Consider the following 72,089-nt stretch of genomic DNA (forward strand, 5'->3'; position numbering starts at 1 on the left):
CACCCATGGCTGACTTTCTTACACATTTTGCCTCTTCAAGTAAAATAGTCGACAAATATTTGTATTAAGCAATTTTTAACAATAGTATTAAAAAAAAAAACCTTGTGTTCTGTGCAACTTAACCATAGTGTGAATTATGTAAAATTCAACTATATAATTGGTTTCCAGAATTGTTTAATACATAACCTTTTCATAATAATAGCCATATTTAATAATCTGTGCCAAAATACTTCAGACATTGTTTTTCTATATTCTTCTATAGTTTTCTAACCTACCCCACTTGAACATAAATATTTTTATATGCATTTCAATCATTTATGCATATGACCTGCATTCAAGAAGTTAATTTAACAAAAGATTTATTTGACACAACTATTCATACTTACAATAAATTCTCTATTTACACCAAACATACATAAGAAACACTGAAACACTGAACACTGTAAACCTATTATGAATCTCTTCATATTCAACTGTAAAACTCTTGATAAATTTAACAAAATTATAATAAAAAACAGAATATTGGGTACTTGCTTCTAGATTTTTGTGTTACAAAAGAGCATTTAGAGGGCATACAGAGTATAATACAATGGAGATGTTCCTAGGACCACAAGCTATGTTCAAAACCAAAAAAAAAAAAAAGGGGGGGGACCCAAAACAAAATCCAAAACCAAACTATCCCTCACCCCAAACAAGGAAGAGTTTAGAATCTACTGTTAGTTTAAGGATCTAACCAAAGGCTAACTTTGATTAGCAAAAAGCACTTCAGCTAGATGATATCAGATTGATAAAATAATTACAAAAACTCACTTGAGTTCACAGAAAATATGGTGTAATAATTTTACTTCCAAATACATTGAAGAGACTTTGGTCAAGTAAAATGTTAACACTTGAATTATCAATGTGATAGAAATATGTAGAAAACCAGTTTAATGTATAAATACTAAGCTGCAGTCACATTTTTGAAGACATAGCAACCAAATCACAGTGTACTGTCAAAACTGCACCCTTATAGATACTATATTCACTGAAAAACTCTAAAATACTGTGGATCTTTTTGTAATGTGTTCATAATACTTCAAGGTATATATTGGAAAAATTGTTGCTAAGCAGCACTATTCTTTTATATATTCATGCTGCCAAATTCAACTAATATTTTAAAGTTATTTCAACTTCTTTAAACACACTCACTTTTTCAGTTTTATAGTTAATGAAAAGAAAATTTCCACTGACTTCAATGGACTTTGCTTCTAAGCACAAACTCTTAAAACTACTATTTGATTCTTATTGGTTGCACTGAATTATCCTCTGTATAATGAACTACATTCATTTTCTAAATCTATTGACTGAATTTTTAAAACAGCAGTTATCCTTTCTTATCAGAAATCACAAATCCCTTTTGTTACATATATTTGTTTCTTCCATCTATTCAATTCATTAGTTTAGTAGTAAGCTTCTCTCTACCACAACATTTCTTTTGAAGCAATGTGATTTCCCAAAATGTCTCACAGGAACTACACCATTAGGAAAGGGTATTTTCTGTTTAAACAGTCTTTTATGTTTGTGTTGCAACACCCTTTTCTTCTTTTTCAAAATATCCATAAATGCAGCTTACCATACACATAAATTTACTCTTGCATTTAAAGTGGCCCCTGTTCTTTAAGTCAACTCTTTATATAGCCCATATATGCCTTGAAACACCACCAAATTCTGTGAAAAGTCAAATGTTTATTTCTTGAAATGCACCTTCATTGAATATAGAAGTTGCATCTGAGATTCAACGCATTCATAGCTTTGTGCTTAACAAACTTTCAGTAGAATGATTAGGGAAACTTAGTATCTTCTGAACAATACTTAAGAGAAACCATCTGATTGAAACAATATATAATAAATCTTATGGAAGGGATTCTTCTGGAAATTTAACTAAAAAGTTTGAATTCTAGTATTCCAGTGCTTGGAAATAAGATGCAGTGTAAAAAAATATAATGTTCCTGTTACATTGCAAGATCTGTTCATTGAAATGTCCACTGCAGCAGGTTCAGTGCAACAAGTCATCTGTAAAAGGTACCACCCACTACAGTATCTAATTATGGCAAGGCTCAAAAATGTAGAGGTATTAAATTCTGTGCAGAAAACCTAACAATAAAGCTTTGAAAAAACTGTGCCATCAGAATATTTCATACCATAAAAGTCATTTCTGTAAACAAAATGTGCCTTAGATCAGCTCTGATTCTGAATCAGCTTCATGTTGCTGTTTTGTAGAACTATAGTTCAAACAGTTCTATCAAGGTAATTTTTATCATAAATTTACAATAACAAGACAATTGTTTCATTTCAAACTTTTTATAAGAATTTCATTTTTTAAACGTAGCAGGTTGTTCTTATCTTGTGCTATATGCCAAATAGAGCACTATATTAAAATTCATTTTTATGAAAGACAGTAGTACAGCATTGAAAAAAAAATCATAAAGCAGCTTCAGTACATTTAAATGAGGTTTTTACATTTCATCTGTCAAGTTAGAATATAAAAAGCTTGAAAATCAACTTGGAAAAGCTTATTCCTCAAGAAAAAGTATAAACAATCTGAAAGTGATCAGCTAATGAAGGAACTTTATGTATAGTCAAGACATGAAAGTGGATGATGTTACTGTTACACATACCACTCCTTTCGAGATATTACAGAGCCATCTACATGTGAAACTAAGTCATCTTCATTTTCATCATAACATTCATCACCCAAGTACTTCATTCCCAGTGTTCCACTTTCATAGTAATCCATTGGTCTTTCATACCTGTCCTGGTATCTGTTAATAGTATCTACTTTGTTCCAGTCTGTTTTTTCAGTTTCTCCCAAGTAGTCTTTAGTTAAGAGACTGTTCACAGGGTGTTTTATTTCTTTTTCCACACTGTCAGGGTAAGAATCCACATCCTCAACCTGCAGGGTATCTATCTGGGACTCCTTTTGCATATCTGATGGTGGAATGTAGTTCTTAGCGAAGTAGTCACCACGGAACGTCCTCCTTCTCCTATACCAGACAGCTCCAACCAGGACACATACAAGTATCAGGAAAAGAACCCCGCCCACTGCACTACCGATGATGGTGCCCCAATTGTCTTCCTGTATTGCTGGCCATGATGATGTTGGAAAAAGCTTTAGTTTTGGTTGAGTTGCTAAACCTGTGATGCCATCAGTTGAAGGAAGCCATGGAATCGTGAATGGTGAAGTGGTAGTAGTGGGAGGATCTAATGAAAGAGCAAAGAGATACACAAGACAGAAAAGGCAGAGAATGTCAATGCAAACTATTTTGAGTTAAGAGCTGATAAGAAAGCACAGTTGATGAGTAAGTAAGTGTACTTTAACATAGTTTTTCATTCTTAATTGTATTTTAAAACTGTTTGCTATTGGTGGGAAACACAATTATGTACAGCTTCTGGATATTTTACTGATATATTAAAATAAGTTAATAAGACAATGTTTCCATGTTGTTTTGCAGCAAACATGGATCAATTCCATCAGCTGAGAAGTTAGTTAATTCCTTGTTTTCCTAGTTAGAGTTTAAAATAAATGAAAGACCTCATGGATTATATATGACTTAGGCATTGTTAAAGAATGAAAAACTAAAAAAAATGCATGCCAAAGTTAGCTAGATATAATTTAAACCTTGTCTCCGAAGTATGATTTATAGTTAGGATTTAGAAATCAATGAATTAAGGGTTCTTTGTTCATTTCAATGCTTCTGAAATTCTTGCTGTCTGGTTAAACAGTTTATTAAACAAAGAACTAAAACTAAACTTAAGAAATAATTCTAAAACTATAATCATTTTTGAAGTTTATGTGAAAAGTATCTAATAAATGTTACTACCTGACACAAAATGCAGACTTTTCTTCTATTATGGGGGATTTATTTTAAGGCTAATACATATAATCAATGCTGAGAATCAACATTGCTCAGGTTTATCAGGGACTGATTGTGCAAACTGAATGCATATTTAAATTGGGGTACTGGAATCCCTTAGCTGTATATAGATGGTACATTAAAAACTGAATCTAAAAATGTGCAAACTAGAAAGTTATGCACATGAAGCAATAGCTCTGTTCTAATGCTAAATGACAAAAGATTTTGACTTTCATTAGTCTATGACATACCAATATATCTGGAGAAATGGGTTAAAAATATACATGCCCCCAAGCTCTGGACCTCTAGTATGTCTTTGAATACTGACAATTACGACTCATGTGAATATAAACTATACACATTATAGAAAGTATTTTGAAGATAATACAAAAATAAAAAAAAGATAGAGTTTGGGGAATTTTTTAAAATAGTTTTCTGAGCAGTTGGATATTAAAATAAAATAAACTGTAGAAAGCTGTTAGTAAGTGTTAAGGATAACGCTTAAATTACATTCAAAGATGTTAGCAATATAGGCAGGACAAAATCTAAGCTCAATCTGAGAAACTAAGGCATTTTAATCACTGGGATGATTATAATTGAAATGAACATATACTGAATATTTCAATTAATCCAATTCAATTCTTGATTTCATTTAACAGCCTAAAGAGCTTATTTTTGTAATGCCTTGCTATCAAGTTAAAGAATTCACAATAAAAGTTAAAAAAACACTACAGTACTACTGTTAGGTCTATATCACATATAAACTATTCATTTTCATCATGTAATTTGTTAAACCAACTATGCCCATATTAAAGTGCATTAAATGAAAAAAGCAGGTGAACAGAGATACTACACAGATAAATGGATGGATCTAGAACATGATGTTTAATTTTAAAAGTGGATGAAATCCACCGATTCCCATCAACCATCTTACAACTGAAAAACAAACAAAACCCAAACCCTAAGCTTCTGCAGTTTCATCAAATGAAAGTAAGCCAAAGGATGTCCCCTTAAAAATACCTAGGAAAACATGATGCTAATTATGTTTTGAAAATAACACTTTTGTTCATCACTTTCTGCTTATCCAATCATTTCTTCATTGCTAAAACAGTCTTTAAACAACCAAAACAATACCTATATACATGGATATCACCATGTATATAGTACAAAGATAGACTAAATGAAATTGACTATATTACTGGAGCAAGGAGGTGGAACAGCTAAGTTTTAACAGCAGAGACATGGGCAGAGGTAGACTGTAGAACTGTTCATGTGCAAGTTTCAACCAGATACTTATCATTTTCAAGGAGAACATCAAAAATAGTTTTGAAGTCCTGACTCTCTGATGGGCAGTTAAGGATCAATATGAAAAGAGATTGCCAAAGAGCAAGAAACAGAAGAAAGCAAACTGGAAGTCAGAACAGACAGTGGAAATTTCCAAGAAGAGAAGTCAAAGTTAAGTAAGACAAAGATCTCAGGAAGCAATTTAGCAAAGGATTTCAGAGAGCTGTTAGAAGAGATAAAAGACAATTTACAATGAAATTTGTAAAGACATCGATGATGAAAAAAGACACAGAAAAACAAGGACATTTGAATCCAAAAGAATTCCAAGCAAAAGAGGAGGTTCCAGCCTAATTGATTTGTTAAAGGATGCCAATGGATAGATAGAAACTGATTCAAAGAACAAACCAAGATGAAAGGAGTATACTGAAATTCTGTACAGCAGATAAGTCAACATTCAAGATACCTTAGAAGACATTCCCTATTTACAAGATCTTCTAGTAGTAGATGAAGTCAGATCAGCAGTCTGGTCATTACCAGGTTGGAAGGATGTAAGAATTGATGGACTATCTACAAAAATATAGCAAGTAACACAAGAAGAATCTGTAAAGGTTCTAAGCAAATTATGTCAGCAAATCTGGAGAATGACAGTGTCCAACAGATTGAAAGAGTCAGTTTATATACCAATACCAAAGAGAAGAGATTTAACAGTGTGTGCAAACAATCACCCAATATCCTTTATTTTACATACAAGCAAAATAATGCTTAGGATCAACCAATGCAGATTAGAGCCCTACATGGAAATGGAGCGGCCAGAAATTTAGGCTGGTTTTAAAAAAGCCAAGGAACATGAGATACACTGATGTATACTAGATAATGAAGAAAGCCAAAGAATACTAAAAAGAAGTCAGTATGTGCTTCACTGATTACAGAAAGGCCTTTAGTTGCGTGAACCACATCAAGCGTGGAATGTCCTTAGGAAAATGGGAATCAAGAAGCAAGGCAAAAGGAGTACTGATACTTTTGAATTTTGGTTTTGGAGAAGACCAACACCAAAACCAAAAGAGAGAGTATCATGGATAGCCAAGAAAACAAATATATGGATTTTAGAACACATCAATCCAGAGTTCTCACTCAAGGCACAAATAATTAGGCTAAAATTGTATTTTGGACATATTATGCAAAAACCCAGCTCCCTTCTTGAGAACACCATAATACTGGGACAGATAGAAAAAGAGCCCCAACAACAAGGTGGGTGGACTTAATTACATTGATAATGAGTACGCTATTGGGAAACCTGAAGGCCAGATTGGGGATACATCATCCTGGATTTTTTCTGTATGTCAAAGAATTTTTCTGTATGTCAAAATCACGCTCAGTGTCACATAGTTACAGAGAAACTTCTTTCCTGATTAAAACACCTGGATGCAGGCACATCTGCCTTGTAGCTGAAAATATTTAAAAGGAGGAAGTGTTAAAACAATTGGGGACTAAGTTACTGAACATTTATTGAGTTGTATTTGTATTTGCATGTATCAAGGAAGAGGTGGAAGACAAATCTGTTATGACCTAACAGGAACAAGCAGAACTGAGGAGACATCTATAAAGATGGTGGAAAGGAATGCAGCTTGTGGAGAACATTGGAGAGGAAAACCTGACAAATGTGCAGAATCCAAAATGCCCAAGAAACAGTTGCTTTCCCTCTTCTGGTGCCCCCTCCCCAGCTAAGAGTGACCCCAGAAGTAAAAGTACTGAGAAGCTGCTTGAGTAAGGGGGGAAGGAAGTGAAACTGGTGAGAGACTCTAAACAGCTCCATTTGACATTGTGTAGAACTGTGCGGTACTGTTTAAACCAAAGCCACTTTATCTACTGAAAATACACATAAGTTATCTACTTTAAAACACCACAGAAATAACCACTGAAATTTACAGGACAATAGTGTGGGTGTGCCTGGAAAGTAGCTCTGAATAGGAATTCATATATGGGCATAAAACAGAGATAAGATTACTCAAGTAAGCTCTGCCATGCTTAAATCTAGGATTAAAGAAGAGAAGAATGCATGGGAAAGGGGATAATAAAATATGAGGAGCATGCAAATACTCCTTTTCAAGCCCTTTCTTCCTTGAAAGAGATTGTTGGCTATGTCGGATTCTTCATCCATCATTATGCAAATAGTTTTTTGCTTATATAATTAAATTTCCCATTAATTTCTTCCTCTCCATTCTGAGAACACTACAAATCTATTCTGGAGGGTCCTCTACTTTGCTAGACCAGATTGGGAATGCAAAGGATATGGTGGGAACTAAAATGCTGTTTCATAAGTGAAACAGTGAACATTTCCATTCTTTAAAAACTATATTTAATATCCTATTTTTATACACTGAACTTAGTGGATAACTATCTAAGAGTGTGCAGACCCAAGTCAGAACTTCGTAACTGCCACACAAATTGAATAAATGAACAAACAAATAAATAAATAAGGATCTAATCTGGGAGCCTTTCCCATCATAGTTTACAATAACTAGTATACTAGAAAAAAAATATGTTTGCTTTTTATATGTAACAGCTCTTTGGTACCACTATCCTCATAAATACTATTATGAATTTTTTTTCTTATTTATCACTCACATTTCAAGTTGCCAGAATTCCTAAATGACTGACAGATCAGCAACTGAAATAAAGTAAATACTTTGAAAATAATCTTGAAATAATATCACACAACTAATTTATTTGGATAGAAGTGTATCACTCAATCAAAAAAAATTGTGCTGAAAACGGTTAAATTTCATTTGAATTTAAATACTGATTTTATTATAGACCTGTAAGATTATGTAGATTTAACTAAAAACATTAATAGAAGCCTTAATTGTAATTAACGAAAGTTACAGTTATACAATTACTTTTTTTTTTTTTCTGATTTCAGGCATTTTCTATAAAGGAGATTTCTACCCCTCCTTCCAAATAAATTCCCAGGAGAGATTATGAGCATTCAGAAGTACATCAAACTATACAATATAATGCAATAAAACCAGCAACCCTGCTAAAAGCAAAAACAGCAGCAAAGACAAACAGGCCAGACAAAAAGACAAAATTAAGGAGTAGTTAAAATGTCCTAAGAATAGTTCTACTGGTTTAGGTCTAAGGCCTCTGAAAACCAGCATGCTTTGCCATCCAGTGGCCAGATGGTGTGAGAAGGCTTACAAGGATTTCTTCTTCCTCCTAGCAACTGATACTTAAAATATTGCCTTTGATTCAAGAGGCAGAACACAGCCATCATGATCACTGCTGATTTACAGCCCTGTTTAAAACTGAAATGACATCAAGATAACCCACTTTCAAAGTTAATTAATTTGGGCGGGGGAGAGAGAGGGGAAAAGAACCCTTTCCCACTCAATGTAAATAAGCTGTCATTTTCTAAAGTGAAATTAATATATTGTAGCTGTTTTTTTAAGCTTCAGAAACAGAAACCTTGCATTATTTTTATTTCCCATTTCTTTTTGAAAGAATGCTTGCTGAATTTGCAGTTAATACCACAGGATCACTTTCTCTATCAATACTTTTTCCTCTTACCAGCAATGTATTATCTCTATATTTTAAATACTAAAGACATTACCACATGTGGAACTTGATTCTATTGTCGTATCAAGCATTAAGGGATGCTCCTGGCTTTCAACGTTTTTTAGCTTAGCGTACAGATGTGAAAGCCTAATTTCCATCTTCCCAGCAGAGGAGATGCTGCTACAAGAGCAACATGCATTAGGCATCCTGAGAAAGATTTCTTTGATTCCTTATCAGTGCTATGTAAAGAGTGGAACTAGAACCTAATTATGTTTTTAATGGTATCACTTGCCACATATTTTTAGGTCTGGTTTAGCAGTAACAGGTCTCTTTTTTGACATTATGGAAAAGGATGTTCAATCACTTCACAGTCTGGTGAGATATAAAACCCTGGGAAGCTGACCTACTCCTACTATTTCATTTGCATTCTGAAATAGTCCATAATACTTTCACTGCTCTCATGTTTTGCTTGTGTTTTATAAATGCATCTCACTGGGCCCTGTGGGAAATAGAATAGACAAGATAGATGCTGATCTTAACAAACAGGATTCCTGTCAGAGCAAAAACAACTATTAGAAAAAGATACTAATACAGTTCAAGATTTTGAAGGAAACTATTGGACAATATATTACATTATATTCATGGTTTATGGATGAAAATTCAGCACATAATTTCTCTTCAACTAACTTTCAGGTCATGCACAAAGACACTAAAGATACCTTCTAGACAGGCTGAAAATGGTGGAAGGAACCATGCTGTTTTCATGAGCCATATAGCTTAACTATCTGGAACTGAAAATAAATTGTTTACCTGAACCATTTAGCACAGGTTCGAAGTATTTTACATACAGTATCTTGTCATTTTTTTTACAACTCGGTAAAATAAATCAACTGTATATCCCTTCAGGATATGTAAAATATTTCATTTTAATATGTTACAAGTGCAAAATTCTGCCCAATGTCTCATTTGGAATTTGAAACTCCTCTTTTTAGTGCAAAAGACCGTTTCAAATAGTGTTTTGAGTATGGAATAGATCAGTTTGAACTTGAAATGCTTCCATAATATTTGAAATGACCCATTTCATGCTCAAAGCATTGCTAGATGAAACATTTGGCACACCCAATTATCCCTACATTTACATAGGTAGTGGGGCTGAAACTGAAACAGATTGGCTTGTCAGCAAATGAAGTAAAGACAGAATTCCAGGTACTAATCTCTCCATTTCATATTTCAAGTAGCCCTATGCTACACCAGTTTTCTACTTAGAATATATATACCATTTGTGATCTGCTTCTTGTATGAGTACTGTAACTATCATTATATTATTTCTGTCAACGTTGTGGAAAGATGTATCACATAATTTTGCTGATGTAAAACTGAAATCATGCAACTAGAACAGACTTCCTGGATATTTTATCTCATTGGAAGCTGTTTTTTTCCCCAAGCTAATATAAATTAAAAAGTTTAAGTAATTATCTTTGATATAGTTTATTATTTATTTGTTTACTTAAAATATTTATCTGCTACTTGCTATGAAACATTTTAAGTGATTTAACAATAAAAGAAAATAATAGCGATACAGTGAGACAGTATCAAACATACAAAACGCACGAGAAAAACATCAAACATTATTTAAAATAAAATATTTTAAAATAAATTTGTTTTTGCCATTCACATGGTAAGAGCTTAGGTGAAAAAAACAGGTCTTATGCAGGTATCTAATTTATGCAATAGTAACCATACCTTGAAAATTGTTTTTAAAAAATCAAATATATTAGACAAACTCTGACATAACATTTAAGACAATGTAAAATGTAGCAGAAGGAGAGAGGGAAAAATAACCAAAATGGGGGAGGGGGAAAACTTACCTAATATGTAAATAGTCTTTTGATCACTTTTTTGACCAAGTGAATTGGCCACTTTACAAATGTAAGTTCCAGTATAATTGTAAGACAAGGGAGTGTTGAAATGCAAAGTATTGTTGGAAGGCTGTAATCCTTCAGGCCAATGTCCATCCAGCCTGAATTGTAAAATATTTAGAGCAGTATGAGCATTTTGCAAATAATATTTCATTTGACATACTGATTGTTCTCATTTGCCAGAACAGAAATATGTTCAATTGCATGAAACCAATGACTGTAACCATTGTATTTTATGCTACCAATAAAAGAATTCAACAGAATCATTAGTTTATCATGATACTAATACAGGATGTGTAAGTGCTATTTAGAAAAGTGTCTATTCGTTTCCACAAGAATTATCTAGAGTATATAATAGGTAAAAAGCATCAAGGGGATACCAAAAATTATACAAAAACATAATGCATAAAACCTTGTTAATGGAAATTAAGCTACATATTTTAAGAAGCATCTTTATAGCTAGTTATTTATAGCATTCATGTTCTGAAATCTGTTCCCTAGGACATGAAGGTATGTGTGTATATGTGTATGTATACATATATGTTACATTATCCAAATGATAAGAAAAACATATATCAGATAACTGAAGAAAACGAAGAAGAGAATAACATGCTTGCAAGTCCTTACTACAAATTCCACATAATTTGTTCTATTTCCTGGCCAGTATCTGCATATAAAACATAATAGTTACAATTTCACAGATAAGGTTAATCCAGGTTTGAGAGGGCCCATGGAACTGCTTCAGCTAACTGCAAAGAGGCTAAGAACCACTATTTGAATGTTCTAAAGTGACGCTGTTGGTAATTTAAAATGGCAACCAGAAGACACAAAGCAGGTTTTAGCACTGGTGGATGTTGCCAGAAAATTGAAGTCTTAGAAGTTGCTGGGGTTCACAGATGCAAACTACTAAATTTGGCATGGAAATTTTAGCTCTATACATGGTTCATGTATGTTACCCAGACTCTCTCAAGAATATAGTTTCATAATCCTTAATTAGTTGTATATGAATCATGAACATTTTGCTATGAAGTATGGGCTACAGCAATAAAAATATAATACATAATATTTTATTTGTATTTGTTCTTTAAATTAAATCAACACAATCAGGGTGGATATAAATCAAGCTGATTTAAATTATGATTTAAATCACTAATTAGGAAGATTCAGCTTTATGATTTAAATCACAATTCAGTTGCTACTCAGATTTTAGAATTATTTCAAGTAAAATGTATTCTTATTGGTTGATATTATCTGGAAATACATTTTTGTACTCATTTTGAGACATACGACATATACCTAAACCAATCAGATTTTCGTCAAATTAAGTCTCATGAAATAAGAGAGTGGGTACTAGTGAAGTCACAAAGAACTGAATTCATTCCTGTCAATTAAATGTTGTAGATATTTGGAAGGCATTTTTCAAAAGTGTGCTAAGAGAATGATCATATTTTAAACTATCTTATTCTTAAATTATCTATTTTGTAGATAATTTACAGAAGTCAGTTACCAGAACTCTTAACTTACCTCTTCATATTAGCAAACAGAATATCATATACTTAGAAATTATGTTCATGTTCTTATTTAAATATTTTGTTCAGTTTTTTACAGTGCTGTCTGTTCATAGTTCACAATAATAAACTGTTGAAATATTCTCACCTGGAACATCTACAAAATCCATGTTAAACCCCACATCCATATTTGTCTTAACATCTAACTGTACAATTGCAAAAGCACCCACAAAATTTTAAAAAGTTCTGCAGAACTTCAAAAGGCCCCTTTAAACTCTGTTCTGAAAGATACAATTGAATACCATTTTGAAGAGTATATGACTGAGTTTTAAGTCAGTTAATTAAATTGCTGATACATTTACTTTAAAAAAACAGCATTATTTACAGTATATTTAATTATTTTAACTTTTTAAAATAAATTATTCAAATTGTACTTGTATCTTATATTAGTCAATATGCTGGAAATACAATGATTTCAACTCCATGAAAATTAGTGCAGCATTCCAAGTATAATCTTTCAACAAGAACAGTTACGTTGTTTGTCACTTCTGATTTGCTGGCTCAGACAAAAATGCCTTTTAATCTATAGTTCTACTTCCCAATTAGGTATTTTTGGAAGGTTCAAAATACTTTGCTGTATTTGCTCCCAACTTCTGGTAAATTAGAAATACAGCACATTCAGATATGAATATACCACTATAAGCTATTATTGCATTGATCTAATTTTTTAAAATTGTATTTCAGTAGTATCTGGTGGTACCAAGTTTTTTTTTATTCTGAATTCATAGACTGATGGGTAAAGAATAAAAAAATATTCTAAAATGTTAAACAATATTTAGAATCGACTATTCAGAAGTAGATCTGAAAAAAGAAAATTAAATTTATTTATTTAGATTCTGATTAAGAAAATTAAATTTATTTAGGTAAGTTTATTTTATTTTGAGAATGACTTACCGACTCCATGTAAACTCCATTGGTAATGGATTTGCATCAGCATTACACCTGAGCAAAACATTCTCTCTTCCAATATACCAGTTTCCATCATATCCAGTTACTGTAACCTCAGGAGAATCTACAAACATACGTGATTATAAGCTTTTGCATAAGCCATTATGGAAGTATTTAAAATCAAGTCCGGAATAAAATCTGTAGATACAAGCAATTTTAATAAAGTACCCTTTCAAACCATTTTATAATTTGAAAGGCTAGTATAACTAACCTCAAATAAATAATTTTTTATCTCTTAACTACCATATCAAACTGCATGGTCAACAGAATGGGTCAAATTATATTTGTTTCCATGAAAAAGCTGATTTCTCAAAATAGAAACATGTAAGTAGACCCTTAACAATTCTTAACTTTTAAAATGTGATGGATAGAATGAAGTATATGTTTTTTTTTCCAGAGTAAATCAGATAAAGTTGAGAATGTTTTTATCAAGACTAATGATAAAAAGAGCAGGTAGTGATTTTTAAATTTTTCATTGTGTTGGGTTTTATAGATATATTAGAAAGAGACCAAACATTGGTTGATTTTGTGTCTCTAAATGAACCTGAGAAAAATTAGTTCTCTTTTGGTTGATACATTATTTAGACTTAGGTTTTACAAAGCAAGGTCCAATATCAGCAGAAATAATTAGATGTAGAACGATTATGTATCTTCAATATATGCTAAACAATTTTATGTGTTCACTTATAATGTATGTTCCATATTAATGTTATTTTTAAACACACTATATGAGTTACCAAAATAATCATTTTGCATAATTTTTCATTAAGTGAACATTTTAAAAATTTATTTCAGTATGTTCAAACTGAATATTGCATCTCAAAATTTGGAGAAGCAGGGAATCAAAAGGACAGCTATATGTGGATTTGCAAATTAATTTGTAAGGTATAAAACAGAATACATTCTCAAAAGTGTATTAAACATTTCTCAAACATCAAAACAGACAAATGATTCTAAATGAAAAAAGTGCCAAATTAGTCATAGCCCCTATTATTACCAAGTGTTACCTGTATGTTTACATGCCCATACTGATATATATATTAAAAAAACAAAGTTGGTTAATCAGGTTTTTGGTGATATAGGCAACATCTCAATGCCTAGCCAACAATTTAAAATTTACAAATTATACTACTTATTAGTTGTTTAATTTTACAAAACTGTACAAGTAACCCAAATGTTAATGTTTTAATAGAGCCAGTCTGGTGTAGTAGTTAAGGCACTGGGCTAGAAACTGGGGGACTGTCATCCTAGTCCCACCTTAGGCACAAAGCCAACTGAGTGACCTTGGGCCAGCACTCTTTCTCAGCCCTAGGAAGCAGGCAACAGCAAACCACTTCCGAAAACTTGCCAAGAAAACTGCAGGGACTTGTCCAGGCAGTCACCAGGAATTAACCATGACTTGAAGGCACCAAATAATAATGATGATGATGTTTTAATGCCTTTCAGACCCACTTGAAGATGCCTAAATTATAATATTTCATGTAAGACTATTCTAACATTCATAATTTGAAACAGTTTTACAGAAAAAAAAAAAAGATAAACAGGAGCAAGCTGAGGCCCTAAATATCAGACCTCCATTTTACAGTGCTTGAAGCCCTCTCTGAACTACATTCTACTTCTGACAATCAGAAGAATGGTCACCATCATTTTGATCCATAAAACATATGAAAGCAGCAGGTTTATGTCTGTGACCGGGACAGGGCTTATATTGCTCCAAACCAAGAAAAAAAAATAGGAAATTTTGCTCACATCCACTTGTGAAACAAATCTGTCCAAATCTGTGCAAAAAATTACAGGTATAGGCCCCACCCAACAAAAGATATGCCCACCAATGATAAAGAGTATATATCACTACTTACACTGAATATCGAGCATATAAAGCATTCTTATCTCCTTTTCTAAAGCTGGGTGTTTCACAATACAAGTTATACGTCTTCCTCTAGCAAACCGGGTAGGAACAAGCTTGTATCGACTCTGCACTGTGACTGTTTCATTTGGATATGAAGTTGAAGTGGATTCCATTTCACCAAGACCACCTTCCCAGACTACCTCTGCAGCTGGTTTTCCAGTGGCTGCAGTACAAATGGCTGCAACTGTCTGATTGGCACCATCTATTAAAGCATTTGGTCCCTTTGTTAAGCTCACAGTTGGTTCAACTGCAGAAAAAAAAAATAAAGAAATCATAAATACTTTAATAAACTTTTCTAAATAGAAAATGTGGAACAGCTTCCAGCTTTGTGAATTCACCTTTGACTGTAGTTTCTCTTCTACAGAAACGTAACATCTTACAAGAAACTGAGAAATGCAGTGGGTGGTAAAATATTAACAGCTAAGAGTCCACAGAGACTCCCCTTTGGGGGAGATGGGCGGTGATAGAAATTTGATAGATAAATAAATAAATAAAACCATTCATAATATACCCAACTCCATCTGGATTTATAAAAAAAAACAGACAAATGTCCTACAATATTCATTTGGTAATTGATATTATGGATACAGCGGGGAATAAAGTGCAATCAATTATTCAAATTTTATTAGATGTTGAAAGGGCCTCTGATATAAACCAGATTGAATTTCTGAAACACGTTGTAAGAATACATGGATTTCTATCATTTTTTGTTCACTAGATTACAATTTGGTATCTTCATCCTGTAGCTAGAGTTACCTATCAACAATGGATTTGACTCTCAACCCTTCAATTTGCATTGTGGCATCTGACAACATTTGTCCTTATCTCCTTTAATTTTTAATTTGGTTCTTGACTTCTTCTGTTAGAAGGTATTAAAGGCACAGTGATATTTGACATTAAATATAAATAGTTCTTACATGCCAATGATATTTTGGCCTCCTTGGCAATTATGTAGTATCACTACTAAAACTTGAAACTGTACAACAATATCGTTTATATTCTGGCCACACTATTTGGAGTAAATCTAATTTGTTGCCACTGGGACCAATTGTATCTATAAATTATTATACGAGATTGGGATTTACAGTTTCTACAAATTCTATAAAATAATTGGATTTAGTTCTCTCCAGAAGTTTATCACAACATACTGAATTAAGTATGTCTAAGTGTACCGATACAATTTCAGTGAATTTAACTTGATGGTCATAACTCCCATTAAGTTGGTGGAATAAGATTAATGTTAGTAAAATGAGTATTAGATTAAAATTAATATAGGTTTAAGAATTATTTCAGTGTAAATTTCCATTACATATTTAATACAGATAGACAAATTAATGAAAGCATTTTTATGGCAGGCTAATGTCCCTATAATCTCTTTGGCCAAATTATAGTTACTTTATGAGTATGGCAGCTTTAGCCTGTCAGGTTTTCAACTGTATAATTGGGTTAACAACTATAACTTTCTGGACTAAGACTTACTTTAATTATTTTCCTCTCTGGGCCCCTTTGGAAAGTAAACATACAACACCTTTGAAATCAGGCATTACTATTTAGATTATTAAAATCTGAACTCTGTTTTCTTTCTTTGAAAGCAGCTGTCAGGGCCAGCCTCGTTCCGAATAAGACACGGACTCACTTAATAGGGATTAAGGATTTCTGGTTTATTGAAACGGTACTGACAGAGAGAAAAACGGGAATGGGGGTGCGGTGGTGAAGTGTCCTGTTTTATACCCCTCTTGCGGGGTCCCGTGCTTCTCCACCCTCCATTGTCCCCATTCCCCTTGATGGGTTTCTTGATGGCTGTGTGGGTGTTTTCCCGGTTGCTGTCCTTGTCCTCTTGGTTCAGGTGTGTCCTCCAGGGCACCAGGTGCGGGTTATCGCTGCTTATCTGAAGTCCTTCTATTCATCTGCATATGAGTCCATGGGTGTGGGTGCTTTGGGTGCTTGGTTTAAGCGTTGATTTGATTATCTGCTTCCTCTCTTTCTTAATGATCATGATCCACATTGTGAGGCTCTTTGAGCCTTGCAACGGGGTCATGACATGCTGCCCCCCGAAGATGTCTTTAGGGTGCTGGTTTCCCTGGGTATGCCTCGTGGAAACGTCTAAGTCAGTTGTTTTGCTAAGACGTGTTGTGTCTGGACCCACTCTGGGTGTGGGAAATGCTTCCATTTAACGAGGTATTGTAGAGTACCTCTTTGCCTTCTTGAGTCCAGTATCTCCTGTACCTCAAAATACTGTTATCTATCATGATGGGTGGGGGCGGTGGGTCTTCCGTGTGCCATTTGGATGGGCTTGTTGGTTTCAGCAAGGCACAGTGGAATACCGGATGGATTCGTCGTAGATTGTGTGGCAGTTCCAGTTTGAATGTCACCGGATTGATTACTTCTGTGATTTTGAAGGGTCCGATGAATTTCGGTGCAGGTTTCTTTGAGGGTTGTGAGGTTTTTAGGAACTTAGTGGAGAGGTAGACCCTATCTCCCACTTTGTAGTTTGGTGCCTCCACCCTGTGATTGTCCGCAAATTTCTTGTACGTGGTTGTGCGTCTGTGAGGGCCGTTTGGATGATTGGCCAGGTTGTCGCCAGTTGTGCCGCCCAGTCGTCTGGTGAGCAGGGTGGGGCATCTGGTTGAGGTAGTTCTAGTATCGGTACAAAGTCCCTTCCGTAGACCACCTTAAATGGGGTGTGGCCCGTGCTCTGGTGTACTGCATTGTTATAGGCTACCTCTGCAAAAGGTAGTAGGTCCACCCAGTTGTCTTGTTGGTAATTTATGAATGCCGTCAGGAATTGTTCAAGGGTTGAGTTTAGGATCTCCGTAGATCCGTCTGTGTGTGGATGCCACGCCGTTGACAGTGCCTGTTTGGTGCCAATGAGTTTTAAAAATTCCCTCCAAAATTTTGACATGAACTGTGTGCCCCTATCGGTCACCAACCGACAGGGGGCGCCGTGGATCCTGTATATGAGTGTCAGGAACAGGCGTGCCAGCTGTTGCGCGGTGGGGATGGTTGCGCAAGGAATAAAGTGTGCCTGTTTTGAAAAGTAGTCTTTTACCACCCAGATGACTGTTTTCCTTTGGCTGGGTGGGAGGTCTACAATAAAATCCATGGAAATTTCTTCCCAGGGGCGAGAGGGGCTGGCTACTGGCTGCAGCAGCCCTTGGGGTTTCCCCCCCTTCCGTTTGGAGGTGGCACATGTGGGGCAGGTGGCTACGTAGTCTTTAATGTCTTTTCTCAGGGTTGGCCACCAAAATTGCCGTCTCGTTAGATGTAGGGTTTTTATGAACCCAAAATGCCCCACAGTCTTGTCATTGTGTGAGCGGTTTAAAACTTCCCCCCGCAATGACTCTGGCACGTACAAAACTTTCTCTTTCCAGGCTAGGTTGTCCTTGATAGATACATGGTGTCGGTTGTTTTGCAACCATGTATCTGTTTGTAGTGCTTGTGCGAGTCTTTGTTGCCAGTTGGGTGAAATTGAACAGCGGCTCCGTTCGTTTTCTGGCGTTCGTGTTGGCGTGCGTTGATTTCTCGTCTGGCTGCGCGTGACAGCTGGGCAGTCCAGTTGTTTGTTGGTCCATACCGTCCCCACAATGTCTGAGGCTTGCGTGTCGTCCTGTGGCTGTCGGGAGAGGGCATCCGCCAGGAAGTTCTTCCTACCCGGTATAAATTTCAGCGTGAAATTGAACCGGCTGAAGAACTGTGCCCAGCGCACCTGCTTCGGGCTGAGGCGTTTAGGCGTGTTGAGAGCCTCCAGGTTCTTGTGGTCTGTCCAGACCTCGAAGGGGCAGGCTGCCCCTTCCAGCAGGTGCCTCCACGTTTCCAGAGCTGCTTTCACTGCGAACGCCTCCTTTTCCCATACGTGCCATCTCCGCTCCGTTTCGGAGAATTTGCGGGAAAGGTACGCGCAGGGTTTCAGCTGGTTGTCAGAGTCCCTTTGTAGCAGGAGAGCTCCGATGGAGAAGTCGGAGGCATCTACCTGCACCACGAAAGGCTTGGTGGGGTCAGGATGTTGTAATACTGGCTCAGCTGTAAACAGGTTTTTTAGTTTCTCGAACGCCGTTTGACAGTCAGCTGTCCGGTTTAGCACCGCCCCCGGGTTTCTCGATTTGCGAGTGTCCCCCAAACCCTTGGTCTTTAGGAGGTTGGTCAGGGGCAGTACAATCTCTGCCAGCCCCGGGATGAACCCCCGGTAAAAATTCGTGAATCCGAGGAAACTTTGAAGTTGTCTCCTCATGCGTGGGCGCTCCCACGCCAGTATTGCTTGGACCTTGCTCGGGTCCATTTCAATTCCTTTTTCAGAAATCCTGTACTCTAAATAGTCAATTTGTTTGTGAAACTTGCACTTGGAGAGCTTGGCAAACAGCTCTGCCTTGCGAAGTTTCTTGAGCACTTCCCTTAACAGCTGTTTGTGCTCACGCTCTGTTTCAGTGTATATTAGCACATCATCGAGGTAAACCAGCACCCCCTTAAAAAGGTGGTCGCGCAGGATCTCGTTAATTGCATAAATACACCCGGTGCCCCTGCCAGTCCAAAAGGTAGCACCTTGTATTGAAACGACCCCAATGGGCAGTTGAAGGCCGTTTTCCACTCATCCCCCTCCCGTATCCTTATGCGGTAATAGGCTTCCCTTAGGTCTAGTTTAGAGAATACCTTGCCCTTTGCCAGGTGGGACAATATGTCCTTTATTAGGGGCAGTGGGCTTTTATTGGATACAGATGCTGCGTTCAGGCCCCGGTAATCTGTGCAGAGCTGCAGTGACCCGTCCTTTTTTTCGCGAAAGAGGACCGGCGCTCCTACGGGGGAGTTTGCAGGCTCGATAAAACCCCTCACCAAGTTCTTATCTATAAAGTCCCTTAACGCTGCCAGCTCCCTCGGGGTCATGGTGTATATTTTGGGTTTGGGTAGGGCACCCCTGGGACCAGTTTGATGGAGCAGTCTGTTTTTCTGTGAGGGGGGAGTCTGTCCGCTTCCTTCTCGCAGAAGACGTCTGCAAAGTCCGTGTAGTTTGGTGGCAGGCCGTCTGGCAACGCCCTCCCTCTGTGCTCTGAGGTAGTCGTTGCCCTTCCCATTGCTGCCCGGGGGACCCTGTCCCTTGTGGGTGCTTGGCAGCGCCCGTCAGCAAACTTGATCTCTCTGGTTTTCCAGTCGATGACTGGGTTATGCTGCACGAGCCACGGGATCCCTAGTGTCAGTAGGGGTTGCCCCACCGGTGCCACGATGAAAGCCAATTTTTCCTCGTGGCTGCTGAGCCGTAGCGCGGTTTCGCCGGTGTATTGGGTGACCGGGCCCCCTCCCGCTGCTGACCCATCAAGCTGAGTAAACACCAAATGGTGCTGAAGTGGATAGCAGCGGAGGTTCAGCGCGGCTACCAGGTCCGGGTGCATTAAGCTTTTTGAGCAGCCTGAATCAATCAGTGCCCAGACCTTTTCAGTCTTTTCCCCATGGGTGAGGGTGACACGGACATAGAGGGTGGGGCATTCTTCACTCACCCGTCAGTGCGCCTGTTGCTCTTTTCCACCTGTCCTTTGGCGCCCATTAGGCCAGGTAGCTGACGTTTCCCGTCGGCTCGTCGGGATTGCTTCCCCCCTCCTCTGAGCTGTAGGGGAACTGTCTGGCTCGATACTCCCCCCTCGCTGCTGGTCGCTTTCTTGGCGCTGGGGTTGGTGCGGCTGGTGCCCTCTGCGTGTTCTCTCTGGGTGTCTGTTTGGGGCAGGCTGCCGCCTTATGGTCGTCCTTGCCACACGTGAAGCATTGCCCCTTTGCGAATCGCCGGTCCCGTTCCTCCCTCCACGGTTGGGATCTCGCCTTGCAGCTGTCCGTGGTGGTCTTGCTGCCTCCGCCTGCTGTGCTTCCCTCTGGGCTTGGAGGAAAGTGTCGTGGGCATCCTCTGCTTCCCCCGCCAGCCGGATCCACTCGGTCAGGGAGTTGGGGTTGTTGCGACAGAGTGCCCACCTGAGCACGTTCAGGTTGAGTCCTTCTTTAAATTTCTCAATCAGGGTTGATTGAGACCAGACTTCTACTTTTCCGGCCAGGGCTTGGAACTCCATGGCATACTCTGCCACGGGGCGCTGTCCTTGCCAAAGCGTTTTCAAAGTCCGTTTTGCTCTTTCTTGCTCCAGGGGGTCCCTGAAGTGTAGTTCCATCACCCGAAGGAACTCTGTGCTGTCCTGCAGCGCCCGGGTGCCTGATTGGCACAGTTGGACGCACCAATCAGCTGCCCGCCCTTTTAGTTTTATGGCCAGGGCATTAACTTTGCCCCTTTCAGTCCGGAAGCAGGGGCCCCACTCTTCCAGGTAGTACCTAGCGTTCGTTAAGAAGAAGGAGAGTTTCGAGGGGTCCCCGTCGAACTTTATTCCAAAGTCCTTGGCTGCCGTTCTGGTCTGGCTCCAGGTCACATCTGGGCTGTGCAGAGCGCTCTGCGGGGGCTGGTGCGGGTCGATTCGTCTCCAGGTGTCTGGCGGTGTTGTTGCCCTCTCTCGCCGGGTCTCCTTGTCTGCAGGTTGTCTCAACAGGGTGGGGGGGTGGGATGTCGTCCATCTGGTGGGCTCCTGGAACTGGGCTCCACCGTGGTCGCCGCCGCCTGCGGGGTCGTCACTCCGTCTCTCGTCCGGGTGCGCCTCCAGTCGTCGGGTGGGCTCCTGGAGCCGGGCCCCGCCGTGGTTGCCGCCGTCCGCTGGGCCGTTCCTCCACCTCTCTGCTGGGTGCGCCTCCGGAGCTCCGGTGCCCTCCACACCGTTGCCGCCGCGGGGTTCCTGCGCCGCCGTCAGCTGCTGGAGCAGTAGCCGTATCGCCTGCACCCCCTCCCCCAGCGCGTCTAGCCTTGCCGCCGTCCGCGAACTCCCGCCGGTGCGCTCGGCTCTCCGCTCGCTCTCGCCTCCGGTCGTCGTGGATGACGGTCCGTCCCTCGGTCCCTCCGGGGTCTTGGGCGAACCTAGAGAGGGTCCCCCCATCTCGTCCGTGGTGGCCCGCGGGCCACGGGACGCCTGGGTGCTTCCCTCCCACTCCTCTTCCCTCGAGCTGGATCCCGGGCTTACCTGGGCGTTGCGCCGCCGGGACCTCAGGCACATCCCGCCCGAGGGGAGAGGGGCTTCGCTTCCGGGTGCCAAGTGGTTGCATTGCCGCACTCCGTGGGTTTTCATGCCTAGCTGGGTCCCTCACAAGCTGTTTGGATGGGTGCTAGGTAAAAATTTTTTGTCGATTCCCATTTTTATGTCAGGGCCAGCCTCGTTCCGAATAAGACACGGACTCACTTAATAGGGATTAAGGATTTCTGGTTTATTGAAACGGTACTGACAGAGAGAAAAACGGGAATGGGGGTGCGGTGGTGAGGTGTCCTGTTTTATACCCCTCTTGCGGGGTCCCGTGCTTCTCCACCCTCCATTGTCCCCATTCCCCTTGATGGGTTTCTTGATGGCTGTGTGGGTGTTTTCCCGGTTGCTGTCCTTGTCCTCTTGGTTCAGGTGTGTCCTCCAGGGCACCAGGTGCGGGTTATCGCTGCTTATCTGAAGTCCTTCTATTCATCTGCATATGAGTCCATGGGTGTGGGTGCTTTGGGTGCTTGGTTTAAGCATTGATTTATCTGCTTCCTCTCTTTCTTAATGATCATGATCCACGTTGTGAGGCTCTTTGTGCCTTGCAACGGGGTCATGACAGCAGCCAGACAAATTTGGTTATTAAGCTGTTACAATTTTATTCTGAATCACATGAGAAGTTGATGTTGTGGTATAACTTAAATCTGGAAACAGTAGAAATGTTCTTCTTGAATGCTTGAATTAGACAAAGAAATACTTTAAATTCACTGATTTTTAATGGTTATTTTGAAGATTTTGAGAGATTGTCTTTTGAGTTTAATTTGCCTTCAACATAAACTTGGCAATATATATAACTAAAACATCCACTAACTGAAACAGTGTGGCCTGGATGCTTTAGCAGCCTCCAAGGGACTTTCAATTATAGCTTTTTTCATAGATGCTATGCTGAACAAAAGCCAACAATTCAGTTTTGTAAATAGTAAAAAGTGAAATGAAAGTTAATTTCACTTATACCTTCGTTCTGTGGAAGAAATAATTGGAATATCCAATTCTGGAAAATAACGGATGCAGGTATTAAAAAATGTGAAATATACTAATGATTGAAAAATGACATCAATTCAATGGAAAATATTATTTCAGACATATTGGACCCCCTCAAAGAGTGTTGGTGATATAAGAAAGTTGAATTGACTTTGACCAGTCACTTCCGGAGAAGTAATGACAAACTGAAGATGGCTCCGGTAAAGGCGGAGAAGACGACCACGGTAGAATGAAGAGCTGGCAAGTAGACCGGCTGTTTGTAATTCCCCTCCAGACAAAGAGAGGACTTGAGATTGCCCACAAGTGCTCCAGACAGTTTGTCCTTGAGAGGAGACCGCAAGACAGCAGTCTCTGGCAGGTTTATAGTTCTGGGAGATGAGGGTATAACAATTTGCTGAAACCACAGTTGGCACCTTCTAAAGGACACAGGGTTTGCATACTTTCTTTTCTAATCAGTTTCATAAATTGCTTGCTAACTGCTTTTCAGCTAGTAGGAACCTTTGGATCAACAAGTTTTACAGGATTGGGTGAGTTTCCTTCAATCCTCAGGGAATTTTTTTTAAAATACAAGTCATAAGGAGCTCAGCAGGGAAGCTGCTGCTCTGTTGTCATCTTAGGTCCACCGTCCCCTGCTGTCTTAATTATCCAGCATGCATCAGAAATAACACATTCTCTTCTATTGGATGATGTCTTCAGTTCCTCAGAGTTTTCTAAAGCCAGCTTGAACATCTGGCATCTTTTTCTCCATGTAAGGCCCTAATCTGCATTGGATGATCCTAAGCTTTATTTTGCTAGTGTGTGAAAGTAAGGATATTGTACAATAGTTAGCGAAGTTGGTTGAACCTGCACACTCTTCCCATCTGTTGGCCACTGTATCATTCTCCATATTTGCTGGCATAGCTTGGTTGGAACTTTGACTGATTCTTCTTCTGTTGCTTGCCATATTTCTATGGGTATTCTATCAGTTCCTACAGTTTTCCAATATACTCCTTCCATTTTGGTTTGATCTCCTTTGAATTGGTTACTATCTGTCCAGTGGCATTCTTTAGCATAACAATTCAAGGTTGGAACCTCCTTTTGAGTTCAGAGATCGTCTTTCCTCTTTTTCCATGAATGTTTCCATCTTCAAAGGGACGCGGTGGCGCTGCGGGTTAAACCGCTGAGCTGTCGATCAGAAGGTCGGCGGTTTGAAACCGCGCGGCGGGGTGAGCTCCCGTTGCTCGTCCCAGCTTCTGCACACCAAGCAGTTCGAAAACATGCAAATGTGAGTAGATTAATTGGTACCGCTTCGGCGGGAAGGTAACGGCGTTCCGTGAGTCATGCTGGCCACATGACCCGGAAGTGTCCTATGGACAACGCCGGCTCCAAGGCTTTGAAACGGAGATGAGCACCGCCCCCTAGAGTCAGACACGACTGGACTTTACGTCAAGGGAAACCTTTACCTTTACCTTCCATCTTCTATAGCTTTTCAGATGTTGTGATACTGCTTCTTGTCACTTCTCTCTGAAATTTCTTTGTTAAAGTTCTTTCTTGAGATTTTTTTCTTTATTGGCAATTTCCATGGTTTGTTCTGATATCCAGTTTGCTTTCTTCTGTTTCTTCATCTTCGGCAATTTGTTTTCACGTTCATCCTTAATGACTTAAGTTCATTCAACATTTCCCCTGCTACCTCCTATCAAGACAATGATCAGATAAGTGAAACTGAGCCCAGGTCAAGAAAGTAATTTGTGAAAACACCTGAGACAGTCCCCCCTCCCATGCCAATTCTCATGAAGATAAAAGAGGGAGGAAAGATAGCACATTCAGAATTGCAAAATCTGTTACTATATCTGTTCTAATAAAAGTACTTTAGATCTGTTTGGTGTCTATGCTACCTAATAAGGTTGACAGGTTTTCTACCAGGGTGGTCCAGGACTTCAAAGCAATTCCTGATGTTCTCCTTGAAAATGGTGGGTATATGATCAAGATTGTATTGTGGAAACTGACTTTCTTCTTCTTTAGGTTAAATTGGAATTTGCACATGAGCAGTTTGTGATCTGTTCCACAGTCAGCACTAGACCATGACCTTGATGCTATAATTAAGCAATTCACCTCCTTTTAGCAATAATATAGTCAATTTGATATCTATGTACTCCATCTGGTGATGTCCATGTACAGACATACCATTTTGGTTGTTTGAAGACAGTGTTAGCTATGAAAAAATCATTGGAGTGGCACAAATTGGTAAGTCAGTCTCCTGCAGTCTTCCTAAACTACACAATCCAACTACATTTTCCTCTTTAATGTTTCCAACTTTAGCATTCCAGTCTCCAATCACATTTTGCATTCATGTTCTGTCAATTTCAAACTGAACATGATCATAAAACTTATCAATCTCACCTTCTCTGCATCACTGGTTGGAGCATAAACCTGAATGATCATATTAAAGGGTTGTCCACAAAGTCTAATTTATATTACTCGGTCACTGTTTGAGTCGTAGCCAAGTAACGTTCTTGCTGTATTCTTTCTAACTATAAATGCAACACTGTTCCTTGTTTTTCATGTCCTGAGTAATAAACAGTGAGATATTCTGACTGAAAGTGTCCAGTCCTGGTCCATCTCAAGTTGCTGATGCCTAAGATGTCAATTTGTCATTGTTTCATTTCACCTTTCACTGTTTTGAATGTTCCACATTCCTACTATAATTCTGTCTTTGCAGCTTTAGATTTTCTTTTCCTATACGGCAACATTAGCAACCAGATGTCCCAAAAGCTTTAATCTAGCCACATCATAAACACCATCAGTATTCTGAAATATCCTCAGCTCTTCCTCAGTAGTATATTGAGTGCCATCCAACCTGAGGGACCCCTCATCTGGCAGTACAGATATCTGGCAGTGTATCATCAATCATTTTATATTTTCTATCCATGTGGTTTTCTTGGTAAAAATACAGAAGTGGATTAATGCTGGTTCTCCTGTGCCATATGAATTGATACCTTTGCCACTACCACTAAAGCAATATCTGCCTCCATCATCTTCCTACATCTGTACTGCCCAATATAGGTGCCTGCTTGCTTTCACTGGGCATCCGGTGTGACATTCATGCCTTGAGTGGCAAGGCAAGTCAAGTATCTTTTGAGCTGAGCTTGCCTGTAGTTGACTTCATGGATATATGTTGTGTGGCAACAATTCATAAGTTGTTTGCTACTGCCTTCTTCTTACCTACTCTAGCTTATAGCTCTGGTATTTCCTGGTACTGGTAGTCTTCAGTTTATGACCACTCATTCAGCGACCATTTAAAGTTATGACAATGCTAAACAAGGAGGACTTACGGCTGGTTTTCAAAGTTGCAGCAGTCGCAGCGTCCCCATGGTCATGTGATTGTAATTCTGGTGCTTGGCAACTGGCTTGTACTTACAACAGTTGCAGCATCCTGTGATCACATGATCACCATCTGCAATCTTCCCTGCTGGCTTCCCACAAGCAGTCAATGGGGAAACCGGCAGGAGGTCGCAAGTTGCTTGTAAGTCTCTCCTGCTACTTTTTCTCTTGAGGAGCCCCTGGTGGCCCGCCCACACTTGTGCCACACTGTAGCACCACTCCACCTATCTGCACGTGTTCTATGCCACAGCACCCATCCTAACCCGGCAAGCCACCTAAGGAAAGGTTTGTCGTGACGGGGACTTGCAACTTCCTGCCAGCTTCCCCACTGACTTTGCTTGTTGGAAGCTGGCAGGAAGCCTAAAGTTGTGGTCATGTGAGGTCCTTAACAATGGCAATGGGAACTGCTGGGATTGCTGTCGCTAAAGGATGAGGTCACATGACATTGCATCACTTAGTGACAGAAACTGTGGTCCCAATTACTATAATTGAGGACTACTATCATGTCCCAACCAAAACCTGACCTTTTTGCACCTTGTTTAGCTGTTTAAGATCAGCCAAGATTGACTAGCTGTAGCTGCCGCACATAGCTGAGCATTACGAAGGACAAAAGTTCTTAAAACTACACTATTGCTGTTACTGAAGATATTGTTGAATAAAAAAAAATATAAAACTTAATTCATAGGGAACTTTATTAGATAATAACAACAATAATAAAAATGTTAAGTACAGTATTTGCAAATACTTCTCATGTGTCCATATTATTAAAATCAGGTGATGACAGAAAGGATGGCTGCAATCCTGATGTACAGTTCTACTTCTTTCTGGATTCATTTCATTTCTTGGAATACTGATTATACATTTGCAGGGACGAAGTCCAATGTCTTTGCTGACTTAAGAAATATCACTGGAAATAAATGAGGATTAAACAATCTCTGATGCAAGGGTGTTAATTGTGCAAAGGCATTGGACTTCTGGTGGGAATATGGTGGACTGAGCAGCTTTGCCTGCCACTCCGCAGGCAGAACTGGCATCGTGGAAGTTTTTCCAGGCACAGGCTTGTTTCTCCTGTAGCCCAGAGTGTTTTTCCAATCACGGAAAACGCTTGGAATTGACACGTTCATCAGAGTAGATTTATGCTTCCAATGCTGTAATTTCAATGAAAAATCATTCAATAATTTCCAACTGATATACAGGCATTAATGAAAACATTACTCCAATGCCATAAAATTATTAATACTAATTAAATTATTTAATACAAATAAAGCTGACATTACAGAAACAGTAACATCTAAGATAAATATTGGTTATGAATTCCACAGGCACACGATGATAGAGAACCAAGGTGTATCTTAGAATTTCAACAAAAAGTGGCAGAAACTAAAACAAAAACAAAATCCTTATATGATGATTATGTATCCAGAAATTTTATTCAACAGCCACTTAGAAGTACATGATGAGGCATTATTTTAAATGTATTATATGCATTTCAATCACACACTGTTAATACTTTTGTCATTATAATTATTTCTGGAAGTGAAGTAGACTATGCTCCATGGGAGCTTATCAGTAATAAATGTTTAAGTCTTGAAGCTGCCACAAGACAACCTTGTGAGCACCACTAGGTAGACTAGAAAATCAACTCAACCTGAAGGCTAAAGCTACTTTGAGATTGGCTATAACAGAATCTTGCAAGTATGATTGTGCTATCCCCTCCCTCCCTTCTTATATCACAGTAAATTAAGGGAGGTGCTTGCATGAGCTGCTTCTAATTTTATTTCATTGATCTGGATTTTAAAAAAAAAAGTTTCCAACCCTTTTGCCTAAGTAATAGTTCCTGTGTATCTCCATCAAGGTCATCTTTCCTACTGTCAAGGATATATTGGAATGGTATTACTGTCAAAAGCATATATGATATTATTAGATTGTTATTTGTATTTGACTTAACAGAAATGCTAAAGATAGGCAAAATATAATGAAATATTTGATGTTACTTCACAGGAGGAAAACAAAAGATACCCCGCCACTCCAACAATATTTAAATCTAGAGTGAAAACACAGCACTTATTGCATTATGATTATCAAACTTGATAAACAGAATTGTTTAGCATTTTTTTTCAAAATGTATACTTCTACCCAACCTTAACTAAAACTTTGATTACCACATAAGTAATTTCTAGCCACTTTCAAATATTTGATTTTTCACCTAGATACTTAAGTATTATGTCTCAGCTTTAGGGAAACTTCAATGAACATTATCTAGATCTATTTCAAACTCGCTTTCAAAGTATTTGAGGCAGACAATTTTGGTAGACAGTATCGTGATGTGATTATTAAAAAATACTGGAAACCTGAAGTCTTTTTCCTATTTGTATTTTTTTGGGGGGTGTTTGATATCATAATTTACAATTCTCAGATAAAATGATGAGGATACAGGTGGTCCTCATTCAGTGACCACAATTGGGGTCAGCAACTCAGTCGTTAAGCAAAGTGGTCACTAAGTGAAACCATGACTGTGCTTACGATCTTACTTCAGCTTTGCTTTGCTTTACAGACCTGTGAAGGACATAAATGCAAGGATTGGTCACAAAGTTACTTTTTCATCACTATCATAATTGCAAATGGTCACTATATGAGGCAGTTACTTAATGAGGACTACCTGTACATTTCTTCATCCAAAAGGCAGTGGTATTTCACAAGAGAATAATTTAGGATTTTTTTTCCACCTAGAGCCTTATTTTCTCTTATTGACTTGATCTAAGAGTTGGTGATCTGGTCCTGTCCTCACTAAGCTCCACAGCATTAGCACAAAGGCAGACATAGCAAAAACACTCATTTATTACAGAAAAGCGTACCTTCATGAGCAAATCAATTCACATATGGTATATTTTGTAAAGGAAAAAGTATTGTGATATTTGAAAGGTGGGTTGAAAAATTACTACGTATATTTCATTTCTTCCCCTTCAAAAAACCCCAAAGAGGGCTGAAAAATTATAGCCACATTCTCCCAAACAGGGACACCTTGCTCCATTTTTTTCACTGCTTTCACATTTCCAAAAAAAATTGTATCTGTAGGCAATTCTCTTAAATGAAAAAATAAATCAGAAGCTTCCTTCTTCAGATATGGTATGTGTTAATCATTCTCAGGACTCCTCATTCACTAAAAGATCCAAACTGTGTGATGAACTGAATATTCCTGCTGGTAAAAGCCAAAGTAATTGTTTCCAAATCTCCTTGCCCCTTTTTATAGTTATTTATGCCCCTGAATATCCACTCTGGATGGTCATGGATAATCTGCAAATGAATAGGGGATTTGATTAAGGGCAACAAGGGAAAGAGAAATGATTTGAAGTAATTGTTCCACACCTTTCTTTCAGCAGGATATCTCCACTGGATCTCTGTTTCCTTCATTATTAAAAGGAAATTAAATCTACATATATAGTAAGTTTTGGATATTGTTCATGGTAAGGTTATCAGTTTTAATTGTGACTTTCCAATATTTCGAATGAAACATTTACAAAATAAATATAAAATAGACTTACCCAATACAGCTACAGTTGTTGATGATTGGGAATTTCCTAGCGGGAATGTAACTGCTTTGCATACATATTCTCCAGAATCAGAAAAGGTAACATTAATTAAGATGATAGATGCATCAGTTAGCGAGGTGTTATTCAATAATACTCTTCCTTGATATTCTCCTTGAACAGAAAATCCATACTCAGGATGATGAACAGCAATAGTCTGAGCACTTTTCCCATGTATCTTTTCCCATGTAATCTGTGTTAATGTTTCATTGATATCAATTATGCACTTCAGTGTAACATTCTTTCCCCAAACTGCTCTCACATGCGGATCAACTGTTGGTCCAGCTAAGGCACCTAAAAAAGAGAGGAAAAATAGGATAAAATATTCGTTGAGCTATATGCTTCACAAGTAATTTTGTAGGATAATTTGTTTTAGGTTATCCTGTTTTACTCTTGTGTGCTATTTTGCTTAGATACTAGATTTATTAAATCTTTTCATTCCTTCCCTTTATGAGATTTAGAGGCCACTCAATGCCATAAGTCTCTGAGCAATTTAAGATGTTAAAAGGCAATTAAAACAGTTTTTTTTAAAAAAAAAAACCTATGCACATCCAGAAAAAAAAAGAGAAAATTTTAAGGGAATCAGCACCGATCCTAGCCCAGATCCTAGGAGAACAGCCAGGGTTATGTGTGTGTGTGTGTCTATTAAAATTCCAAAAAAAATTAATCAACTTAGTCAGAAGTTACACAGAATATACTATTTGCACAGAGAAATAGGAAGAAGAGAATATCAAGTTTCTACTACACAAAAAAGAAATTAAAAAGGATCCTTGATGTGGAAGCCCAAACAGAGTATCAAGCTACCTCCCAGATCACTATTAGGAAACCACATTAACTTGGCCAAACCAGCAAGATAGCTAGACCAGCTCTTGATTGCTAAATACTGAATGCCTTTTTATTTGCTCCGATTTAACATTTTTCCATCAATACTTTTTGAAGGCAGATACTGGAGATTCACTATGCAGGCAGACTTCGCTCATGTGGATCAGAGGCCACTGAATCTTTGACCCACACCCTGTTCTATTAAAGTTACTACTGAGACTTTAGGAGCTCTTTCTTAGAACCCCTACTCAAGGTAACTTTGCATGTCATACTTCTATTAAATAAAGACTCCAAAACAATACGCTCACTGGCTGAATTTGCATTGCTGGCACTTAAAACGCTTTACCTTTTTAAAACACAGGGCTATTTAATTAAGACACAGGTAAGCTAAGGAAAGATAAATAATACAAAATTACAATTTGTCCTGTTATACTTTCCCTCTCACTCTAAGTAACTGAAGACCTGAGCTATTAAGTAAATTAGACAAAGGCTAATATTCACTCACCTGTGTTACTGTTTAATATAACTTTTCTCTATATTATATCAGACTACATGAAACTTTAATGAAGCCCTACTACTTTAGAAGTGGACTAACATGATTTTATTCTACATGTGGAATTAATTCATGCAAGTATAAATAAATAAATTTTAATCTTATAGTTTTTAATTTGGATTGTAGTATTACTGTTTCTTATCTCTTTGCTGAAATCTTCTCAAGATCCTCAAAGACACAATAAAGACTTAGTTCACATCCAATTAGAGTAGCTACTTATTCCATGGTATATTTAGCATCTATCAAAGCTGTCAGGGAGATGGTATGCCCTAGTTCTGGCACAGAAACTTCTTGCTCCATGTTCCTGGAGTTCTGCTTTCAGTATTCCGAACAATGAAACCTCTTCCTAACTAAGTAGGAAAGATTTGAGATGAATGTGATTCTTGCTTATATGCAGAAGTCCATGACTGAGCGAACACGTTTACTGGGTATGCCTGAGCTTATTGGCATGAGAGGCTCTGAATGTTAGGTTTGAAGCCTGCCTTTCACAACAACCATAAATAACACTAATTGTGCTTTTAAGTTGTTCCTCTTCTATGTGTATACACAGACTTATCTTTAAACCATGTATTTGAGGTGAGCAAAACTTTTTCTAAGCAAATTCTTGACAATCACCATTCTCATTTATTCTTGGGTCACCAAATGGTCCAATACATTTTTCTGTACACTCTCACCTTGGTTCCATCAACCCATTCATGTCACCTAACAGAATCATTATTTGCCCTGGATCACATTCAATCAGGGGATATGAATGTTCCAAATATTTTCAAAACTCATTCCTCCTTTCTTCCATTATCACTATACATTGGAGCTACCCAGCTATCACCTTATAAATAATACATTGTAAATTGTTACTCAAGGCTGTAATGGAGATGGTTTTGATGTCTTTTCCAATGCCTAGCTCAGCTTTTCTCAACTTTTTGACCTTTTGACCCTAACCCTTGAAATATTTTTCAGGCCTTGGGGAACCACTGCACATTCAGGCTCAAATATAGGCCAGAAGTTACAAAATTATTATACAGGTAGTCCTTGCTTAACAACCATTTGTTTAGTGACAATTCAGACTTACTACAGTGCTAAAAAAACCACTTGTGACTTGTCCTCACACTTACGGCCATTACAGCATCCCCCCCATCATGCGATCACAGTTTTGGTGCTTGGTGACCGATTCATATTTATGACCGTTGCAGCATCCTGTAGTCATGTGATCACCAATTTTGACCTCCCTGGCCTGCTTCTGGCAAGCAAAATCAACAGGGAACTGCGTGATTCATTTAATGACTACGTGGTTCACTTAATGACCATGGTAATTTGTTTAACGGCTGCCACAAAAAGGTTGTAAAATTGGGTCAGATTCACTTAATGACTGCTTCACTTAGCAACCAAAATTCAATTCCCAGTTGTGACTGTTAAGTGAGGAATACCTGTATTTGTTTCATGTGTAGGCCTGTATATATGCATTAACAGTGTTCTTCAACTAAAAATAAAGAATGAAACTTAGCTGTTTAATTGTCAGGCCTACCACATTAATGTCAAGTTGCCTGAATTTGAAATAATTTTTTAAATAAATCGTGATCTCCCAGGGAACCCCTAGTGGCCTCTTGTGGAACCCTAGAGTTCCACGGAACCCTGGTTGAGAAACCCTGGCCTAGATCTTGTCAGGGTTTGGATAGGAGAGAACAGGATGAAATTCAACTTAGTAAGATGGAGTTATTTTTGCATTGGGGTTCTCTGCAACTGCCAGAGCTGCTCCTTGACAGACAGGCATTCCCCATGAAGGAGCAGGTCTGCAATTTGGGGAACCTTCTGGATTCATGCAAGATCAGCAGGTTGAAGTATAGCTAGAGGGACCTATGCCCACCTACAGCTGGTGTGCAGCTGTACCTGGGGCAAGAGGACTTGACTACAATACAGGTAGTCCTCAACTAGTACAGCATAGTTCAGACTATGAGGCAGCCAGACAGAATTATTTTCAAACTCTTTATTTACAACAACTATTTACAAAAGTAAAAGTCCTGGTGAATAAATAAATAAAGCAATGCAATTCAATAAAGTCCACCCAGGCAATAACAGATGAACAGGCAAGGCTGCAGGATCAGACTGTGGCAGAACAGCAAGGCGGAATTCAGGTAATCCTCTGATCAAGGCTGTCAGACTCAGTGAGCTAGACTGCGTGGCAAGGAAGAAGCTGGAGGCAAGGTTCTGTGGACTGGCATGCAGGCAGGACCAGGCTGGAATGTGGAGGCTAGGCTATGCTGGACTGGAACCTCTAGGCAAGGCTTGGATCTGGAGGCAAGGCTGGGCTGGACTGGAGAGTCTAAGCAAGGCTGAGATCTGGAAACAAGGCTGGACCGGACTGGGAAGTCTAGGCATGACTGAGAACTGGAAGCAAGACTGGACTGGAGAGTCTAGGTAGGGCTGAGAACTGGAAGCACACCTGGATCATGCTGGAGTGATGCGACGAGGCTTAGAGCTAGATGCGAGATGATGCTTAGCAGGGAAGGCAAGGAGAGGATCAACTGGAATGGCTTGTGCAGGAAGCGGTTCCACGAAGGCAGAAAATGTTGGCTCTGGTTCCACGCTGGCTACAGGCAAGGCTTCTGACGCTGGTAAGGACTCTTCCGCAAGTGCTGTGAACTTGAAGGATCGGTTGTCTCCCGTAGCTTGCTCTTGGTGCACCTGTCCTTTTAATTGCTCCTTTTCTCGCTATTTTCCTTTAGCAGCCAATCCGGCTTCTTTCTCTTTCGTGCGCTTCCCTGCTCTCCTCTCTCAAGCACTGATTGGAGGCTTCACATCTCCCTCCGGAGTTTGTTCAATCAATGTCTGCAATTTCTCCCACTCTGGTGAGTCACTTCCGGGTTTTGATTCTCTAAGTCCCCCCCTGGTAAGTTTCGTTTTCCCCTTCTGACTCCATATAAGTTTCGTTTTCAGAGTCAGAAGTGGGCTCAAACCTCACACTATCATAACTGGGACTGAATCTCCTTAAGTCATTACAGTTGTAAGCCACTGGACCTGAATTTACAACCATTTTTACGGCGGTCATTAAGCAAATTACCACAGCCATTAAGCAAATCCAGCTTCCTCAATTCTTTACAGTTTTCCAGTTTTTTGCTGGAAAACTGCAAAAAATGTTGCAAGACATGATTATGTAATGCTGCAAGTACCCAAAATGCAATCATGTGTCTGTGGGGGGGATAGTGCAACATTTCGCGATGCTTGGAAGTGATTTACAGGCCATAAAGCACCACTTCTGAGGCTATTGTAACTTTCCACCATTGTTAAATGAACAGTCGTAAGTCGAGGACTATCTGTATAACTCACACCCTCATCACCATCCATCTTGATTACTGCAATGTGCTTTACATGGAGCTGCCCTTAAAGACTACTCAGAAATTCTAACTGATTCAGAATGCATCGGCTCAAATGCTTACTGGTGCTCACTGCTGGGAGCATATAATATTGATTTTGCAGGCCCCGCACTGATTACAGTTAGTTTCCAGGTACAAGTGAAAGTACTGTACTGACCTATAATGCCCTTTACGGCTTGGCACCTAGATAACTAGGACTGTCTTCCAACCTGATCAGTTAGAACATGTAGAGAGAAACTTCTTGTAATCCCACATTTCCAAGAGGTTTGAGAGGCTGAAACTAGACAGAGCTGCTTTTCTGTGACAGTGCCAGAACTGTGGAAGAGCCTCTCACTGGAGATCAGGCTGGCCCCCTCCTTGCTGGTTTTCAGGAAGCTTTTAAAAACCGAGTTCTTTCAGAGGGCCTTTCACTGAGTCTATTCCTGATACCATCTTGCTTTCTGTTTTTAAGATTCTTTGTTTTTATTAATAGTTCCAAACCTGTTCCTTATACAGATCTCTGCATCACCATCAAAAGTTATCATATGAGGAAGCTGTTATAAATAAATACAATAAAATTTAAAAATATTTACAAGATACACTGTCCATCTGTTTATATAGCCGGCTAGGTGACCTTGGGCCAGTCACTCTCTCTCAGCCCAACTCACCTAACAGGGTTGTTGTTGTGGGGAAAACAGGAGGAGGAAGGAGTATTAGGTATGTTCCCCACTAAGTTATTTATAAAAATAATAAAGGCGGGATAAAAATAAAATTAAATAAAGTACTTAAAGTGGCTCACAACAACATGTATCATAAAATATAGAACTGTGAAATAAATCTATTATAAAAATAATATAAATATATTTTTAATTTTTTTAAAAAATCAGTACCATCAAAAAGATAATTAAAAACTTGCCATCTTCTTCAAAACTGGGAGCGTGGGGGCCAAGCACAGGCCTTTGGGGTTGCATTCCACAGCCTGGGAATCCCAAAGAAGAAACAGTCTTCCATTTTATCTGGTAGCTGATATTCTAGCAGTAGGCATATCTTAGAAGAACTCTCTAACTAACCAGGATATTTCTTAACAGTAGGGCTGGTGTAGGTAAACAGGGAGATTCATAGTGTGAGAGGCTATCAGATCCTAAACCATTTAGAACTTTAAAACAATAGTTCCTTAAATTGTGCCTAGTAGGCAACTGGCACCTAGAGCTGATCTTTTAGAACAAGTATTGTGTGACCAACCAGGTTGCTGCATTTTCCAACATTTGCCAATTTCTGGGTACTTTTCAAAGGTTTTGAAAACTAGTTATATTCAAATTATGGATAATTTTCATCAAGCCTGACTAGCTCAGGAAGGTCACATGCTTGAGATGGGCAGCCACAAAAATTGAATAAACAAATCAAATAAGGTTCAGAGTTTTCTTTCTGTGAGAGTAGCACCAGGCAAACCAGGTAGAGCTGTATATTATCAAGGGACGCAGTGGCGCTGCGGGTTAAACCGCTGAGCCGCTGAGCTTGCTGATCAGAAGGTCGGCGGTTCGAATCCATGTGATGGGGTGAGCTCCCGTTGCTAGTCCCAGCTCCTGCCAACCTGGCATTCGAAAACATGCAAATGTGAGTAGATTAATAGGAACTGCTTCAGCGGGCAGGTAACAGCGTTCTATTTAGTCATGCCGGCCACATGACCACAGAAGTGTCTACAGACAAACGCTGGCTCTTTGGCTTTGAAATGGAGATGAGCACCGCTCCCTAGAGTCAGACACGACTGGACTTAATGTCAAGGGAAACCTTTACCTTTACTATTGATAACACTAAAATTCAAAATGCCTTCTACTAGTACTTTCATGTAGATGTTGAACAGAAAAAGGTACAGTCATCTATAAAACAGCCCCAGCATCATCATGACAGCTTTCCTAAAATCCAACCTACCCGATAGTCCAGAAGGATACCATGATTTATGGTGCTGAAAGCTACTGCAATGTCCAAAAGAACCAACAGGGCTGCACTGTGTCAGTCTAGTTTCTGCCATAGGTCATCCATCCAGGTGAGCAAAGCAGTCGTAGTACATCCTTAGATGAAACTTTAAATTAAATGAGTTCATATAATTGGTTTAACCCAAATACAAATAGTCCTCACTTACCGACTGTAACAAGGACCGGCAACTCCATTGCTAAGCGGCACAATTGTTAGGCACAATGTCACATGACCATGCTGACTTATGACATCAGTTCTGTCAGTTCTGGCTGTGGTTAACTGCAGGTTGTTAAGCCTGATGTCACGCGACCGTGACTTGTGACTTCCTGTGGCTTCCCCACTGACTTTGCTTATTGGAAGCTGGCTGTGAAGGTCACAAATGGTAATCACAAGACCACAGGATGCTGCAACCATCATAAATGCAAGCTGGATGCCAAGTGTCCGAATTGCGATCATGTGACTGTGTGGATGCTGTGACGGCTGCAACTTGGAGGATTCAGCCATAAGCCTCATTTTTCAGTGCTGTCACAACTTTGAATGGTCGCTGAACGAGTGGTCAGCGAGGACTATCTGTATTGCTTATCTCCAATTGTTTCTGCCTGTTGGGTACAGTCTAGCAGAATGGGTACATTCCAGGTCCCCTCTATTAATATTATCACCTTCCTTCTGGGAAGGATAATATTCCCACCCACCTTCTGGGATTGAGGAAGTGTGCCTTCTCTGCTGCAGCCCCCATGCTCTGGAACAGCATCTCCCCAGAGATACAGACAGCACCCTCTCCCCTGGCGTCTCAGAAAGCCCTTGAGAGCTAGCTGTGGTCACAAGCCTAGGGCTAATATGTTTTGTGGGGCCCCTGTCATGGCTTCTTGTAACTGTTATGGTTGATTTAGTCCAGTCTGTCTTATTTTATGTTTTTAACTCAAACTACCAACTTCTTGATTATCTTACACAGGAATTGAATATCTGAAATTGCCCTTGACTAGAAATATAAGATTTCTAAAGGGCTTTTTCAATAAAGACCTTTAACTACCACATTTACACAGATTGGAAAACACCCCACCAAAAATGCATTGCTTATTTTAACACTGGGATCAATCCAACTCTGGCTGATTTACTCAGCCAGGAGGAGCATGGGTTGAACAAGCAAGCGATGGTATGTGTGCGTGATATCCATTCATTCGTTCATTCATTCTCCTACAGTTTCCTGGTTTCCTTTGTAATGAAGGGCTTTTCTATTATCTGCAGCAAAAATATTGATCAGAATTATGATCTTGAATTGCTGGCTATGAGCCTTCTCACTCAAGTATCCGTTTAGAGGAAACCCAATAGTTGAGATCTCCAAATTGAAAATAATCCATACGAACAGGACAACTCCCCCGCCCCTTGATGGAGGAAGTGCCACACAGAACAGAAAAAAATTGCCACCCTTTTCCATACGGTAGAGGTAGAGACATCATCTTCCCTGCTTGTTAGAAAACTTTAGAATTTGCATCAGTTTGTTGTGCTATCTACTTTAACATTAGCACTTAAAAGCATTTTTGTAGCTAAAACTATAACTTTTTAAAACTGCAAAGCTAAAGGATACAATAGGGTGTGATTTGTTCCTCTCTGCTAACTAATGAAAAATGGGGCAATCACAGGTGGATGAAGGTCTACAAAGCTGCAAAAGAAAGTCAGGAAACAGGTGATGAAGACCACAGGTCAGGAGGATAAAATTTGCTATGTTCCTGGAAAATGCCTTGGTTGCCTGAGGTGGACATATAAGCTGACCATAAGTGAGCGCTGCCGTATGACCATTCTGGAACAAAAGAAGGGAAAATGCAGGAAAAGTAAAAAATTAGTTGTAAAAGCCAAAAAGTGAAAAGTGAAATTGGAATAGTGTTTCCAGCAAAAGTCCAGAGGACATTCCATCATTATCATACTCCAGATACACCTGCCGACTCACTCATTGCACCATAGCTTGCTTGCCTCTTGCTCCTGCATCTACAACTCATTTTGTCAGGATTCTAGTTAGGACTGTCCCCCTTAACTGGAACTTTTATCTTGGTAATCTGCTTGTAATCTTGAAAGATAAAACTCTTTCTTTACAAAGTTTTGTTTGTTCCTTGACAGTAACATAATTTATTATCAGTGTAATTTACCTGCTTAATGCCTAGTAAAGCAGACTGAATTCAATTTGTCTCTTAACTTAGGTAGATATTCTGCCATAAAAAGGGCAATTATGTTGTTAGATTTTCCAATGTCTGTAAGTATATCTAATTATGATGCTGCATAAACAGGTTGCAAGTCATTGATCAAAAACTGATTTAAAGTTGCTCTAATCAAGCACAAAAATAGCTGACTATAATAAATTGAGATCAGATATATACCTAAAAAACAGATCCAGTTAGGGGTTGAGATGTGGCTTGAGAAGATATCTCTAATGGCTTATTAGATCAGGAGTGATTGAGTTTATGTACATTGGAAGTTCACCCATGCCTTCACATATTCCCTGCCATGAAGCAGAATTAATAAAGTACAGGCAGTCCTCGCTTAGCAACCCTAGGACCATACTTTAAGAAATACTGAGTTGGGTTAGATAATTTTAACCGGTCCTCCAAGCTTGCAGATTTATAGCAGCCACCAGTTTACGCTAACCAGAGAGTGATTTGTCCACTAGTTCCCTCATTTCAGGTCCAGAAGTACAGAATACTAAATCTACTGCAGGTGTAGAACCAGATAACATTTGTTACTGGTACACAGTCATCATGTTGGCAAGAAATCCTGAACCACTTCAACTAGGCAACCTTAATGAAATGTAGTTTTCAAATGCTGTTCAGAAACATCCCTATAAAGAGCACACTAATTCCAACAATGTACAGTATGTGCCATCTTGTGATCTCTACTGGAATGAACGCATTAGCAAAATTAGCTTCAGAGAGCAAAGGGACTTCGGGCCATAGCTGAGACCTGGACATTTAAGACTGACACTCTGATCAGAAGAACCTGAATGATTATCATGCACAGAAGAGTGGTAGCTCAACCAGCATACATTTACACTTCAATTCCAGAAGTAGCTCTGTTGATTATAAGCACTTCTACCACATCTACTGTGTATCTGGTTTTTGTCAGCCCTGTAAGGTAGACCAGACTAAGAAACCAATGTCATATAGGTCAGGACTACTTTAATTGTAACAGCTATGGTAACAAAATCCTGCAAATCTGAATGTGCTTACCCGCTCCCTTACTTTATCTTAGTGAGAACTACGGAAAGGCTTGTCTAAAATATTTACTTAAACTGGTTTCTTGGAATAGGCTCAAACACGCCTTGCCTGTTGCCTTGGTAGCAGCTCTTCCTCCTGTCTTCTAAGCCATTCCCTACACCCTTTACAGTTTTTATTTTGGTAGCCGACATCTAATCCTTTACTGTAACTAGGCAACAGTTTAGGATTATGATAATGTCCACTGAGTGAAATGGAAATGAGTTGATGTCACTGGCATATTAGTGACATGAACCCACAAATCATTTCCTGAACAGTTTGATACAGATGTTAAATCACATAGGGGAAAGAGAACTCACTCCCTAAACAACAATGGCTGAGGTTTCCCTCCCTAGCATTTCAAGGAACTGACATCCAGGCAAGCCCAGATGCCCCAAATTAAAGTTGACTGCTGCTGCCCTGCATAAGCCTGCCTCACTTTTCCAATAAACTTGGAAGGAGATATTAATAGAGCAAACTGACTGATTCTTACAGCTTCCCAAAGAAGACTGTCAAGAAATCATGCCTTTTAGTTTCTGGAAGCTCCAGGTGTTACACATGCATACTCAGAGACAAAATTATAGAAATCACATACATACTTTGGACACAGATTCCAACAGGTTAGTGCTGGAACTGAGGTGAAAGTTGATTAAAAAACTGAATAAAATGATTAAATATTTTCTTACAGAATGAGCAAAAAAAAAGGCAGTATATAGCAGGGGCACTTTTTATAAAGGATCATTTCAATTTTGATGTGCCTCCAGGGGGCATTGCTATTTTCAATGTAAATGAAAGAATTCAGTCCCTTTTTTTTGTGGTCTCTCTTGCTCATTTTTTTGGAGCTTGGTGGATGTCTGCTTGTCTTCCTGCCAACTTATCTAAACCTCAAAGGACTAGAAGTGCAATGAAGTGAACAGCATTCCATTTATTCTTATACATATCAAATTAGAAATGCCCCACTTGTTCAGAAGGGCTGAGCAAGTAAGAAAAAAATTGTAATCTTTTAAATTGGACTAATGGGGGTCAGCAAGTTTCAAAACCCAACATGTCTTGAACTAGAAATAGTCATTTCAGGAATTCTCAGCATGGAACAAAACTTTCCATAGTCTATACTTTGGTCTTATTGTTCTGAGTGTTTGAACTGACTTGTTTTTCTTTTTAAAGCTTCTCCAAGCCACAGAGGTTTGGAGAGCGTAAGAAAATAAAACTGTAGGTTCATGTTCCATCTCTCATTAGATGAAGCTAGTGGGGAAGAGGAAAAGCAATGGAGAGGAAATCAGTTAGCACAAACACTGAGAACCATTCTGGACTACAGGTCTGAAAGCCACACATGTTGGTAGTCACCAAAAGGCCTAGAGATCGAGAGACAGTTAACTGCTTTAATTAAGCAGTATAGGAACTAGTTAAGATGATATTGCCCTTATGTCTCTGCTTTTCAACCTCTTTAAATGTTTATAGGCAATGTGGAAGAGAAGACAGTACAGGGAGTCCTGGCTGCCCAGTCTGTTTAGCGATTGTTTAAAGTTACAATGGCACAGAAAAAGTAACTTAACCACCGGTCCTCACACTTACAACCATATACCATAGCAAACAAAGGAAACTACAGTTGGGTATGTTTTTTTTAAACATGTCTCTGCACAGACCATCACAGAACTGAGCTCAGAAGTGAAGCAATAGAAACGGTTTTCAAGTAACCTAGAGTATCTCTCTGGTTTTGCACCATAGCAACTGACTACAATTGGGACCAGCAACTCCATCGCTAAGCAACATGGTCATTAAGTGAAACACCATGTGACCACAACAGACTTACATCACTTCCCATTTGGTTAAGTGGGTCACCGTGGGTCATTAAGTGAGACATCATGTGACCACGACTTGTGATTTTATTGCCAGCTTCTCCATTGGCTATGCTTGTCGGAAGCCAGCAATGAAGCGCGCAAATGGCAATCATGTGACTGCAGGATGCTGCGATGGTCATAAACGCCCACTGGTTGTGAAGTACCTGAATCTTGATCACCATAAGTATTATTATTTTTATTTTTTCACTATAATTCTGAAGCTATCACAGCCAAGAAATATTTTATTAAACTCAAACAGATAAGCATTCACTGAGCAGAATAAAAAATTAACTTTTTGTCATTGCTCAGGTAACAGACTGAGACACAATTAGATGATTTGGCATGTGGAGGAACAATAAACAGTTTTCCAATATTCTGTCTCATGCTTAGTACAACTAATATTCAGGAACTACTTCCACAAGTAACAGGCATGAGCTTCTTAATAATCTTAATATACATTAATAAAGTATCTTTGCAGATCACTTTTTAAAATCATTTATTCAGTTTGTATGGCCACCCATCTCATCTAAGTGACTCTGGGCAGCTCATGAATTAAACCAACAATCCAGTAAAACCAAGTTAAAAGCCAATACACAAACATATAAAATATTGATAGCCAGTTTAAAACAAAAATAACCATAGTCAATGGCCAAAGTTCATTCTAGAGTCAACACAGCCAAAGTAAAAGCTCCACATCATTGGTGGACCCCCAAGCACTGTGGCAGAGCCATATCTTCAGGGCCTTCCTAAAGGCCAATCTAAGTTCTGGGAGGATGATGTTCCACACCTTGTTAGGGTGGATGTAAAGAGCAGTATTATAGTAATTGTGGACCGATTAGGATCGGTCTTATCATTATGATGGCTTATTTCCATCTTTATTTTCTAGGGAAGAATTCTAGGGAGTTCTGAATTCATGATTGGAAGCCACTAGAGCTGCACAAGGGAAATATAAAATTATGCAGCCACTGTTTTCAAGCCTAAACCTCTTAAACATGAGACTGCAATCCCTTTAAATTTTCCTCTTCATAACAAAGATAAAGTACTTGCTTATTAAGTATTATTTAATTTATTTATTAAATTTAGCCACCACGCATCTCCCCCCCAAAGGGGGACTCTGGGCGGTTTACAACAAAGGTAAAAGCATTAAAATATCATAAATTTAATATTAAGCATAAATACAGTATGAATAGCTTTAATAATAATAATAATAACAATAATAATAATAATATGCCACTCAGCATCTTTAATCATCTCAAAGCATTCTCTCCTTCTATTTCCTAGACTGGAATGCCCTCTTGTGGCAGGAAGCATCTCAATGCCTTCTCTTGGACTCTTCCTAGTCTGCCTTCTTTAGGTATTTTTACCTAAACAAAGGAAGAAGAGGCAAATCAGTCTTCTTCAAGAGAAATAGCTTATTTAGTTCCTTCCTCACATCAGCATTGTGGTGATCATCAGTCAGTGGAAGATGACTGGCGACTCTTGGGACACTGGGGCATCTGCACAGTACTTCAATCTGACAATATTTCCATCTAGCCAAATCCAAATGCAAAGCAATATTCAGATCCTGCTTAAACTAATTCCCTAAAAGTGAGCACTTGAAATGTGCTTCCAGATACAGATACTGATGGTTGGAAATTCTGCTGTCTAAAGTTCCTGTATAAGGTTAAATATTGCTTAGTAGTTCCATAAGAAACCTATTGTCCCTCATAAAAAAAAAGTTCATGGCAATCATGGACACCTGTTATAATATTTCACAAGGCCAGAAATGAGGGCTATCAAGAGAAAACAGAACATATATCTCTTACTGTATTCATGCACATTTAGACTGAATGATATAATTCTTTAAGTTGAATATTACATTTGATTTAAAATATAGCTACCAGAAAACTGGTATGAATTAGGTCAATGTGTTCTTAAACTGATATGCATGTAATAGGTAACATTCAAAAGTAATCTCGATCGTTCATACTTACCATGAATTATAAATATCATAACAAATGCCTGTAAACGTATACGTATTATTGTTGGAAAATGTGGTTCAGCCCCCGCCCCCACAGTCGGTCTCATATTCTTTGAAGAAGTGGTTGATGGAACTTACAACACAAAAGATTGCAAACCAGAGAGCCTGATTATTATCAGTATTACAAAAAAAGTATGGCTCTCCCATTAACAAATTTAATAGTCTCAATCATCCCTTTCACCACAGAACACCAGTGAGGGCACCTCTCACCGACCCTTCTTTTTCTATATAATCAGCTAATATAGCACTTTCTATAGAGGAATATGGATATAACTTTGAAGAAGATATGTAGGAACAATTAAGGCAAAATAAGAGAAACTCAGTCCTGAGAAAGGAGAAGGTGTAAGAAAGATATCCAAAATAATATAATGAATGCAAATAATAAATACATAAAATAAAATAAAAATAACGACACTTTGAATCAGCAAAAATTTGTTAAATTCTATTATTAAACCCACAACAATAAAATAGAATTCCTATATTACTTTACTGTGTTTTTGGACCTAGCCTATCTCGAAGAGCTGACACTTTCTTATAACTATAGCAGTTATAAAATTCCCTCCTGTAGGAGGCAAAACTTTTTTTTCTCCATTATAGTTATATGCTGAAAGCATCTCTATTTCAGAAACCATAGACAATCCTTCTATTTTAATAGGACACTTTTTCTCACCATTTTTCTCAGTTGATACTTGTCATGTTCATCGTTCCAATGTTCTGAATACATCATAACGTTTCGCATGTCACTTTCCTGATCCGTGTTTGCTGAGTGGAGATTTCCAGCCGTGCCAGGCTGTAATCTCCTTACTGTAACTGTGGAATGTATGTTTGGGTTATGGAATGTCTCCAAGGTTACTTTCTCAGGCCGATGTGGTCAACCGTTGCTAACACCTGGGAGGGGGTGGTTGCTAAGCGGGAGCGAGGGCGGAACCGGGTTTGAAGCGAGGGTTTTTAGTTTGTATTTGGCGCGCTTTTGCTCATTCTCAGCTTTCTTTGTATTTGCACACTATTCTTTCAATAAATCAGTTTTCATTAAGAACCCACTTGTGAGGCTGAGTATGTCAGAATAGGCAACCATTACAATACTGCTCAGTCTGAATTTAATATTTATTTTAGAATGATTTATTGTGATATACACATTAGTAAGACAGCCAGCAGAAATGAAACAAGAGTGGAGTAATATACTCCAATCACAGCAAACAAGGCAGTTGCATCCATTCAGTACATTGATGATTGCCTACTCTCCCACAGAACAAAAAAAAAAAAAACCCAAAACAATCCTTGCAGAACATTTTTAAGTTACGTACCTGTTTATGATAAGGCATAGATCAGCTTGCAGGTAACAGAACTACAACATTCATAATAAAGTCTTCCATTAAAGCCTAATGGACATGGCATTTTAAATCACAGATGTGCCCATGGAGACCTACCTTCACGTTCACAGAGGAACTAACCTCCATGCCCAGTCTCTCTTCCATATCATTTTTTCTTCCAAATATAGTTCTTTGCATTCACACTCCTTTTTCCCATACCTTTCCAATGGGCCACTACCAGTCTGATAGAAGTAACGATCTCCAGATGGCAGTTGGATGAGAACATATAGGAAATGAATGAAGGTGACTGTTCTGTTATTGTTCAAAGGGCAAGAAAACTGGATATGCAAGGGGTGGGGGGAGAAAATGGCTGGTGGGGAAAATGCTGCAACTACAGATACAAGGTGGAAATAGCAAACAGACCAAAAATATGAAAAGAAGAAAAGTGGCTAAGTAGCAAGAACATGCCCAACAGAACTATCTGCTCCATCCCAGCTCACATGGAGTTTTAATGGCAATTTTTAAAAAGATTTTTAATACACATTTCTGAAAACAGCTTCATAAGAGATTTAAACAGAAGGCTCTAATAGGGGATGAATTATCACATCTGGTTCGAAGAATCTCTGAAGTGTGGAATTTAAAAAGGAATTTTAAACACAATATTAGAACAAATGTATTAATATTATAATCAGTATACAAATGATTGTATAATTGTCAGAAATATTTACAAGATCATTGAAAAATTAAGTTTTTATTACTCCCACAATCCAGATGAGGACAAGATAGGACTGGTTTGCCTAAAGTCACCTATTAGACAGGTGAGCAAAGCCTAAGTCATAGCTTTGCTGTTTCCCAGATGACTTTCTTGGGTTTAATTTTGTATTAACCTTAATGAATCAGATTTTTTTTTTCTTAAAGGTGTTCAGTTTTATAGCCAGCATTTCACTAATTAATATGGCTTTCCACCACTTCAGATTTAAGGCAAAAAAATGTATGCAGGGGCACGAATGCAGCACCTGTCTGCAACTCCTTAAAACAGTTATGTCTTTTATGGGAACATGCAGCAGCTACCACCTAACCCGAAGAAATATGCATCTGCTTTAAGGAGTTGCAGAAAAGTTTCCCTCTGCCCAACCCCCAAAAGGTTTGAAGCATCTTTTAGTTTTTGAACGTGATACGCTACACAGATCTATAAATGAGTCATTCTAGCCTATGCCACTGCAAAAGCCTTCATCTTCAGTTTTTGTTTACAGATGCACAGTATTACAGTAATCTATGGAAGCTTTTTTCAACAGGGGGCTCAGTTCCAAATCCTTACCCAGAAAGGAGTACAGAGATACACAGATATGTAAACAGAAGTGTATACTTTCTCAAAAATGAAGACCACATGACTGTACACTGTCCCATGCAATTCAAATATTTTCTTCTTCTTCACCTTTGGAGAGGGAAAGCAAGACCCCTTGCTTCATCGCACTTGTCATCTTTTATCTTTATCTTTTATTGTAATTTCTTTGCTTGTGTGAGCTGCCCAGAGTCACTGAAGGTCGGGCGGCATACAAGTTTAATAAATTATCTTTTTTACCAGAAATTTTTCTCATTCCCTAAGTATTCATTGACAATACCTGATTGGTATCCCAATATTTCATTTAATGAAAATTAATCCAAAAATTCAGAGGGGCTAATTTGAATGAAGTAGGTAAGTGATCACAGTTTAAATATGCTAAAGGTAGTCTGCAGCTTTCAGGGAGCTATCTTAAATGGATTAGTACAGGTAGTCCTTACTTAACAACTGCTCTGTTTAGTGACCAATTGAAGTTACAACAGCACTGAAAAGTTAACTTTACTACTGGTCTTCGCACTTATGACCATCACAGCATCCCCGCAGTCATGTAATTAAGATTTAGGCACTTCACAACTGGCAGGCATTTATGACCATCACAGTATCCCACGGTCACTGGATTGCCATTTGTGCACTTCACTGCCAGCTTCCAACAAGCAAAGTCAATGGAGAAGTTGGCAGTAAAATTGCAAGCCACGGTAATGTGATGTCTTGCTTAACGACCATCACTTAGTGACGGAGTTGCCAGTTCCAACTGTGGTTGTTAACCGAGGATTACCTATAATCTCATCAAGAGAGATAAAGCAAATGATTGAAGATAATGTAAATAGTACAGCCAATGAGACCAGGTTGCAGGGGCTTATGACATGGTAATCTCAATGTCCACCCCCCATTTAGTTATCAGTCAACATATACACAAACAACTTGGAGAAGCTTCCTTGTACTAACAATTAGCAGTGCTAATCCACTGCTTTCACACTAGCCAAAACCTGCCAGGGAAGCTTTGGGGGGATATATAGTTAATTAATGAGTGATGGTTATGCCAACTCTTTGCAGTGGGACGAAGCTATTAAAACTCATTCTATGTGCATCAATACCTGAAGGTTAAATTATCTATTTAATATAATTTGGCAGGATCAAAAAATGAGCACACCTGGCTTGAAGATTCTCAATACTGCCCCACCATGCTAAATCGAAGGTGAAAGTGAATTTGGTATAGTAGTTAAGGTGCTGGACTAGGAGAGGAGAGACCCAGATTCAATCTGGCTCAGTCAAGAAAGTTTATTTGGTGACATTGGGGCATTCTCTCTCAGCCCACCCTGTCCCAGAGTGTTAACTGTTCTGGAGCAAAATAGTAGGATAGAGCACTATGTACACCACTGTGAGCTCCTACACAAAAGGCAGGATATAAGTCTAATAAATTCTGATGACAGTCCTTATCAGCCATAGTGACACACATTCTCTCTCTCTCTCTCTCTCACACACACACATATATTTATAAATCAGCCTGACAATTTGTCTAATATAGTTTATTGTTCCAAGTAGCTACACAGACAAAGGACTCACAACAAGGAGCAGAAAGATCCCCACAGTAATGTACAAAATTATTAGCAAGTATCATATTTAAGGTAGACGACCTACACATCAGAGTTATATTATTTATACACACACACACAATTAATTAGAATTAGGGATATTAGAGGGTTTTTTTTAACCTACTTTGTTTTTCAAGTGACTTCAAATGTATTAATTCCATTCTCTGTTTAAGACTGCTTTATTCTGTTCAATTTTCTTGGTATTTTGAAAGTGACCCAGATATCATTGGGTTGATCATCACCACCATCTCCTGATAGATCAGCAGGTATTCCTTATGACCTCTCTAAATCTCTCTCTTAACTAAGAACCTCTTCTGCTCCAATCTGTCCAAAGTAAGGGCTTGTCTAATCAACGAATTCAGAATCTAAAGGAATATTTTGTTCATACCTGTAAAGAAGGTATTGTTTCTTTTAATTCTAACTTGGATAATTGTTGACTCCATGTGTTCAGCCCTCTTTTAAAGGGAATGTTTTAGATTCAATCTACACCTAACCTTTAACACAATGCCAAGGTTCTTCCCACATGCTTCCCATAATCCACTTCTACCCTTCCTCTGATTCTAAACTCACATTTGGAAGCTTGGACCTTTTATTCTTCATTTGTATTACCTCGCTATATTGATCTTCAGACCCAGATACCATATTTCAGCAATGGCAATTTTAGTGGTATTGCTCACATATACTGGGAACTTGTTCCTGGGCAAGGAATTTCACTGTTTTTCCTTCAAGATGAAAGAAACATTCAAAGAAAATGAAAAAAGATGCAAAGGAACACAATGAAGATTATCAGGAGCCTGGAAGTAAAGCCTTACAAGAGAATGAGAAAATTGGCTTATTTGGTCTTGAGAAAAGGATAAATGTACTTGAAAGGGAGTAGTATATCACAGGTAAAGATCTGTCCTTGTCATCTTCACAAGCACAATATAGAATAATGGTCTTAAATTACAGCAAGTAAGACTGATTGAATACTAGGAAAGATTTACTAATGCTAAGTGCAGGTCTAATTAATTATAGAAGAGTTAAGTCCCCCTTTCCTAGACACATTAAAGTAGAAACTGGATTATCATCTGTTGGGAATACTTTAGCTTGGATCTCTGCACTGAACAGAGGATTTGATACAATCAGTTAGATAGTCCTTTCTAACTTTGTGATTGTACATATATTTATTTTTAGATGTTTATCTGCATCTTCCTTTATGAACTCACTGTGGCATTCAAAGTCATCTTGAATACTCTGTAGATAGATAGGCCGGACTTAAATTAAAATTGTAATAATTGTGAACTCTCCCTCACATTATTTTTTTTAAATGGGAGGGGGCATCTCACAAATTTGGTTATTTAAGTAATCCATTCCTCACACCTCAGCTTCTCCTGACACAGCTAATTCTCACTCCCATACAGCAAAGTGGGCAAAAGTTTTTATACATAGCCTTTTTAACTTTTTTCAACAAATATTCTTTGCAACTGACCATGTACTAACCACTAACTTCCTGCCAGAATTTCACATCTTAAAAGTTCTCCAATTGCTTTCCCATATTTAGGAAACATTCTAGCAAAGTATGCAAATTCATTTACTTGCCCTAGAGTTTCACAATGTATGTATAATTGCAATTATTTACTCAATTTGCTTTCTAAAACACAAGTATCTCAGTCTTCGTACATTTTCAGATCCATATTCTTCTCTGCATCATACTCTCTAACATTTGCTGTACATCAGGTTGGATTTTCAGCCAGCATGGCCTCATCTACAGAAAAAAGTCCTCATACGTATAGATCCTCAACCAACATATCTCTAATATCATAACAAGCATTCTTTGATGTGTATCCATACATATATTAAACGACTAAGGCAACGTCACATATTATTTACTCCAGCTCAGAGTTAAGCCTTTAATATAGCTTTTTCCTTTATCTCAAGCATACTTTATTTTCATTTTATGCAGCTCTTAGCACATTCAGCAAATAACTTGCATCACCATGCTTGCACAAAACATATAATTCTAGTCTATCCACTTGGTTTTCTCTAAATCAAAGACGCAATACATTTTCTCTAATATAATAAAATGTATGCACAAATTATGTTAAGCATTTCAATTGGCACAGGTCAACTGCAATTTAACTTAACTATTTCAGAGGAAGAACAATGACTTATATTAATAGTAGTGTATAACCCACTACTGGCACATCAAACATTTTTAAAGCGTGCATGTGAATAAAACTATCCCAACACAGCAAATTCTTACCTTTTGGCCAATTTTATCCCTTTGTGGAATTATCCAGGAGATATTAGGAGCCTAATAATCAGCTGTGTCACAACCCCTGGTAGCCTCTAAATGCCAACAATATGAGGCATCCTATAAACTGTGAAGTATGACCCCCAAGCTCTGCTCAGATGACTCAGCTGCAAAGGGAAGGGCTTTGCTCTCCTATGGATGCCATGACATCCTGAAGAACTTAAGTTATACTAGGTTTATTCAAGTCTAAAGGTGATAAAGAAACTTATCATAATGCTCTCACATTCCAACTTGATTTGCCTTGACAAATCAAACATTTTATATCCTATTTCATTGTGAGGAATTCTGCAGTAAATCTGCCTCAAAATCCATTTGAGTCTCTTGATGCATGGTAATTTTGTTTTAGTTGAATAAGGATATACAGTCTGCATAGCATTATTAGGAGTTCAACAAGTGTTTTGATCCAGTCTCAAGTGATACTCTTCTAGAAAAAAACATGAGGAATAGATCTGAGACATATACTGTCTGCTTCATACTTTTTCAAACCAAGCTCAATGATAAAAGAGAATGTGAGTTCATAATGGTTACTCTATGGCTGAGAGCACCAGTTATAATATGCACTGCCTAATTTTGTAAGCAAAGCAGAACTGGCTGCCAATTCACTGCTTGAATTATGACAATCTCGCTAGAATAAAGAAAGGAAAAGCTAAAAATATTAATCATTTCCAGAGACTGAGGCAAATGTCAGGAGGAATGGCAATAGACCCTCTCACTAGATAGCCTTCAAACAGGTTTGAAACACTTAACAATAAAATTTAATAAACTGTAATGAATGTTGAAAGACATTGTATGTTCTGAAGAGTATACAAAATATTAAGTACATATATGGCAACTGTGGGATTAGTTATTCATTACAAACACGTTAAGGTATCTCTGCTTTCCTACAAGTCACATTTTTTCTAAACAGAAATGTAGATGTCAGACATAACTCATAATTTGTTAACATTTTAAAATTTTATCCAAATGTATTTTAAATTCTACTGAATTCATTCTGTTGCTGCCTCTAAAGGTATGCCAGCGGAGTAGAGGTGACATTAACTTTGTAAACCACACTGTGAGTTCAGCCGGTATTGATCTCTGTCTACACAAAATAACAAGCCATGAAATGGATTAAAAAATGTTTGAGCACAGCATATATAGACATAATGAATCAAGTATCTTTTTCTTTAAGTTGTGTTAGATATAACAATTTTCCCCAACCTCAGGGAAATAACTTATATTAAATTCTAGAAAAGCTTTCTTATGACTTATAACTGCATTATAAATTTGTGCACAAAGACAATTTTCTAAGGTTGCATTTCAGCTTGATCCTTCTTCTGTTTTAAGCCTTTTCAATTATTAAATCGTCTTCTGTCAAACTTCAGTATAATTATTTTAACTATTAAAACTAACTCTTGAAAAACTCAAGAATCATAAGCAAACAGTTACTCCACAAAGCCAGGCTACCTTTCTATCATATGGAGGTTTATTTCCATTCAAAAGCTGCCTGCTTTTCAGATCACAAGTCACAACTATTATTACAAGATCAAGGCAAGATGTGAAAGCAGTATGCTCACTTTTCTTACCTTTTGAACTAGAATCATGCAGCCATTTAATTCTTATGGTAGGTAGTTTTCTACATCCTTAGGCTTACCCAAAACATTTTACCAATAGAATATGTTATCTCCCTTTTCATACCACAACTCTGTGGCAGAGCAGGACTAACACAGATAATTAGGAACTATTATTTCTCCTTCATATTCCAGCTCCAGAGCACTAGGAAATTGGTTTGCAATCCCATTTATACTTGTCTGACACAAACTCAGCAGTATTTACTTCAGATTAAGCTTGCAAAAGATCAGATAAGACAGTATTAGTACTACACAAGTCACTAATCTTAAGATGCTGTTTTCTGCAATCAATTCACACAAATCCACCTTTAATTTTTCCAAAGTAGAATTATGGTATTTATGTTTATTGTTCAGCTAGGTCTTCACTATCTTTACTTTTGAGTTCTCTCAAGTACCAATACCTGCCTTTCCACCTGTCTACTGGTATCACTGATAAAATCTAAGGAGTAAACAGAGACTAAACAGACTCTGAAAGAACGAACTCGAATGTCATAGCCGCGTTCGCTTCAGCACCTGCTAATAAACATCAAGCTGGTTATTTGCCAATCCTAATCAGTTAGCGGTTTTTCAGTGCCCCGCCCAAACCCGAGAAAGGTAAGGGAATCCGGAATGGAATGTATTATTTAAAAGGGCGGAGTCCAGCTATATAATGACATCCGTCTGTCCTCGCTCCCCCATCAGAGCTATCTCATCATCAGCCTAGACAGCAAGGAGACAGCAAATGCAGCTTCCAGCCAGCCCTGCCCATCACAGCTCTCCCAGAATGCTGGACGTAACGGTCTCGGCGGCGGCTCCAAGTGACAAGTGGAATCCCTACAGCTCTAACTCCCAGCAACAGCGCCGACAACAAACCACAACAAGGCAGCGGGACGCACACTTCGCCCCCGCCCGCCCGCACGGAGGCGCACTTCTTATAGAAATGCAAGCCAGAGGCAGGCGCGCGCACACAAACGCATGTTTATAAAACAGAGAGAGAGAATTGCAGGCTTCGACATTCTCACAAGCCCCTACCAAATCGCCGCCAGAGAAAGACGCCTATGAAAACGCTCATGGCGCGACAGTCACAAATGTTTATCACGACAGCTCAGATCCTCGTTAGTCCCCAAAGTGCTGCAACCTTCGTTAACCAAGTTTAGTAGCCAAGGGTGGGAGTCGCGGGAAGAGAAATACCGAGCAGGCAACTCTTTCTCACGCACACGGACCCCTTCTTCCCACCAGTCTTCTCCCCCCGCCGCCCCTTTTATCTGGACTCGCGATCTCTTCGCCCGCAGCCGCCAGTGCCACGGCCGGTCCAGCCCAGCAGCAGCACCCAGCGGCGCTCCGCCCCAGCCCCCCACCTCTCCGTCGCTGCATTTACATGTGGGTGAAATATTAACACAGGAATGAAACGCGTTCAAAAATGGGGGAGGGCGAGCGGGCGGGCGCGCTGTTCTTTTGGCCCCTTCTAAGGAAAGAAGTGAGGCACTTTCGTCTCGCCTCACCGCCGCCCGGACACTCTCCTCACCGCCGCCCCCTTTTCCAGCCGAAACTTCGCTTGCGGAGCGGCAGAGAAAAGTTTCCCCAAAGTCCCGCCCGCCACTCCGCTCTCAGCAGCGGCCCCTTCGCGCTCCACGTTGGGACAGACTCCGGGAGGAAACTGGTTTGGGCCGGCGAACCGCCGCCGCCGCCGCCCCCTACCCGGAAAAAAAAGTTTCTGCACTACTTACCGCTGCAGACGCGGGAGAGGAACAAACCCAACGATAGCAAGCCGGGCAAGGCAGGCATGGCTCGGCGGCGGCAGCAGCAGCAACGCCGGGGCGACGGGGCAGAGGAGGCTAACTCGCGGCCGGGCGGAGCAGCTGCCTCTATGGACCCGGCCATGCTGGAGGCGACGATCTGCTCCCAACCGCCGCCGCTACGACTCCCAAGCGCTCCCACTACAGCCTCCTTCTCCTCTTCCCTGCGCCGGGTCCGTGTGTCACTGTGAGGGGAGGCGCCGCCCCTCCCTCCAAAGGAACGGGACACACCACCCCGCCTGCCAGAGGAGGGGGGAGGAAAGGCAGACTTCCCCCATACGCGCTGAGCCACGGAGCGCGAAGCTTCTTCCTTCCTGAAGGCCCTTTCCTAAGGAACTGGCCCCAGTCTGGATGACGTAGCACCTCCTGGGACGCTGGACATCTTGGAGATGTCACAATGTCTTCTTCTTCCCCCATAAATGTTATTGGTACGTCCCGTTCCTCCCCCTACTCACTTGCAGCAACCCAAAGCGGGGGGGGAGGAAGGGGGAAATCATTGCTTTTCTTTCTCTCGCTTTTTGCTTCATCCACATTTTTTCCTTTCTCCGTAGTGTGTTTTTGTGCGTCCTTTGTTTCTAACAATATTATAGTTCCTTGCCATAATTTCCCTTTTCCATCTTTTTCGTTACTTCTCAGTCCTTATTCTTCCCTTCCTCTCCATTTACTCTTGGCATTGTTAAATCCCTCACGGTGCTGGAAAACTTGGCTTGCTGACAAATGCCTTTGCTAGCTCACTCTTTCTCCTTTCCCGCTGGGACAACTGTGTTCTCCGACGAGCTAAAAGAGGCATGTACAAAGTGCTACAAATACACAGCAAGAAGGAGAAAGAAGATGAAGATCGGGGTTTTCTCTGTCTCGATGCAATCATCAGCAACTCTCCCACCCCAAAGCAATTGTTCGCCATCAATATCATCTAGCCGCGACACGACTTCCCATATTCGCCCGCGGCCAGGAGTGGTTCACGACGCTAACGCCAGTAGGATTCCCTCCGCCCCCGTCCCGCCGTTTCTTGGGCGTTTTTGCACGAACCTGGCGAGGATTGTTTTTAGGTGTGGAGTTTTACACTGTTTTCCGTCGTGGCTGATAATGGACAACAGTTGGAGGGGAGAGGAAGAAAATAGTCTGCCTGACAAAGTTAGGATGAGGCACCCTATTACCGGATCATTAAATATGTTTTTAACTGCCAGCCTAATTGCCAGTGAAATAGATCAGGTTCCGTGGTAGCAATTACTTAGTTTTATATCCATTCAACAGAAGGGGGTAGAAAAAGAAAGAGGAGAAAAAATAATGGCGACAGTGACAATGCAAACTTTAGAAGAGTCTTTATTTTCAACGTGAGTGCGGGGTGGGGCTCTTTCCTTTGCTTACCTATCCTCAGCAAGTGGATCTTAGGGTCATTTTTATGTTGTGGACATTTGCCTTGTGCTGGTAAGATAGCCACAAAGCTCATTTCGCACAGTCCATTAAAGACGTGAGATGGTGAGCAGTTACCCTGTGGAAAGGGATTAGAATTGGCAGGAGTGAAAAGCAGCATATCGTGTTCCTAATCCTCTTAGCCAATCAGATCTCTTTAGAAATAATGGGGTTTGGAGATGAGGAGATGATAGAAGAATGTTTATGAACATGTCCTGTGTGTCGTTTTGAGAAAGTGGTACATACTGAGAGCCTAATTCTGCAATGCTTAGTCCTTCCAGAGAGGTCTTTTGGACTGTAATGGACTTGTTTGCTCTTTATTCTGAACCTTTGAAGAAAATAATCATGTAACGCAATTGATGGTGGGCTTACTTTGGATATGAATGTCTATATGAACGTATATAGAGAGAATTCTCTCTATAGAAAGATACAAATTAAATGGTTCCATATCATATATTGCATTGTTTTATTACATCATAGTAATAGTATATACATAGTATATACAATTCCTAATTAAGGGTATATATATTATTCACTGTCCTAAATTAACATGATCGTGTGAAATTTTAAAGAAAAAAATGGCCAAGTTTTGAATTCTGTGTCTATCTTAATGCTGTGGGTTTTACATATATATGGTTTAAAAGAGCATAAATACATATTTAACTATTTCTTTTGAAACTTGAATCCTCAAACATTTCACCACGTATTGGAAAACACTTCCTTAGTAAATATCCCAAGTGGGAAATACACAAATATGTTTTCAAAACTGGGATCTTTTTTTTTGGTAACATGGCCAGGCTACCTGCAGATTCCAGGTATTATAGTTGAATACATCTGGAGGGCACTAGGCTGAAGAAAGCTACTCTTAACTAGTCAATATTTAATGGTCTGGACAAACAATGGGGGGTGGGGGTGGGTGATATTGTTTTCATATCCTGCTTTTATTTTTCCTAGAGGTGTTACCCATGTTAGAAACAAGACTGAACTGGGTATATCTGATGCTGTAAGGTTGTTGTTGTTGTTTGTCTTACACATGCAAATTTTGATTTGAAATTGAGTTGAGAAAACAAAGGAGCTGGGAGCAGCCAAAGGCAGGCAAGCCCCTAACAGAAACTATTTAATCCAGATTGCATCAATTTCTCCTGCTTACTTGGAACACACTGTGCTTGAAGGGCAAAAGTTTGCAGAGCCAAAAGTAGAATCTGTAGTGTGAAGTACAAAGATGGCTCCCAGGCACCTGCGCCTAAATTACATATTGAGATAGCTGTAAGTTGGAATATTATGCAGCCACTAGCTTTTTTATGTTCACATTTTTTTCCTTCCTGAAGTTCATATTATAATTAAAAATCCAGTGACAGTGCTTACAGTCTAATTTCTTAGTTGCTAAAGTTACCTTATCCCCTTTCTTTTGATAGACTGTTACTGGAATAATCTAATGTATTGGGATTATCCCTAGTTCAGATTTCTGATTGGGACTGCATGTTTGTTCTTTCATCACTGAATAAATGTGCTTATCAAGTTCTGGCCAACGTCCCCACTTTTCATCCTAATATACTACTTTGTATGAGAAAAAGGGAAGATCACTGTATGGGAAAGTATTTTAATAACAGGTTTCTCAACTGCATACTGGAGCTGTGTAAAGGCTGTTCTTTAACACTTCTAATGCAACTTTATTAGTTTAGATGTGTTTTAAAATGTATTTATTTTCTGTTATTTGTATGTTGCCACAACTGCAAATCTCTAGACATATCCCAGCATTCTAGTACATAGGCATCACATATTCTATTAAACATTCCTGTGGGGAAAATAATTTTAAGTTTGATAAAGTATCTTGTATAATGTATGAACAGGTTTAATTCTTCAGTGGTTGTGAATCTAAATAGTGGACAAATCCTAGTTATGAGTTAAATTTATCTCCAATACATAGTGGTCTGCTTATCAAGATCCAGCTATATTTTAAAAATATTTGTTAATAAACAGGCCTTAGCCATTTATGAATGAAAACCAAAGATAAGGAAAACTATTACAAGACATAACTTGTTAGTAGTGGTGGTTGTTCCATCTTCAAAATTACTTTAATCTCAAATTATTTACATCATAAGCTAGCCATGCTTTTGGTGGGTTTGGATCACACTTTTTTTTGCAGGAAGTGAGGTCTGCTGTAGGAGGAACAATGGTGCAAAGGTTTTTTAGAAATTATAGTCTGTGTGTGTCCCACATCAAAATAGTAAGAAAATGTGCCACCAATTTTGAACCATCTCAGTAAATGGTAAGGCCTGAGAGGAATGTGAAGGGTGAAAAAAAGTGCTAGGACTATGTCATTAGCTATATCATCAGTTCAAGTAATACATTTGCATGTAGAACTTAGCACATGAGCAATGTTGGAGGAGCAGCCACTTCAGTCTGTAAAATGCTGTGATCTCAATGACAAATGTGCTGTAGTGGTAGAATTTGTCTCACTGAAGGGGTGTCACAGCTTCTTGGGTTGATACTTACACAAGATACCATCAGAAAAAGTCTGCTGAGAGATTGATAGAGGTTTTCTATTCTGATTGTACAATTCTAGGTATGTTTCCATGGAAGAAAGTATCATTGGTCGCATTCACACAACATACTTAAGTTAGGCATTAATTTACCTCCTCATAACTCCTTACTAAAGAGCCAGTTTGGTGTAGTGGTTAAGGCATCAGGCTAGAAACCAGGAGACCATGAGTTCTAGTTTGCCTTAGTCACAAAGCCAGCTCGGTGAACTTGGGCCAGTCACTTTCTCTCAGCCCTAGGAAGGAGGCAATGGCAAATCACTTCTGAAAAGCCTTGCCAAGAAAACCACAGGGACTTGTCCAGGCAGTCTCCGAGGATCAGACATGATTGAACAGATAAAAAACCAAAGCTCCGTACTATTGGTTCTGACAGAATGCATTTGTGATGACCAGATCAAGGATCACAATTTTGGGGAATAGTGCCCTTCCACTTATTCCAGTTTTGCTTTGTGTCAAGAGAGTATTGGTGCAAAGCTTCATTATTTCAGTGGTCCCTTTATTTTCCAGTAGACAGCAGTGGATGTGGGATGCATGTTGCAAGGAAGTGTGATATGTAGCATCATGGCCTAAGCAGAAACTCTTGTAACAGAGTCCTTGAATTTTCAGCAGCTCATATTTCCATCTCTTTTTTGGAGGACTGACTGGATGGGGCTTGGACATTACCCCATGGTTGACTGGATTTTTGGTTTTGTACCTAATGACTTATTGGGGACAGTACTTTGACTCACAAATGCTCTGGTGTAGTTTTCAGTTAAAACTCCCTTCTCCTACCACAGTACTGACTAGGTTAGTGGATTTACATAACATGCAGTCCCTACCATCTATCCAGCTAAGCATATTGTGTGAACCTTGTCAACAGATCGTTGAGGGCTCTGGTCTCCAGCTGCTGCTGCTTAACGCCAGGTCAGTAAACAACAGGGCCCCCCTCATATGTGATTTGATCACAGAGGAGGGGGCAGACCTAGCGTGTATTACCGAGACCTGACTAGGCCCAGAAAGGGGGGTAGCCCTCTTGGAAATGTGCCTGGCTGGGTTTCAGGTGTGGCATCAGCCGAGACACTGGGGTAGGGGAGGAGGGATAGCGGTTGTCATCCAAGAATCTCTAGTGGCCTTCAGGGGCTCTGCTGCACAAGTGGATGGTTGACAGACCCTGTTCCTCAAGTTGGGTTCCCGAGAGCAGTTAGGAGTCTTGCTGCTGTACCAGCCCAGCTCAGGGAATTGGGGGTGGGTGGCATAGTTTTACGCTGGTTCACCTCCTTCCTCCAGGGCTGGTCCCAATTGGTGGTGATAGGAGATGAGAGATCCGACCCTCGACCCCTCCTGTGTGGGGTTCCACAGGGTTCGGTTCTCTCCCCTCTCCTATTTAATATCTACATGAAACCACTGGGTGAGTTCATCCGTCACCACAGGATGAGGTATCATCAATATGCTGATTGTATCTCCATCCCAGGTAAGGTAAGTGATGCAGTAGTTGCCCTATATCAGTTCCTGGGGGCTGTGGGGGTCTGGATAGGGAAGAACAGGCTTCAGCTGAACCCTGGTAAGATGGAGTGGCTGTGGGTTGACGGCTCCTCTGTATCCAGGAAGTTATCATCCTTAGTTCTGGATGGGGTTGCTCTGCCCCATTCAGACCTGGTGTGTAACCTGGGGGTCCTTCTGGACTCATGACTCATGCTCAAAGAGCAGGTGGCAGTCATGGCCAGGAGGGCCCTGCACAACTTCATGTTGTGTGCCAGTTATGCCCTTTCCTGGATCGAGATGCCCTCCGAACAGTCACTCATGCCCTGGACATCTCACATATAGACTACTGCAATGTGGTCTACATGGGGCTACCCTTGAAGAGTCTCCAGAAGCTTCAACTTGTCCTAACAGTCAGGAATCACGCTGAGACGAGGAATAGGTCTCTAGTGTTTATTACTGCTACATAAGAGAAAATCTTATGAGTTGTAGCATCATCAGAGAATATTAATATGTCATCTAGATAAATGACTAGATACTTATCTAGTAAATCAGAGAAAATTTGATTCATAAATCAGGAAAATATGGCTCCTGCATTAGACAAGCCAAAGGGCAAAACAAGGTACTCAAATTTACCTAACCTGGTATCGAAGGCAGTCAGATATTCATGCCCCTCTTTCATCTGGATCAGATTGTACGCATTCCTGAGGTCCAACCTAGTAAAAATGCGTGCTTTCTGTAAGTCATCCAGCAGATCAGATATTAGTGGGAGGGGATAATTTTCTTTTATCGTGAGTTTATTGGGGGAACTGAAATCGTGAACCACTCTCATGGGTGCCTCCTGGTTTGCCGGTGCCAACGGGTCAGGCTTCTTTGGTACGAAGAAGGTAGGAGCAGATGCTGGGGAAGTAGATGGTTGGATGAAACCCTTTTGGAGATTAGAATCCAAGTAATCTTTTAAGGTGGCTAGTTCCTTGGGGGACATGGGATATTGTTTCCTTGCTGGAATCTTGGCTCCTGGTATCAACTCAATGGTGCAATCACAGTCCCTATGGGGGGGTAGTGCTGTGGCCTCTTGTTCGCTGAAAACGTCTGTGAAATCTGCATACTTGGCTGGCAACTGGACCCCCCCTGCTTCCGTGGCTTCGTTAGTTGCTGGAGAGAGGAGAGCGGCTTGAATCTTGTGGTGCTGGCATTCCTTAGCTTGGAAGGAGATTGCTCCTGTAGTCCATTTCAACAGTGGGTTGTGGATCTTCAGCCAAGGTGTGCCCAGGACTATAGACACATTAAGTGATGCCGTAACATAAAGTTGGATCCACTCAGTGTGGTCTCCCGTTGTTAGATGCAAAGGTTCTGTGAACCTTCTAATTGGCCCTGCCTTGAGGGGCTGGCCATCAATGGTCTCCACTTCTATGGGATGTGGCAATTCTATGGTCGGGATGTTGAGGTCTTGTACAGTCTGTACGTCAATAAAATTGGTGGAAGCTCCGGAATCCACGAGGGCCTCTAGCCTGACCTGGTGCTCTGGGTTTACATGAATTATGACTGGTAAGTAGTAAAAGGATTGCCTGGAATCCTCGGAATGAGCCCTTCTTAATTGATTGATGGTCTCCCTGCTGAGCTCTGTGGAGGGAGACCGACGGAGTTTCCCTGGTTGGAAGTAGAGGCGGAGGTGGCTCTTGGTTCAGCTGCTTGCCCTGGGGCTCTTACGGAATTTGCTTGGCTTCTCGCTGGGCAAGCTCTCACCATGTGCCCCTGGACTCCACAGTAGAAACAGAGGGCTCTCTCTCTCCTTCTCTGTCTCTCAGCCTTGGAAATAAGCCTCCTGCTTGCCCCGATCTGCATTGGCTCCTCTGGTCCTGAGTAAGGAGATGCTGCGGAGAGAGCTGGAAATCCTGGAAGCGCCCCGAGGCCCCTGCCTCTCCCCGGCTCCATCTCTTTGAGCTCTTCTAGCCTGGCATCTATGACAACAGACAACTGATATAAACCTTCTAGGGTAGCTGGTGTTCCCTGGCGCACTAATTCATTTTTAATTTCTTCATTCAGCCCGTTTGAATTGGTCTTTCAAGGCACTCTCATTCCAGTCCAGATCTCCTGCTAACAGCTTGAAATCAGCAATGTAGATTACCACTCTCTTGTTGCCTTGCTTGAGCTTCCGAATTTCCTGGCTGGCAGTGACCTCTCTGATTGGGTCGTCAAACTGTGCTCGGAACCCTGCCAGAAAATTCTGGTAGTTGTTGAGAATTGGGTCGTTGTTCTCCACCATGGGAATAGCCCATTTGGCTGCTGGGTCCTTTAGCAGACTTAAAATGAAGGTGACTCTGGTTCTGTCTGTGGGAAACTCTCCTGGTCTGCTGTCGAAAAACATTGTGCACTGTGTGAGAAAAGTTCTCAACTGTCCTGCTTCTCCTCCAAACTTCTCTGGTAGACTGCCCTGGGATCTCAAGACTACTGGCGGAGCTGCTGCTGCTGCTGCTGCTGGCACCGGTTGTGGGTTACTGGAGCTGGTTGTTGTAACTGCTGTAGGATGGCAGTTTGTAATGTGTTGATCTGGAGATCTACTTGTTGTTGGTGTTGTTGCAGGGCTGCTGCCAATTGTTGGATGGCTTGCCGAATTTCCTGGTTTTCTGAAGTCATTTTCCCACCCCACCCCACCCAGTCATGCAGAGAGGGCATGCTACGGACCCTGCTGGTAAGGGAATTCCACTTGGCGGGGTCCAGGAGGTGGGCCTTCTATGCAGTGGCACCCACCCTCTGGAACATTCTGCCCTTTGGCTCCTGGCCTTCTGGAAGACCTGGTTCTGCCGCCTCGCCTGGGATGGGAGGAGCAATAGTTCTTCCTGGGTGTGGCTGGTACTATAGTTCCCTCCACTGTGAATGAGATCCTCACTCCTTGGATTTTGTATTTATTTATTTATTAGTATTTATTGGCTGTTTATATTGTAATTTATATTTTTATGGTTTTAATTGTGGATTTTATTGTAAACTGCCCAGAGTCTCCCTATTTGGGGGGAGATGGATGGTATTAGAAATTTGAGAAATAAATAAATAAACAATCCTGCCATTGTACTGCAAAACTATTATTATTAAGTATTAGTGCATAGGGCTGCAATCTAAGGCCATGATACAGTGTTTCATGGTAAGATGGGAGGATGAGTCAGACTATAAGATTAATTGACATTAAGCTCCTTCATATGTCTGTAAAATGCTAAAATCTTATTTCAATAAGGTTACTGCTATCCGAGATTTTTGCAAATACATTTTTGTCCATGACACCATAGAACCAATTGTGAAGCGAGTAATCCAAAAATGATTTAAGACATTTTTTTTTTTTTTTTGCAAATCCATTATGATGTCATTTAAATTTGCAATTTATTGAGATTCCAGATACAACTAAAGGTCTAACTGTTGGACAATCTGACTATAGCTGCTATTTATTCAGTCACCTAGACCGATACTAATGTATCAATAGGCAGTTTTGGGAGCCTGCAGACCTATCGAAGTATTAAGCCTGAACTAAATGTTAAGATATTACAATATCCAAGGAATTTACAGCAATATACTTGATACTGGGTCAGCTTATATAAATCTGTTTTTTTTTTTATATATTATCATCATCATCATCATCATCACTATTATTGCCTGATGTTTAATTGGTAACTATATCAACCTCATGTGCAGGAGATGCAACTACATTATTTATCCTGTTATGTTTCTACCAAGTTACTTTGGCCAGACATAGGACATCTGTCTGGATTATTAGAACAAATGAGAGTCTTATCTATTAACCTGTGCAGACATTAAGGTCTCTAAAGTTCTGGTTCAACCTCTATACTAATAAATGGTGACCAATGGTAGTACCCTCATTTAAAATTCCCTCCCCAGAACTGTTTGGCATCGTTTCTGTGTCTGTGCCTCCTGGAATTTTTAAATTGTTCATGGCTTTTAGTTAATTGGGAGCTATAAACTAAATATATTTATATTATATTTATATAAAAAGATGATGATGATGATGATGATGATCTCTTTTGAAATATTTGATTATTGATTGCTTCATGGTGTTATTATAATTAGTCTGAGAGTTTCCACTAAAGAACATCTAAAGTATCTTATATATACTTTATTTGGTGATGAAATAGTGATGGTTTATACCATGGGCTAAGCCAAGTGAGATGGCCACCATATGAAGTTGATTTTAGAGTGTTATGTATGGCCATCAAACTTTGAGTTATTTATACTGTTGCTTTTATCGCTGTACAATTTTGTCCTTTTGGAAACCACATCATGAATTATGTCTTTGTTATAATTTTTTTTGTATACTTCTAATTGAGCAAAGCAAGTACTACATCTTTGGGGATCAACACAGCAGTAGTTGTGTAATAATGTGCATAATTTTAATTCCATATACCCATGTTCACCCCATCCGCACCCTCCAGCATCTGATACTAATTTTCTTTCACTGTAAATTCAAGTTAGAGCATCAGCCTTAACTGATTTCCTCACTTTGATGGCTCTGGAGTGATGGTTAAGTATTGCTTCAAAATGGCTTGGGTACCCACCACAGTAATATATGTGACTTATTAAAGGAAAAAAAAAGGACTTATAATTTCCTTTTATTTTTGCCAGACTTTATGTAATTATTTATATTTATGCATTTACACATTTATAATACAATATTTGGGTGTATGAGGGAACATGTGTTAAGTTTGTCTCAAAATCTAATGAATTCTAACAAATTCGTATTTCATATATGAAATGCAGTATTATCTAGCTGAAGGGAAAAATAATAATGAAGGAAAGGGATTGATTTTTATACATATTTTATGGCAAGGAATACATTTCATTGCTAGATATTACGTGCATAGAGTATCTTTATTAATTGTACAAGTGCAATTCAAATACCACAAAAATAGATGTTCAATAGTTAACCAGCAAATCCAAAGGCTGTCTGGATATCTGTAACCATAGCTAAAAAGACAGTGACATGTGACATGAGTATAAAAACAAAAAAAAACAATGAAAACCTACCTGCCTCATCTATTTATCACTGAAATCAATAGAAAAAAACTAATGAAAAATAACAAATGAGCAATAATTATAGAAAATGAAATGGACAAAACTTTAAAAATAAATGGCAAAATGAAACATTTTTTTCTTAATATAGCTGAATTACTTTGTAATTTTTAAAATGTGAATCCTGCTAATGATAGAAACAGCCAATATAACCAACATAGCAATATTCTTGTCTGCTATCAAGTATCTGTTTTGAGGGCAGAATGTCTGTCTTGGGTGGATAGTAATATTGTCTGTGTTTTGGGACTAAACAAAAGAATATTTTCCTAAATATGCATGAAATATATATAAGGTTGCATAAACAATGCACTGCACAGCTATTTTATATACAACAAAGCCACAGGCATTAATTTAAGTTAATGATATGCTATTTATATAAAAATATTATATATGTAGATACTGTTTTTTTCTGCTCATGCATATGCATAACTAGAACATTTAAGACCATAGATATAAAAGCAAAACTGTAAGTTACATTTCTAAAATACGCTACTATAGGATGATTATATCTCTGTGTTGAATTTGAAAAATGCTATAACAATCACCTACCAATAACTCTGAAAATGACTACTAAGCAGCTGAATTGCTTCAGCTATACTTTTCAAAAGGTGTTAAGCTTTGGTAGTTTCAGTATCATGACAAACTGTGGCTGAAAAAAATCATGAAAGGGGAAGGGGAATCAATGCAATCTGTTGTGCAAGTTGAGATAATTGAGAATACTATGATTTAGTTAACTTTAGGTAAGTGTACGGTACAGCATAGTTTTTATAATATATGTAGAAGCTGAACGTGAATTTCTCTTCCCTTCAAGAAGATCTAGGCAAGACCTCTCCTTTTCTTTGGAACTGAGGCAGTTTATTTATTTATTTGGATTTCTTTTATCCCGCCTTTATTATTTTTATAAATAACTTAAGGAGGAAAACATACCTAATATTCCTTCCTCCTCTTAGTTTCCTCACAACAACAACCCTGAGAGGTGAGTTGGGCTGAGAGAGTGACTGGCCGAAGGTCACCCAGCCGGCTTTTATGCCTAAGGCGGGACTGGAACTCACAGTCTTCTGCTTTCTAGCCTGGAGCCTTAACCACTGGAGAATTTCTGCGGAATTTCTTTATGAATTCTATTGCACAAGAAGAACTTTATGATGACACAAAAGTATGTTCCTTAGAGAAAACTGCCTGAATTGCAAGTATATCAGGTGCGCTTAACTTATAGTTGGCTTCATACAGCATACTAAACCACATACAGTGGTTTACAAACTACAGTGGCACAAACCAGGCCATCATGGTAAACCATGAACAAAACACTATTCCATTGTGGATATTAATAATGCGTGGTATTGCTTCTTATAGGTAGCTGTATTATATCTAATTTCATAACCAGCTGTTTTACATAACTGTGCTGACTAAAAAGAGACCAAGCTCAGAATATGTGGTCAATATTTTCACATAAATTTTGTGAAAGTTTTCCACACTTTCTCTTTTTGTTTTTGTTTTGTTTCTTTGCATGTGTATAAAATAGTGGATAAGTTTTGTATATGTGTAAAGCCTTTTTAAAAAGTCATTATCTGCAGTTTTGTTATAACTATTGTGATAACAAAGGCCACTTGTCTTCTCTTATAAAGTAAAACTGATACTTGTTCAAAAGATTGGCCACCACCGATCAGTAGTGCCTCATTTTAACTCATTAAAAGCTTGGTGTTACTATAACCTATGCATCAGTTTTCTTTCTAAAACTCTAAAAGTCAGGATATTACCAAGACTCTGAACTGATTCACTGTAGCTTGAAAAGCCCTCTGATTGAATCCATGATTAGGTTATTATAACTGTCTTACTCACAAAAAAGAAGAAATGTGGCCAAACAGTAACATTAAAAGAGTAAATGGCTTGGTTTGCACAACTAATTAAGCTAAAAGCAAACAAATGGCAACATGGTTTGATATATTTACAAACCCACTGGGTTTGTACATAGTTTATAGCAGGGATGAGTAATCAACAGATCTTACGTGCTCCCCAAATATCATTTTGCCATTGAAATTTGGCAGCAAAATGTCCAGTTTTCTGCAGCATATTTTAAAAATAGAAATCAGATGGCAAGGGTTTAGTGAAGCAAAACACTCATATTCCCAACCTTAAAACCTCTCCAAAACTGAACATAAAACTGGCTGAAAATTTGAGCCTTCTGGTGACATCTCCATGTTATTGGAAAGCCATCTTGTCAGCAGGTAAAGAGGTTGAATTAGAAGTGGTATCCCTAGTTTATGGCTTAGCATGTTGCACACCTTAAACAGTTGTGATTCATTCAATAAACATGGTTAACCAACCATATCTTAGTATGATACATAAACCATATTAGTAAAATAATTAAAGTTTGAGATTAAAGCTGGCCTAATTTAAGCTTTAATTATAAAAAATATTAATATAAAGGAATGGCTTTGAAATAAATAATGCAGATTACTATATTCTTTAATGGTATATGTATATGCATACCTGCATTAGTAAGTACTTTCAGCAACGTTTAATCAAATTTGACAAAAGGCAATTTCTAAGCAGTAAAAAAATTGCCTATCATTAGAAATATAGAAAGAAACTACTATTAGAAGCTTTCTTATACAAATGCCTCTAAAGCTACTGATACAGTATGAAGGTCACATTCCTAATAATTCTCTTTGATATGTGAGGTACGGACAGTGTATAATTTTAGGAGTTATCTTGCATTTTACATCCAAACAGATGTTAAATAGGGTTCATTTCTTTCAACCGTAGAAAAGAGAAAGAAGAAGGAAAAGGTAAATAAGTAGGCTAAAATGAACTTGATCTTTTTTTCTGATGTATTGCCTTAAATAATATCACAACCTTTTTTGCTCCAGCCCAAAGAGCAGTGATTAACATTGCATCACATGCACTGTGCTTTTTATTACTATAAATAAAAACCTTGCTCCCAAATATATCCAGATGTTCAAAATGTGAGACTCATATGCAACAACAAGTTTATTAAAGCCCTAAGGCTAGATACATTCAAAATACCTAATAATAGCTGTATTATATAAATATAAAATAATACAATAATCAAAATAATACACTATTATAAGAAATTCCAAACTTAAGTAATGGTGTGGGGTATCATGCAGATAGTAGCACAAAACTGGGCAACTTGGGAGGATATTTCTAGTCCTTGTCCAAAAGAAGTAACAATAAATAGAAATCACATTCCCTACCTGGAAATTTCTTCAAGATTGGATATATAAGGGTCTGTCTAGAGTCATTATATAGGGAGCAGTATAGTAGCATATGCCTTAGAGTTTCTACTGAGCCATCACCACATGAACATAACCGAAGATTCATAGAGGTACCCTTAAAACATCAGAAAAGCACTGCTGAAGGCAAAGCATCCAGCCTGGCTAAGGTGAAGGCCTTATAAAATTTCAGAATTGTAATGGATGATAAATAGGAGGCTAGAATGAACTCTGGAGTCCTTGGTGCTCTCTGAGCTTTGTTGTTTTCTTGCAGACGTTTCATTGCCAGACTAGGCAACATCTTCAGTGCAAAGACAGAGTGGGCCTTGCTCTCAGTTTATATACCGTGGCTTGCCCTGCTTGTGTTGGTGGAGGTTCTCTCCTTGGGAGTTCTTTGATTGGGCTGTTGTTTGCTGCTTGGTTGATTGCCTGAGTTAATAGTTCCTTGATTAGGGAGTATTGTGCTGTTTGATGGTTCATCTGGTGTTAATCCTAGTGTTGATTTTTGCATCTCTGGGTGTTGATTGCTGGCAAGGGAGTGTACTGGTCTTTTGGCTTTTCTATTGTCTCTTTTGAATGGTATGTAATGAAGTCTGGCAATGAAACGTCTGCAAGAAAACAACAAAGCTCAGAGAGCACCAAGGACTCCACAGTTCAACCCTGAGCTACAAATAATTGCTTCGATTGGTAGAATGAACCCTTTTGGAAGAAAATGTTAAATATTGGGGTGTAGCACCTTACTTAAATTTGTTTGGAGATCTATATCCCAAATTCATGGTCTAAGGGCGGTTCTAGCATTTTCAAAATCCAATGAGCACAGACTTTCCATAGAGAAACCCAGCAGCTGAATTTATCTAGGTCTATTTTAAGCCATGATAATTTAAAACAATCTCTAAATAATAATGGGGCAGCATGCAAACACTGTATAGTTGCTCCGTGGTACTCTGCTGAAGGAATTTGCTCAAAGGACCAATCAGACACCAGAACGTGACTCAGATCTCTAGCAAGAAGTGGCCTACATGAAGCCTCAAACTGGAGGCAAAGTAGTCCAGGATCCTCAGAGGTCGTTGACACAGGATCAAATCCCCATTTGACAAGAACCTTATATCTGATTCAGAGAATGAGATCTTAGAAGGACTCAACCATACAGACCTGGGCAGGTAATATTTCAGGAGCTGGCATTTTGTGATTAATGCTCTTTGCTTAGTTTCTGACCTTCTTTAGTTGAGTTTCTCCCCAGATCTTTTAGTCTTTGGTCTGACTGCAGCCTATTTAAAGCAGGACTTGGACACCCCTGCTGAAATTGTTCTGTTTCAATAAATCCCTATGTGAACGAAAGCCGACACAGTCTCTATATACTACAAAGTGAAACACAACATATTTATGCAAATTTGAACTGCAGTTGTTTACAGATTCAAAATAAGAAAATAGTGAATATGGCAAGTGCAGAACTTCAAACACTATTCCAGTTGATTGAGGTTACTTTTTTAAAAATGTAGAAGTATTAATAAAACCTTAGGTCTGCAATTAGCCAGGTGAATACAGTTCCACAGATGAACAAAGACTAATTCTTCCAACTTCTCCAATTGTATTTGTTGTTCTGTCTACTTTTAATAGGGTCCTCTAAGTGGGTGTCTGAGCATTTGAACATGAAGATAATTCACATTTAAAAAGCACGTTAGGGTTATAAAAGGTCTCAAAACACTTCCAGCTATCCATTTCCACTATGAAAAGTATTATTAAGAAGTGGAAGTTACATGACATTATTGAAATCAAGGCAGGAACTAGAAGACCAAGAAAGATAACTGCTAGAATTTCCTGAAGACTGGCCAGATCTACAAGACAGAACCCAAAGATCACTACAAACCACCTCCTGAAAAGTTTAGCTGACACTGTTGTAGTTGTCCACAGCATTGCTCATACAAGAGAGAGTTGTCAGAAGGATGTTTTTTTTTTCTCTGACCTCATCACAAAAGACATCATATAAAGTATGCAAAATACAATCTTGATAAGCTTGAAATATTTTGGAACAAAGTGTTTTGGACTGATGAAACAAAAAGTGAACTTGTTTAGCCACAACCACACAAAATACATTTGGAGAAAAAAGGTGAATCATTTCAAGAAAAGAATACTTGCCAGACAGTAAGCACAGGAGTGGCTTTGTGATGTTTCGGAATTGTGGGGCAAAGAAATAGTGTGCAGGGAGAAGAAATAACAGATATAATTATTTATATATATTAAATTGCCTACTATACTGGGCAATTTTTGCCCTGTCTCCCACCTTCCCTTTTTAGGAAAGGTGGTTGAGAAAGTGGTTGCGTTGCAGCTCCAGAGGATTCTGGAGGAAACGGATTATCTGGACCCCTTCCAGCCAGGTTTCAGGCCAGGATATGGGACAGAGACTACATTGGTCATGCTTATGGATGATCTCTGGCGAGAGCGGGATAGACAGAGTGCATCCATCCTGGCTCTTCTTGACCTCTCAGCGGCTTTCGATACCATCGACCATGGTATCCTTTTGGGTCGGCTCAGGGAGTTGGGGGTGGGTGGCATAGTTTTACGCTGGTTCACCTCCTTCCTCCAGGGCTGGTCCCAGTCAGTGCTGATAGGAAAAGAGAGATCCAACCCTCGACCCCTCCACTGTGGGGTGCCACAGGGTTTGGTTCTCTCTCCTCTCCTATTCAACATCTACATGAAACCGCTGGGTGAGATCATCCGTCACCATGGGGTGAGGTATCATCAATATGCTGATGATACTCAGTTATATATCTCCATCCCGGGTGAGCTAAGTGATGCGGTAGCTGCCCTCTCAGTTCCTGGGGGCTGTGGGGGTCTGGATGGGGAAGAACAGGCTTCAACTGAACCCTGGTAAGACAGAGTGGCTGTGGGTTGATGGCTCCTCTGTATCCAGGAAGTTATCATCTTTAGTTCTAGATGGGGTTGCACTGCCCCATTCAGACCCGGTGCGTACCTTGGGGGTCCTCGTGGACTCATGACTCCTGCTCGAAGAGCAGGTGACAGTCGTGGCCAGAAGGGCCTTTGCGCAACTTTGTGTTGTGCTCCAGTTATGCGCTTTCCTGGATCGAGAGGCCCTCCAAACAGTCACTCATGCCCTGGTCATCTCCCACATAGACTATTGCAATGTGGTCTACATGGGGCTACCCTTGAAGAGTATCTGGAAGCTTCAGCTGGTCCAGAATGCAGCCGCGTGAGCAGTTATTGGTGCCCCATGATCAGCACATGTAACACCACTGCCGCGCGAGCTGCACTGGGAACCAGTTTGCTTCCAGGTCTAATTCAAGGTGTTGGTTATCACCTTTAAAGCCCTACATGGCATGGCGCCAGGTTACCTGAGGGACTGCCTCATCCCCCTAACATCAACCTGCCCCACCCGGTCATGCAGAGAGGGCATGCTACAAACCCCGCCAGTAAGGGAATTCCACCTGGCAGGGTCCAGGAGGCAGGCCTTCTCTGCATTGCCACCCGGCCTCTGGAATATTCTGCCCCTGGAGGTGAGACAGGCCCATTCGCTCCTGGACTTCCAGAAGAACCTAAAAACCTGGTTCTGCTGCCTTGCTTGGGATGAGAGGGGCACCAGTTCATCTTGGGGGTGGCTAGTATCATAGATCTCTCCCCAACAAACAAGATCTGCACTGCTTGGATTTTATATTTTATATCTATTTTATTTTTTACTGATCTATTTATATTGTAATTTATATGTTTTAATTGTGATTTATTGTAAACCACCCAGAGTCCCCTTTTCGGGAGAGATGGACAGTGATAGAAATTTGAAAAATAAATAAAAAGTAATAATATTGTTGTATGTTATTGTATATTATATTGTGGTTGATGTTTTTATTGTGAACCGCCCAGAGTCCCTCCTTGTGGGGGAGATGGGTGGTGATAAATTTGATAAATAAATACATAAATAAATAATGTTGGGGTTGTGCTAGTTTCTGTTCGCTTAGGGATTCATTGAAACATACGGTTTGAAGGGATGCCTAAACTGTTGTACTGTAAGTGGCTGTCAATCCATGTGCTTTTGCTATTGGCTTTTGCTATTACTGTATATATTTGCTATTTGTTTATATGGAAATGCAGAGAAGTCTGTTATTCATGGAGCTACTGAGCTCATGAGTACATAGGTGATGTTTTACTAGAAACTTAAGAGAGGAAAGCTTCTAACATATGCCATTTGTTAAAAAGTATTTTCACTATCCTGACTGAGTGATTGATTATGTGCCACTGAGTTGATGTTGACTCTTACCTTTTTCCCATGAGGATTTGTCCTTAACCGGGTCCTTCAGGTCTTTCAGTGGGGCATTCATTGTCTCTGTAACGGAGTCCATCCACCTTGCAGCTGGTTGTCCTCTTCTTCTCTTTCCTTCCACATTCCCAGCATTATAGACTCCAGAGACTAATTCTTTGCATAATGTGTCCAAAGTATGATAACTTAAGCCTAGTCATTTGTGCCTCGAGTGAGAATTCTGGGTTGATTTGTTCAATCGTCAATGATAAGGCTGACATCCATTCGTTTCTTGTCTATCCATGGAGTTCTTTGGCAC

General features: G+C 39.4%; 1 protein-coding gene across 1 annotated transcript; it reads right to left on the minus strand.

The window, feature by feature from the left end:
- Window positions 1–826: 826 nt before the first annotated feature.
- LOC134499051 (nectin-3-like) lies at window positions 827–54,112 on the minus strand. Its single transcript, XM_063305566.1, has 6 exons — window positions 53,739–54,112; window positions 30,048–30,386; window positions 15,030–15,326; window positions 13,117–13,234; window positions 10,604–10,755; window positions 827–3,243 (listed from the first exon to the last, which is right to left on the minus strand). The coding sequence occupies exons 1-6, from the start codon at window positions 53,890–53,892 to the stop codon at window positions 2,651–2,653; spliced, it is 1,653 nt and encodes a 550-aa protein (XP_063161636.1). The 5' UTR covers window positions 53,893–54,112; the 3' UTR covers window positions 827–2,650.
- Window positions 54,113–72,089: the final 17,977 nt, after the last annotated feature.

This window comes from Candoia aspera, chromosome 5, assembly GCF_035149785.1.
Source record: "Candoia aspera isolate rCanAsp1 chromosome 5, rCanAsp1.hap2, whole genome shotgun sequence".
NCBI classification, from domain to species: domain Eukaryota; kingdom Metazoa; phylum Chordata; class Lepidosauria; order Squamata; family Boidae; genus Candoia; species Candoia aspera.

What these genes read in the sequence shown, in the direction of transcription:
- LOC134499051 (XM_063305566.1), bottom strand. Translation starts at nt 53,892, where the DNA reads ATGGCCGGGTCCATAGAGGCAGCTGCTCCGCCCGGCCGCGAGTTAGCC. An exon ending in AACAACTGTAGCTGTATTGG is followed by an intron (nt 15,327 to 30,047) that starts GTAAGTCTATTT and finishes TTTTTTCTGCAG; the next exon opens with TTGAACCAACTGTGAGCTTA. An exon ending in ATGGAGTTTACATGGAGTCG is followed by an intron (nt 10,756 to 13,116) that starts GTAAGTCATTCT and finishes TTTACAATTCAG; the next exon opens with GCTGGATGGACATTGGCCTG.